At 45.5% G+C, this 58189-nt stretch overlaps 1 protein-coding gene across 3 annotated transcripts; it reads right to left on the bottom strand.

Moving 5' to 3' along the window:
• Window positions 1-15585: 15585 nt before the first annotated feature.
• LOC102449075 (complement factor H-related protein 5-like) lies at window positions 15586-57703 on the bottom strand. 3 transcript variants are annotated; one of them, XM_075936703.1, is made up of 13 exons: window positions 57399-57703; window positions 53311-53487; window positions 50691-50879; window positions 50356-50538; window positions 46462-46665; window positions 43723-43905; window positions 41201-41389; window positions 38063-38263; window positions 34106-34306; window positions 31037-31237; window positions 29229-29429; window positions 24678-24878; window positions 15586-15724 (listed from the first exon to the last, which is right to left on the bottom strand). In XM_075936703.1, the coding sequence occupies exons 1-13, from the start codon at window positions 57649-57651 to the stop codon at window positions 15624-15626; spliced, it is 2484 nt and encodes an 827-aa protein (XP_075792818.1). In that variant the 5' UTR covers window positions 57652-57703; the 3' UTR covers window positions 15586-15623. The 3 variants fall into 3 exon arrangements, with proteins under 3 accessions (XP_075792818.1, XP_075792819.1, XP_006110240.2); XM_075936704.1 differs by lacking the exon at window positions 57399-57703 and adding an exon at window positions 54623-54768; XM_006110178.4 differs by lacking the exon at window positions 15586-15724 and adding an exon at window positions 17875-19129 and having other exon boundaries at window positions 57399-57695.
• Window positions 57704-58189: the final 486 nt, after the last annotated feature.

Raw genomic sequence — 58189 nt, 5'->3', positions numbered from 1 at the left:
ATCCAAAAATGGTTCTATGGTCTCCCATGGTTGTTAGTGCAGTGTGGAGCAGTCACTCAAGAGATTGGGGAAGCTTAATCTTCAACACGATCTGATTGATCTGATTAGGGCCAGCTAGCTACCCAGCTAGGTAGGTACGTGGAATGAAAACTGGCTTACTGGTGCTGAGTCTCCTATCACTGGAAGGGTGAAATGTGACCCGAGAGCATAAGTCTTGAGCGCTGGAGAAGCGGAGATGGGGGAGGGGCGTGAAGGCCAGCTCATGCTCCTGGGAAGAGAGGAGTGTTACTTCAGAGCAGGAGTCTGGAGATCTGGTTGACAGCGCTGTGGTTGGGTAGAGAGAACAGGCAAGGCTGCTCCGATTTTCTGTTGCAGGCATTCCTGAGAAGCCACAACACCGTATGCAGCAGTGGAGGATGCTGGGGGCTGTTGCAGAGACACCAAAGTCTGAGTTTGGCACTGAGTACAGGCCCAGAAAGCAATATGAGTGTATGATTTCCCCTCTCTGAGTATGAGTCTCACCTTACATAAACAAAGCTCCACCCTGCTGCTCTGAAGGCAGACATTCCGGTAGGAGGCTGGGGAAGGGAGGGTGGCAGCCCAGGCTACCTTTCAGCACTGACTAACCTCCAGGAACTGCAGAGGCCAGAAGAAGAGCCCAACCATTGCAGACTTGTCTGGGCTACTCAGACTACACAAACAGGACACTGAAGAGGTGCCCTGCAGGATCTCCTCTCATTCCTCTCCGTGTCCTAATAGTGTGGACCTGCCATTTCGAAATAGCAAAACACTATTTCGAAATGCATTTTTTGTCTAGACGCATTATTTTGAAGTAAGCTATTTTGAAATAACACTGTAGTGTAGATATACCCTTATTTCGAAATAGTTAATTCAAAATAAGTTATTTCAAAATAATGAATCTAGACACAAAATGCATTCTGAAATAGCGTTTTGCTATTTCAAAATAGCACGTCCACACTGAGTGGACGCTGAATTGCATTTAAGGCAGGCCTGAACCAGATCCGGCAGGGCATCAGGTCAGGAGTTACTTTGTGTGGCTGCTGCCTGAAGCTATCTGAGGCCAGTGCTTAAAGGGACCTCCCCCCGCCCCGCCCCCGACACCCGGTTCTCAGGTTTCCCTGCTTCCTTGTCTACCTCGATGAGGGACCGCAAAGCATTTTGTCCCTGCATGCTCTGGTTGCCCTCACTCAGGACACCACAGCACTCTGCAACATGGAGCCGGAGCCGCCCCTGGGCACTCTGGTACTTTTCTTGGATGCATTGCTGTGAGCCTAGCTGCATTTTCTGCAGGCTGCCATCCAGGAGGTCCATCGAGGGGCTGTCAGTATCCAGGAGGCTCTGTGGGAGAGCTTCCGCTCTGAGAAGCACTAAGAGCCTCTCTGGTCTGCCCCACTGGGGGCTTATGCCTCATTCCTCCCTCATGTCCTTTCACTTACCCCTCCTTAACCCCCCTTCCTGATGTCAAATAAAATACATGCATTTTCATGAACACAAACTCTCTTTCTTTAACAAAACTAGAGCTGGGGAGGAATGAAACTCTGGTGAGACTGGGGAAAAGAGGCGGGAGAGAGGAGACGAGAGGGTGGGAGAAGGGAGGGGGAAACCTGGAAGGAGGGAGCTGGAAGGGGGAAGCAAGGGAAAGAAGGGGGAGGGGAAGCTCAGGGCTCAGGGTTGGGGGTCTCACCAGACCAACCTGATTTTCATGCAAACCTGTTCCTGGGTTCACATGTGGCCTTTGGTGGCCAGGCTGGCAACTATCCTGCCATAGATGGTTGCGTTCCTCCATCTAGTGCAGAGATCATGGACATTGGGGGCATCCCCCCCAAACAGAATAAGGTCCATGATCTCCACCCTGGACCAGGAAGGCGCCTGCCTTCTCCGGGCTCTGGCAGGCTCCTGGGAGCTGGCAGACTGCTCCTGGGGAGTGGTAAAGGGCTGGCTGCCAGGCTTGCTGGCTCATGTTTTGGGGCTACTGGGTCAGGGGCAGTGACTGCTGGCTCTGGGCTGGTATGCTTGGAGCTACACAGCACTTATTTCGAAATAGCTATTTCAAATTTGGCGTTATTCCTCATAGAATGAGGTTTACCAAATTCAAAATAAGTGCTCTGCTATTTCGAATTAATTTCAAAATAGCGGTTTGGCTGTGTAGACATTAGTGAAGTTATTTCAGAATAAGGGCTTTTATTTCGAAATATCTTTGCCGTGTAGACATACCCTCAGAGAGGGTATAAAACAACCTCAGTCGTAAAAGGGGATTTCAATTAACCCCAAATTGACTATGTACACATCCCCTCAAGATGGTATGAAGAAATAAATTTTCTTAACACCTTAAATTACTCCTTCTGGAGCAGCTGATTCTGGAACCCACAAGGGGAGAGACAATTCTTGATTTTGTCCTAAATGGAGTGCTTGGAAACAGTGATCTTAATGCAATAAAACTGAACATCCCTGTGGCAACAATGTAGCATTTAATTTCAGAAAGGGGAACTACACAAAAATAAGGAGGTCAGTTAAAAAGAAATTAAAATGTACAGTACCAATAGTAAGACCACTACAAGCTGCATGGAAACTTTTCAAATACAGGAGTTTGAAAAGAGCCAGAATAGAGGCTCAACTTAAATGAATGCCCCAAATTAAAAAACACACTAAGAAAACCAAAAAATGTGCCACCATGGCTTAACAAACAAGTTCAAGAATCATTGAGAGGAAAAGGGCATTGTTTAAATAGTGGAAATTCAATCTTAGGGAGGAAAATAGAAAGGCAAATAAACTCTATGAAATGAAGTGTAAAAAGATTAGTAAGACCAAAAAAGATTAGCCAAAAATTCAAAAACTAATCATAAAAATTCTTTTAAGAACATCAAAAGCAGGACTCTTACTAAACAACCAGTGGGATCACTATATGGTCGAGATGCTAAAGGAGCACTCAAAGGCTACGTCTACACTGCAGGCTTCTTGAGCAAGAACATTTTGCGAAAGAGAATTTCCGCAAAAATTTCTTGCACAAGAGAGTGCAAGAGAGTATCCACACTGCAAATGCTTTTGCGCAATAGAAAGCGTCCACACTATGTGGACAATTTTGTGCAAGAAAGGCCACCCAGAAACACTTCAGGCAGGGAATGAGGTTACCAGTTGCTTCCGAGTGCTGGTGCTGGAGCCCTGCAGAGATGCATGCTTAAAGGGCCCCCCCCGGACTGCCATTTTCCTGCCCCGGCTGCCTGCTTATGGACCTCTTGAGGGACATCAAAGCTGTTAGCAGTGCTTGCTGTGCTAGCCCTGTGCTTCTTTGGACACCACAGCTTTCTATTCCCCTTCAATTGCTGTTATGAAGCCAGAGCTGTCCCTGGGCATGTCCTGGCCCCACACGGCCATGCTTGAGCATGTGCTGCACGTGGTACATGGTGCTATGCGGCTACTCCAGGAGCACAACCATGAAGACACTGTGGAGTCCCTCTCCCAGGGTGTTGCAACTTCATCGCTGGACCTACAGCCCACCATGGAGCAGTGGTTCTGGAAGCTGGACACCAGTTCCGACAGGTGGGACTGGCTGGTGATAGAGCACTGGGATGACCACCAGTGTCTCCACAACTTCAGGATGAGGAAGGACATTTTCTTGGAGCTGTGTGCCTGGCTCACTCCACACTCTGGAGACAAGACACTGACCTGTGGCCAGCCATCCCCCTGCAGAAGAGGGTCATCACTGCCCTTTGGTAGCTCACCACCCCGGACAGTTACCAGGCAGTGGGCAACCAGTTCAACATGGGAAGTCCACTATTGGGGGCATCCTCATGCAGGTAGGGCCTTCTGGGACTGCAGTCACTGCACAGGGGGAAAGAAGGGTTCAGTCCTGGCTGTGGGGGGCAGCGTGGGGGTGGAGGAAGATCCGTCCCCTGGGGGGGTGCCATCCTACCCTCACACAGCCCTGCTGCTAGGGGGATGGTAGACTCGGGGTGTGGGGTTCCTGGAGGGTTCAGAGGGAGAGGGTACAGAGGGGGCAGGCATCTCACAAGGGCTCACTCTCCCCCTCCTTCTCAACCTGTTTTTTTTGTTTCTCCATGTCCTTCTGCAGGTGGTGAGAGCCATCTACTCCCTCCTGCTGAAGAGGGTCATCCGGATGGGAGATTTGGAAGCCACTGTGGCCCGATTCACTGCCTTGGGGTTCTCCAACTGCAAAGGAGCCATCGATGGGACACACATCCCCATCCAAGCACATGACCATTGAGCAGCACGATTCCTCAACAGAAAGGGCTACTTTTCCATGGTGCTGCAGGCCCTGGTCGACCTCCGGGGTCACTTCACGGATGTTTTTGTGGGGTGGTTGGGCAGGGCACATGACACTCACATTTTTAGGAACTCCAGCCTGTACCTCAGGCTGGAGGTGGGCACATTCCTCCCCCGCTGGGAATTTGCCATCAGGAATGTGCAGATGCCACTGTGCTTCATGGGGGATGTGGCCTACACATATGCCCTGGATTATGAAGCCATACACTGGACACCTGGACCCCAGCGGGAACAATTTAATGCCCACCTGAACCAGAACAAGAACCAGGTGGAGTGCACCTTTGGCCATCCGAAGGCAAGGGTTTCATTGTCTTCTGACCTGCCTGGACATGGGGGAGCACAAACATCGCTGAAGTGGTCGCAGCATGTTGTGTCCTCTGCAACATTGTGGAGAGGAACGGGGAGGCCTTCCTCCCGGGCTGGGGGGGGGGAGGGCAGACGCCGGCCAAATGGGCCATGCGTATGAGCAGCCCCAGACAGCTGCCACCCGGCAGGCCCATCAGGCTGGAGTGCTCATCTGGGAGGCCCTGAAGGAGAGGTTCTTGCAGGTATGTGGGTTAACCACAGGCACCCCAGTAACTGTCCCCAGGGGATTGCTACCAAGGGGCCCCTGCCTTGCGGCCACATCCCTTCCCCACCACCACAGCTCCCTTCCCCCTTTTCTCCCTTCCTGCCTCCCTCCCTTCCTTCTTTCCCAATAAAGAAGCTTGTGTTGAAACAAACAAAATATCTTTTATTAAAGCTGAATGAAAGGTGGGCAGAGGAAGGGAGCTCTGAACTGCGAGGGGGAGGGGACTCTGAATTAGGAGGGGAGCTTATGATTGCCCAGGATGGCTGCCAGCGCCAGCTCAGGTGCAGGGGCCTTGTCAGCCTAGTGGCCGGGTGGGTGCAGGGAGCACAGCGAGGTGGTAAGGATGGAGGGCAGGAAGGGGGAGCTTGTGGGCAGCAGGGGAAGGAGGAGGGGAAAGCATTGGGGTGACAGGGGACAGGAGGGGGGAGCTTGGGGCAACAGGAGGAACTGGAATGATGTGGGTGGGAGGAGGGGAGGCACGCAAAGCAGCATGGGTCATTTGTGGCCATGGTGGCCATTAGATTGCCGAAGTGATCACAGTGCTTTATAAACTGTCCCCACATATGCTGGCACCACTCCTGGTCTGAGCAGACCTTCTCCACCAGCATCCGCTGCATCTCCTTGATGGTGGTGATATGGTGCCGCATGAGCTGGTCCCAGAGCTGGGTGCGCCTCTGTATCCCCCGACCTCTGGCAAGTGGCATCAGTGGACTGGCTGGCCCCTCACTTCCGTCTGGTCTGGCTGTAGAGAACACACAAGAGGGAGAGGTGGTCAGTCATCTCTGCAGACACTGTCTCTGAGGCCATGCCCTCCTCTTTGAGCAGCAAGCAATAGTCTGCTGCTCAGAGAAATGGGCTGCCCGCTTCCTCCCCTCCACCCACGGACAAGCAGCCCATGGAAGTGTGTCCTCAAGGTGATTCCCTCTGGGGTGGCAAAGGAGCTGGGAGCAGCCTGGAGCTCCCAGGGGGCTGCACACACAGGAGCAGCTCGCAGTGATGTGTACGGACATGGCTGCTGTCTCACACTGGCAGGTATGGCCCTGTAGCGCATGCGGCACTCCTCCAGGTGTGTGGGGTCTGGCCTGTACCCTTGTGGCTAGCCTGCTCCAAGCCTGCACAACCTCCCTTCCCACCCCCGGGCAGGATGTGTATGTCCAGCAGGATCCTGGGTGTATTCAGGGGCTGCCTGCTGCATCTGCGTGCTACACAGTCATGTGGCACGAGGTTGCACATACAGGGTATGTCTACACTACAAAGTTAGTTCGAACTAACTTAGTTCGAATTAGTTAATTCGAACTAAGCTAGTTCGAACTAACGCGTCTAGAACTAAAAACTAGTTCGAACTAGCGTTTTGCTAGTTCGAACTAGCAAGTCCACATTGAGTGGACTCTGAACAGGGCTTAAGGATGGCCGGAAGCAGTGCCGGCAGGGCATAAAAGGAGGACTTAGAGCATGGAGATGCTGTCTCAGGCTAGCCGAGGGCTGCGCTTAAAGGGTCCCGACCCCCACCCCGGACACACAGTTCTAAGGGGTGCCCCGCTTGCAAAGAAGTTCTGGCTTGGAGTGCCCTGAGTGCCCACACTGGGCACATCACACCACTCGGCCATCAGCCCAGCTGCACTTGCCGCAGGCTGCCATCTGGGGAGAGGGAGTAATTGGGGGGCTGCAGGAGAGCTTCCACCCCCAGAAGCCCGCAGAGCCAGCCCAGTCCTCCCCATCGGGGGCTCATACCCCATTCCTCCCTCACCTCCTTCCACTTACCCTTCCTTAGCCCCCCTTCTTCTTGATGTACAAAATAAAGATAACGTTTCTTCCAACATTGACTCTGTCTTTATTGAAAAAAAACTGGGGGAGACTGGGAAAAGGAGGTGGGAGAGGGGAAGAGAAAGGCTGGGAGAGGGGAGGGCAACTAACATGATCAGGGGTTGGGAACAGGTCCCAGATGAAGAGAGGCTACAGAGACTGGGACTGTTCAGCTTAGAAAAGAGGAGACGGAGGGGGGACAGGATAGAGGTCTCTAAAAGCAGGGGTTGGGTGGAGAGGGTGCATTCAGAAAAGTTCTTCCTGAGTTCCCATAAAGAAGGACTAGAGGACACCAAAGGAAAGGAATGGGTAGCAGGCTTGAAACTAGTAAGAGAAAGTTGTTCTTCTTGACAAAGCAAATAGTCAACCTGTGGAACTCCTTGCTGCAGGAGGCTGTGAAGGCTACAACTAGAACAGAGTTTAAAGGGAAGTGAGATCAAGTCATGGAGGTTGGGTCCATGGAGTCCTATTAGCCAGAGGGTAGGAGTGGTGTCCCTGCCCAAAGTTTGTGGAAGGCTGGAGAGGGATGGCACGAGACAAATGGCTTGGTCATTGTCTTCGGTCCATCCCCTCCAGGGTCCCTAGGGTTGGCCTCTGTCGGCAGACAGGCTACTGGGCTAGATGGACCTTTGGTCTGACCCAGTACGGCCATTGTAAGCTCAGGGCTCAGTGTCGGGGGTCTCAGTGGACCCCCTTGATTTTCATGCACACCTGGTCCTGGGTGGCCAGGCTGGCAACTCTCCTGCCCTAGACGGCCACTTTCCTGTGCCTAGTGCGGAGATCGTGGACGAGGTCCACGATGTCCGCACTAGCCCAGGAAGGTGCCCGCCTCTTGCGGTCCAGGGCAAGCTCCCGGGAGCCGCCAGCCTGGTCCCGGCAAGAGGGGGTGGGCTGGGGGGCATCGGGTGGGTGGCTCTGTGCCGTGCCAGGTGCAGGGTCTGCTAGCTGGGTGCTGGCAGGCTTGCACCTGGCACGGGCACCGTAGCCAGCCCGTGCCCCTTTAAGGGGGCCGGGGCCGGGAGGGGGGCATAGAGTTTCCCTGGTGTTGGCCAGAGTGGCCACCAGGGAAACCTGGGGAGGGCTAGCCTCCCACTAGTTCGAACTAAAGGGCTACACAGCCCTTAGTTCGAACTAGCTAGTTCGAACTAGGCGTTAGTCCTCGTAAAATGAGGTTTTCCTAGTTCGAACTAAGCGCTCCGCTAGTTCGATTCAAATTCGAACTAGCGGAGCGCTAGTGTAGCACCTATTAAAGTTAGTTCGAACTAACGTCCGTTAGTTCGAACTAACTTTGTAGTGTAGACATACCCACACAGAGTCCAGCATGGTACCAGCCAGAGCAGCTCGAGTGACACATTGTACGCAGTTGCCCTCTGCCTCCATCTTCCACCTTCTGAATAAGTGAGAAAGACACCACTCACCTGAGGATCACTCCCTGGCTTCTGAGGAGGCCTGGGAGATGTTCTGGCTGGCAAGCACCAGCTCCAGTGACAAGGTGACAGTGGGACTGCTTTCCTCATCCTCTGCTGGGGTGGCTGGCTGGCCCTTAACCTCCTGCTCCTGCTCCTGCTCCTGCTCCTGCTCCTGCTCCTGCTCCTGCTCCTGCTCCTGCTCTGGGTGAGCAATCACGGGGCTCCCTAGGCCAGTGTCCACAACCGTGAAAGAGGTGTCCTCCTCCTTGTCCCCCAAGATGCAGTACAGCTCACTGTAGTAAGGGCAGCTGTGGGGTCCTGCCCCCGGGCATTCTCTGGCCCACATGCAGGAGAGCCAGAGTTCTTTCACTTTACTCTGGACCTGCTCAAAGGTCCGTAGTGGGTGGCCACGGTCCGCCAAGGCCTCCGCCTTCCGGCCAAAGATCTCAACGTTTCTCCACCTGGCCCAGGGATCCTGCAGGGCCTCTTCTTGTCCCGACAGCTCCAAGAGGACCTCGATCTCAGGCCCAGACCAGGAGAGTGCACACCTCTGGGTGTCCCTGGGTGGGTCCTGTGACCTCCTGGGGCTGCTCCCCATGAGGGACAGAAGGTCATGGGGGCAGATATGCATCAACCTGGTTATGGTAAGGGAGAGCTATGTGGAGAGCTGCTGCTTTCCTGGGGTCAGCTTCCTGCCACAAGGCTTCTGCAGGGGCCCTGCACTTTTAAGAGGGGCCAGAAGACAGGAACTGTAGAGCTGTGATGAGTTTTCAGGAGTGTCCAGAAGAGCATATGTGCTTTTCCCCAAAGGCCAGTTCTTGTGCAAAACCCCCCTGCAGAGTGTCTACACTACCCTTTTTGTACAAGAGCTCTTGTGCAAAAAGACTTATTCCTCATGGGGAGAGGAATAACTCTTGCGCAAAAAGCCCTCTTCTGACAATCTACTGTAAATTTTCTTGTGCAAGAACGGGCTTATAGTGTGGATGCTCAGCATAATGATATGGTCATTGTGAGGAAACTAAATTAATTTTTTGCTTCAGTCTTCATGGCTGAGGATATTGGGGAGATTCCCAAACCTGAGCCAATCTGAGGGATTGTCCCAGATTGAGGTAGCATTAGAGAAGGCTTTGGAACAAATTTATAAACTAAACAGTAATATGTCATCTGGACTAGATGGCATTTACCACAGTGTTCTGAAAGAACTCAGATTCAAAACTGTGGAACTACTAATTATGATTTATAATCTATGCTTTAAAACAGTTTCTATACCAAATGACTGGAAGTCAGATAATATTATGCCGAAGGGAGATCATGCCTTACTAATGTACTAAAATTCTTCAGTGGGGGGTCAATAAGCATGTGGACAAGGGGGAATCCAGTAGATATAGTGAACTTAGATTTACAGAAAGCATTTGACAAGTTCCTTCACCAAAGGTTCTTATGCCAAGTAAATTGTCATGGGAAAAGAAGGAAGGTCCTCTCATGGATTGATAACTGGTTGAAAGACAGGAAACAAAGGATAGTAATAAATAGTAAGTAATCAGAATAGAGAGAGGTAACTAATGATGCTCCACAGGAATCTGTACTGAGACCAATCCTATACAACATATATGATCTGCACAAAGGGGTAAACAGTGAGGTGGCAAAATTTGTAGATGATACTAAACTGCTCAAGATAGTTAAGTCCAAAACAGACTGTGAAGAGCTTCGGAAGGACTGCACAAAACTAGGTGACTGGGCAACAAAATGGCAGACACATGTTAATGTTAATAAATGCAAAGAAATGCATATTGGAAAACATAATCCCAACTATATGAACAAATGATGGGAAGCAAAATTAGCTATTAGCACTGGAGAGATGGAGACATCTTGAAGACATTGTGGATAGTTCTCTGAAAACATCCATTCAGTGTTCAACGGCAGTCAAAAAAGCAAACAGAATTTTAGGAATCTTTAAAAAAGGGAAAGATACTAAGACAGAGAATTTCAGTGGGTCTGTCTACACTACAAAGTTAATTCAAACTAACAGCCATTAGTTCAAATTAACTTTAATAGGGGCTACACATACAAACTGCTAGTTCGAATTTAAATCGAACTAGCGGAGCGCTTAATTCGAACTAGGTAAACCTCATTCTATGAGGAGTAACTTCTAGTTCGAATTAAGTAGTAAGAATTAAGGGGTTACAGTGCTTGTGCCAGTTTCAAGCCTGATTGCACCCAGCCAGCAGACCCTGCACCTGGCATGTCATGAGCCAGCCACCTGCTGCCACCCAGCCCTCCGCCTCTTCCCAGGACCAGGGTGGTGGCTCCCAGGAGCATAGCCGGGGCCGCAAGAGGCAGGTGCCCACCTGGTCTAGTGAGGAGATCGTGGACCTCATCAAGGTTTGGGGGGAGGCCTCCAACGTCCACAATCCCCACACTAGGTACAGGAATGCATCAGTCTGGGGCAGTATAGCTGCCAGCCTGGCCACAAAAGGCCACATGCGAACCCAGGAGAAGGCGTGCATGAAAATCAAGTTGATCCAGTGAGACCCCAGACCCAGAACCCTGAGCTTAGAACATAAGAACGGCCGTATTGGGTCAGACCAAAGGTCCATCTAGCCCAGTAGCCTGTCTGCTGAGAGTGGCCAACACCAGGTACCCCGGAGGGGAGTGGACCGAAGACAATGACCAAGCCATTTGTCTCGTGCCATCCCTCTCTAGCCTTCAACAAACTTTGGGCAGGGACACCATTTCTACCCCCTGGCTAATACCAACCATGGACCCAACCTCCATGACTTGATCTCTCTTCCCTTTAAACTCTGTTCTAGTTCTAGCCTTCACAGCCTCCTGCAGCAAGGAGTTCCACAGGTTGACTCTTTGCTTTGTGAAGAACAACTTTCTGTTACTAGTTTGAAGCCTGCTACCCATTCCTTTCCTCTGGTGTCCTCTAGTCCTTCTTTATGGGAACTAAACAAGAACTTTTCTGTATGCACCCTCTCCACCCCACTCATACTTTTAGAGACCTCTATCCTGTCCCCCCTCTGTCTCCTCTTTTCTAAGCTGAAAAGTCCCAGTCTCTTTATCTTCTCTTCATATGGGACCTGTTCCCAACCCCTGATCATTTTAGTTGCTCTCCCCTCTCCCAGCCTCTCTCTTCCCCTCTCCCACCCCCTTTTCCCAGTCTCCCCCAGTTTTGTTCAATAAAGACAGATTCCATTTTGGAAGACACGTTATCTTTATTTTGTACATCAAGAAGAGGGGCTAGGGAAGGGTAAGTGGAAGGAGGTGAGGGAGGAATGGGGCACGAGCCCCCGATGGGGAGGACTGGGCTGGCTCTGCGGGCTTCTGGGGGTGGAAGCTCTCCTGCAGGCCCCCAATTGCCCCCTCTCCCCAGATGGCAGCTTGCGGCAAGTGCAGCCGGTCTGATGGCCGAGTGCTGTGATGTGCCCAGTGTGGGTAGTCCAGGCACTCCAAGCCAGGACTGGTTTTCAAGTGGGGCACCCCTGAGACCTGTCTGTCCGGGGTGGGGGTCGGGACCCTTTAAGCGCAGCCCTCGGTTAGCCTGAGACAGCATCTCCACGCTCTATGTCCTCCTCTGATGCCCTGCCAGCACTGCTTCCGGCCGTCCTTAAGCCCGGTTCAGGGTCCACTTAATGTGGATATGCTAGTTCGAATTAACAAAATGCTAATTCGAACTAGTTTTTTAGTCTGGAGCCGTTAGTTCGAATTAGCTTAGTTTGAATTAACTAATTCGAACTAAGTTAGTTTGAATTAGTGCTGTAGTGTAGACATATCCTTACTGCCTGTATAAAAATCCATGGTATGCCCACATGGTATGAATACTGTGTACACACGTGGTCACATGTTTTTAAAAAAGATTCCTTGGCTTTGGAGAAAGCTCAGAAAAGAGCAACAAATGATTAGTGGTTTAAAACATCTGCCATATGAGGAAAGACTAATAAACTTGGGACATTCCAACTTAGAAAAGAGGAGACTAAGGGGGAATATGATAGAGGTCTATATAATCACAACCAATATGGAAAAATAGATAAGGACAAATATTTACTTGCTCCATAAACACAAGAACTAGGGGTCACCAAAAGAAATTAACAGGTAGCAGACTTAAAACAATCAAAAGAAAGTTTTTCTTCACACAATGCACAGTCAGCCTGTTCAATTCCTTGCCAGAGGATGTTGTGAAGAGCAGGACTTTAACATGCTTCAAAAAGAATTAGATAGATTCGCGGAGGACTGGTCCATCAGTGGCTATTATTCAGGTTGGGTGGGAAGGGTGCCCATAGCCTTTGCTTGTCAGAGTCTGGGAAAGAGTGAAAGGGGAGAGATCACTTGACTATTACCTGTTTCTTTTCATTCCCTCTGGGGCACCTGGTATTGGCCACTGTTGGCAGACAGGATACTGTGCTGGATGGACCTTTGGTCTGACCCAGTCTGGTCGTTCTTATGTTCTTAGAAAAAGTGGAGCAGCTGAACAGGCACGTTTGAGGAAGGCATATCACAGAAGAGAAGGGGACAATAAGTAGCCAACAGGTTAGACACGGTTCACCAGGGTTAGCCACTGGCAGGCCACCAAATGCTTTATTTATCTGCACATCTGTAAGTGTGGTCGCTGTGGCTCCCTTCGGCCACAGTTCATCTTCAATGGGGGTACGTCTAAACTACATGCCTCTGTCGGCAGAGGCATGTAGATTTGTTTGTTCAGCAAAGGCAAATGAAGCAGCGATTTAAATGATCGCGGCTTCATTTACATTTACATGGCTGCCACGCTGAGCCGACAAACAGCTGATCAACTGTTTGTCGGCTCGCGCGCTAGTCTGGACGTTCCCCCTGTCGACATCAAAGCCCTTTGTCGGCAGCCCTGGTAAACCTCATTCCACGAGGAATAACGGGGCTGCCGACAAAGGGCTTTGATGTCGACAGGGGGAACGTCCAGACTAGCGACGAGCCGACAAACAGCTGATCAGCTGTTTGTTGGCTCAGCGCGGCAGCCATGTAAATGTAAATGAAGCCGCGATCATTTAAATCGCAGCTTCATTTGCCTTTGCTGATCTGTCTAATCTACATGCCTCTGCTGACAGAGGCATGTAGTCTAGACAGAGCCTGGGAGTAATGGAAGCTGCAGGAAGCAGTGGCCCAGCCCACAACACTTCCCCAGCTCCCATTGGCTAGGAATGGTGAAATGAGGCCTATTTATTGCCCAACCTGTATTAGAATAGCCCATTGCCCAGTCGCTAGGGCAGTCAGGCTATGTCTAGACTGCATGCCTTTTTTGACAGATGCTTTGCCGACAGATACTGTCGACAAAGCCTCTGTTGAAAAAGAATGTCTAGATTACATCATGCAAATCAAAAAATTTATATTCTTCTGTCAAAAAAAGAAGGCACCTGGAAGTGCTTCTGGCAAGGCATAGAGACAGCCTTTATTTCCAGGTGCTGCTGCATGCCCTTTGCAGAGATGCCTGCTTAAAGGGATCCCCCTGGACAGCTGTTGCTCTGCTCCTGCTTCTGGCTTCCTACCTCCTAGTGGGAAAGCAAACTGCTGTAGTGCTTGCTCTGGTTGCCCTGCTTCCTTGGACACCACAGCAGTTTATTTTCTGGGGGTTTTTTCTGCTTTTCGCTCTTTTTGGCCATGGAGCCTGAGCTGCCCCTGGGCAGGCAATGGCCCCATGCTGCTGTACTGCAGCTTCTGCTGCATCTGCATGACTCTGTCATAAATTTCCTGTCCCATATGGACCCGGAAAGCACCGAGGAAACCCTCCTCTGGGATGCAGGAGCTCTGTTCTTGCCCCCAAATTTTTTGGGGGATAGGTAGATTTGGCGGCACAAGACGAGTTCGGACTGGTGGGACCGGCTCGTCATGCAGCTCTGGGATGATGAACACTGGCTCCGCAACTTCCGGATGTAGGAGGCTACATTCCAGAAGCTGTGTGTCTGGCTTGCCTCTGCTCTGGAACACCAGGACACTCTCCTGCGGCCCACCATTCCCCTGCAGAAGCAAGTTGCAATCGCCCTGTGGAAGATGGCCACCCCAACAGCTACCACTCCATGGGACACCAGTTTGGTGTGGGGAGGTCTCCTGTCAAGACCGTCTTCATGGAGGTTAGTCACTGTCAGGGGACAGGCCCTGCTGAGGGGGGGTTGAGAAAGGGGGACTGCCAGGCAAGGGCAAGAGGGAGTGGGGGATGGAGTGGCACTTGAAGGCCACTCCTCAGCCACCCCTGCACTGATGCAGGGGAAGGAGGCATGCTGACAAGGGGAGGGGTGGGTGTGTTCTCCTCCCAAGCGCTTAAGTAACCTGTCCAACTCCCTGGTTTCTGTCTATTTGTCTCTTGCTGCAGGTGGTGAGGGACATCAATGAGGAGCTGCTGAAGAGGCTCATCTGTCTTGGGAACCTGGACAACATCATTGCCACATTTTCCGCCCTTGGCTTCTTTAACTGCGAAGGAGCCCTCGATGGAACACACATCGCAATCCGCGCACCTCCCCTTTGAACAGCCCAGTTTATAAACAGGAAGGGCTACTATTCCATGGTGCTACAGGCCCTCGTCGACCACCAGAGACACTTTATAGACATTTGTGTCAGGTGGGCGAGGTAGGCACATGATGTCCGCATATTCAGGAACTCCTACCTTTATCACAGTTGCGCCCTCCATAACCTGGTGGAGAGGAAAGGGGAGGCCTTCCTGCCAGGTTGGGGGACAGGTCCTTATGCTGAGGAGAGGCAATTTCAGCAGCCCCGGATAGCTGCCATCCGCCAGGCTCACCAGGCTGGTGTCCAAATCTGAGAGGACCTGAGGGAGAGATTATCAGAGGGAGCCCACTGACCCTCCTCACCATGGCTTGGCCTGGCCCACCCCTACCTTTCCCTTCACAACCCTCACTCTTTTCCCATTAAGAAGACATATGAGAGCCAGTTTTCTTTGTAAACAGAAATTCATTTTATTAGAAACACTAGCAGTAAAGAAAAAGTGTGCACTGTTTAACAAAACTTTCTATTTTTACTCTTCAACTGTTTATAAACAAAGTAAATCTGTCAATCAAAATTTAAGATTTTGTAACATAACTGAAATGTCCTTTAACTGGGATGGTAGGGTGCTGAGAACCTGGAGGGGGAAGGAGCTCAAGTAGGCTGCTGCTTCGCTGATCGCAGGATCCTGCCACCTTCTGGCAGCCTGGCATCACCACAGTCTTGGGATCAGGTGGAGCAAGAGCCAGTCCTGGCCTGGGCAGGAGGAAGGACAGCTGTTGTGCCTGTGAGGGCTCGGGTGCAGGAGGGGCTGGGGCAGATGAGGGGGCTGGAGGAGCAGTGGGGCTGGGGGGAAGAGGAGGCTGGAGGAGCAGGGGCAGCAGGGGCCTGGAGTGCTGGAGGAACGGTGCCCATGACAGGAGCAGGCAAGGTGAAGACCTCCCGCATTGTGGCACAGATGTCAGTGCACTGCTGAACCAGCTCATCTAGCAGCCTGGTGAACTACTCGGCCTCTGCCTCTATCCTCTGCTGGAGGGTCCTGTTGAGGTCCTGCAGGGCCACTATGTGCTCCATCAGCAGGTCCGTGTAGACACACCAGTGTCTGCGGGTGCCATGGGTCCAGGATGGTGGTCGGGCGGGTGTGGTGCTCTCCTGTTGGACAGCGGGTGTCTAGCTGTGGAGGAAAAGAGGAGGAGACAATCAATATCTGTGTGCACCCCTGCTGTCACCGAGGGCATGCCGTGGCTGTCAGGGTCTCTTTTGGACAGAAGACTCAGAGGTGTTAGATGTGACACCGTATGAGAGTTGGGCAGTGGCCTGAAACCCTCACAGGGCCCCACAGAGGCAATGGGACTAGATGGCCCCCCACACTGCCAACCCACTCGTGTGTGGTGATCCCTCAATGCACTAACCTGATGTTCCCTCCCCGCTGTCCATGGATGCCTGGGAGGCCTCTGGGGTCTGGAGGACCAGCTCCTGGGAGAGGGTCCCTGCTGCCTCCTCTTCCTTCTCCTCCTCCTCCTCCTTCTGGTGCAGCTCCCTCGCCTGGTCTTCCTCCCTCAGGGGTCATTCCACGATGTGGTGGGGTAACCCAGACTCCATCACACGCAGTGGAGTCTGGGCTTCCCCACCACCCAGGATCTGCTCCAACTCCTCATAGTAAGGGCAGTTCTGTGGGGCTGCCCCGGAGTGGGAGCTCTGGTCCTGGGCCTTGGCATATCCCTGCCGCAGCTCTTTAAACTTGGCCCTCATTTGTGCCATGGTCCAGGGGTGATGCCCTTTGGTGGCCAGTGCCTGGGCCAGGTGCTCATAAATGTCCACATTCCTGCGGCATTTGTAGGGCCCGCAGGGCTTCTTCCTGGCTCCAACAGGTTTTTGATTTCTGGCCCTGACCAGGCTGGTGTCCACCTTTTGTGTCCCTGAGTGGGTCCTCGTCTCTGTCCTGAGAATGGCCGGGGGGGCCTTGAGGCTGGGACATGGTTGGCATGGGTACTCTGGCTAGCTGCAGTACAGCAATGGCTGTCTGGGTGCCTGTGCCTTTAAGAGGCTGTGTCCAGGAACCACAGAGGTGCTCTACATGTAAAGGCTAGACTGTCCACTGGGGCCTCTTCTGTTTGTCGACAGAACTGGCTCCCTGTGTCCACACACACCCTTTTGTCGACAGATCTCTGTTGACAAAGGCGTTCTTCCTTAGGGTACGTCTAAACTACATGCCTCTGTCGGCAGAGGCATGTAGATTTGTTTGTTCAGCAAAGGCAAATGAAGCCATGATTTAAATGATCGCGGCTTCATTTACATTTACATGGCTGCCACGCTGAGCCGACAAACAGCTGATCAGCTGTTTGTCGGCTTGCGCGCTAGTCTGGACGTTCCCCCTGTCGACATCAAAGCCCTTTGTCGGCAGCCCCAGTAAACCTCATTCCATGAGGAATAACGGGGCTGCCAACAAAGGGCTTTGATGTCGACAGGGGGAATGTCCAGACTAGCGCGCGAGCCAACAAACAGCTGATCAGCTGTTTGTTGGCTCAGCGCGGCAGCCATGTAAATGTAAATGAAGCCGCGATCATTTAAATCGCGGCTTCATTTGCCTTTGCTGATCTGTCTAATCTATATGCCTCTGCCAACAGAGGCATGTAGTCTAGACACAGCCTTACTGTTGACAGAACACCATGGTAGTGTAGATGCAGGTGTAGTTTTTTCGACAAAAGGTCACTTTTGTCAAAAAATCCCTGCAGTCTAGACACACCCTCAGTGGAGAACCTGAGTTTTAGTCCCTACTCCACATACCTAACTCCAGAAGAGAGTTCACCACTATGGCTCGTGCATACAGAAAGGTGCCCAAATCCCACTCTGGGCAAGACTTAGGCCACACTTTGTCTTTTGCATTCCCCGCTGTCTGGCTTAGGAGTCTCCTTTCTCAACCTTCTGGCTTTTGTGAATCTGCTGGCTTTTGTGAACCCCAGTCTAAGGGGGTCTCTACATTTGCAGTAGGAGATTTGAAGCCCAGCTCCCATGGATGTACTCACGCTAGCTCTGCCCAGTCTAGGACTTAAAAGTAGCATTTGCATCAGCAGCACCAGCCATAGTTGGGGCTCGCCACCCAAGAGGTAGCTGGGGTCTGGCAGAGCTGTACACAGGGAAGCGAGTCTGAGTGAGTGGCCGTGCAGTGCTAACCAATGTTATGTGAACATTTGAAGGCATCACACTATTTTGAGCAAAGTGTGTGTGTGTGTGTGTGTGTTTCTCTCAGTTTTTAGAGTGTAGGAGTTTGTTTGTTTGTGTTTGTCCCAGGTCTTGAATGTGAGTTATACACATAGAATCCCATCAGTGTTCACTCTCTCTTTATTAATTTGTCATGCTGGCTTCTGCAGAGTATGATACCTTCATCTCTGCCACAGGGATGGTACAATTTCCTGTTTGTTGCATACTGTGAAAGGTATGCAGAGTCAAATTATTCACATATTACCAAATGAATCATAGAACTCTAGAACTGGAAGGGACCTCGAGAGGTAATTGAGTCCAGTCCCCTCCCCTCATGGCAGGACCCAGTACTGTCTAGACAATCCCTATAGATGTCTATCCAACCTGCTTTTAAATATCTCCAATGATGGAGATTCCACAACCTCCCTAGGCAATTTATTCCAGTGTTTAACCACCATGACAGTTAGGAAGTTTTTCCTAATGTCCAACCTATCATCAAAAGACAAGGGAAAAAAATTTCTCCCTCCTCCTTGTGACACCCTTTTAGATACCTGAAAACTGCTATAATGTTCCTTCTCAGTCTCCTTTCCAAACTAAACAAGCCCAATTCTTTCAGAATGCATCATAGTGCTAGTCAAGTTAGATGCAAGCTTTTCTTTTTGTTCCAATTTTACAAAAAATCCAAAAATTCCTTCTGACTTTTCTTCACATTGGGGTAAAAATCCCCACCAAAATAGATTTTAAAAAATGATAAAAGAAATTTACAAATCTTTTATTTAAAAAAAAATAATAAGACACTATAATTTTAAATGTTAACTGGGAATTTCAATATTTTCTCTACCTTCGTGTTAGCTGTCTGGATAATATTTTGGTTGCATGAAATAAAACATGCAGCAGAACCATGACCAGAAGTTGTTAGTGATAGACAGAACTCAAAAACATCTCAGTCCATAAATAAACCTCTTTATGTGGCAAGTGGACTATAAACCTCCCAAGATTAAGGTTCCCAGTGAAACATCCAGAAGTTACTGATTTGGGCCAGAGGAAAATACTGCTGCCTTCTGTTTCAGTAACAGGAAGTGCATAATTCAGGAAGTGAGGCTATGTTTACAATTTCTCTTCAACCTTCCTCTGCAAATATTCATATAAAAGCTACAGTTTGAATCTTTTTGCCCATCCGTTGTTACCATTTTATGATTAATTTAATATAAACTGTGACAAAAAATCAAAAGAAGTAATTAAATGTATCAATTCAGATTATCCACATTCAAATACTGACAAAGAATGTAATGTATGGACATTATATGTAACTGGTTAATGGATTCTGATCCTCTGATCTGGGTTAAAATTATTTGCTTGATGCTTCTTTTCATTCATTCTGTCAGAGAAAGAACAAACACAAGAAAAATAATTTCATACCCCTAAATTTTTTGAAACAATACACACAAATCCCTCATGGGTTTCTTACAGGATCAGTGCACCAATCAAAGCACAACTCCCTAAAATTCAGAACAGATGATTTTATCCATCTTGGGAAACTCAATGGAAACAAACTCCAACAAACACAATTGCAGTTAACCCTGGACTGTTGTGACTCAGCTACTGTTCATGTTTAAAACTAATATTTTATAAGCAGTGGAACTTAAATGCAGCATGGAAAACCAGGCATCTATTTCAGACATAATACAGTGTTTTATCAGGAACCATGGTGGAGCTACAAGCAATGGAAAATGAAATTTTTGAAGCGGGATCTTCAAACCTGTTTCATCCTTTGACAACTTATCAGCTTCTTTCAGACAGCTCCCTTTAGATACATGCATGATTTATTTGCTTCAGTCCCTAATGATTTAAAGGAAGTGCCATTTTCTGACTTTAGAAGACATGGTATGTGAATTGTCACATTACTATAGGCATAATCCTATTATAGAAGGAAGATCAGCAGAACATAGGAGAACTAGAATGATAGAAGATAAAACAGATCTTTCCATCAATAGGGTTTTGACAGTATTTTGTACTGGAGGTTAGTTAGGTCATGGTAAAGATGTCATTAATCTATTGCAAGTATCAGAGGGGTAGTAGTGTTAGGATTTCTTTGCCCATGAAAGCTTATGCACAAATAATCTTTAAAGTGCATTGGAATCTTTACTGTTAATCTCTGTATGTCTGTACAGCAATGTAAGCTGAGGGTTAATGAGACTCAGATCAGTTGACTTGTGTCAGGGAACCCTCATCTTGAACATCTACATTGCATTTTAACCCAAGGTTAAGAATTTTTTGATCTGTGCTTTAACTTAGGGTTCTAGCATCCACACACTGCATAGTTCCAAGTCAAAATAACCCTACTGCGGAACATCTAGTACCTCATTCCCTCTGCCCAGTGTCGACACTCTAGCCTTAGGAATATGGTGCACTGTTGGACAACTCTACCACCTATCCAGTCGCCAGTGAAGGTGCTAATGACTCTACTCAGGTGCCCATGCAGAGCACATATGCTGCCTAATTGGTCTCAAGAAAGTGATGGCAATTTGAGAACACTTTATACCAAACTACCATCTAATCTGAGATTTGGGCTCTTTGCCTCTAGACTGAGTCACGTTGGCATGTGCTCATATTTTGAGGATAATTACGACACCAGTCTCCAGGGCCAACATACTAGTAAAAGGAAATTTTTATTTGTAAAAGGGGATGTTCAATGAAGATGGGCGTCTTGACTATTTTCTTCTTAATTTTGTCTGTTTTGAAGTTAGAAGGGTTCAGAAGAAAGACTCAGAGATACCCCGCCCCCCTCCTACCCCCCGGCTCCTGATGGCTGCAGTGTTGAAGCACATCTCCAGGGCTTGTGGTGCAGGATGCTCCATGGGAATCTCTTATCCATGTCTCCACTGCAGGGGACAGGACAAGGGATCCCTGAGAGACTGGTGCAGGCTCCGACTCTCTGACCTGACAGCAGGGAGTGGCCAGAATGAAGGGAGCCACCCCTTCCCCAGCTGAGCTAAGCTGGGAGCTCTGCTTTCAAACAATGGCTGGCTGAGACCTTGCTTTACTCTTGGGCCTCCCTGGGTCTGTATGTGCCAGGACAGCTAGGAAGCGTGTGCAAAATCTGGCTGTGCTCTTGTGAACAGGAAGCAGCTCTCTGTGCAAAAAGCTGTTTCTGATCCCTCTCCCCTGCACACCCTGCAGGTTGGCTGACAGCGCTGGTGTTCAGCAGGCAATGGAGTTAATGCTGGTCGCAGCTGCTGCCATTTTCAAAGGCAGGCCTGGGCTCCATTTGCAATAGGGTGCAGTAGCCAGCACCACGTGACAGGTATTGACAGGACTTTTGAGACTCATTCGGAGGATTTCCAGGACATGGATCAAAATGGGAACCTGTGGGCTACATCTACATTGGCCCCTTTTCCGGAAGGGGCATGGTAATTTCAGAGATCGCAATAGGGAAATGCGCGGGGGATTTAAATATCCCCCGCGGCATTTAAATAAAAATGTCCGCCGCTTTTTTCCGGCTTTTAGAAAAGCCGGAAAAGAGCGTCTACACTGGCCCCGATCCTCCGGAAAAAGCGCCCTTTTCCGGAGGATCTTATTCCTACTTCAAAGTAGGCGCTTTTTCCGGAGGATCGGGGCCAGTGTAGACGCTCTTTTCCGGCTTTTCTAAAAGCCGGAAAAAAGCGGCGGACATTTTTATTTAAATGCCGCGGGGGATATTTAAATCCCCTGCGCATTTCCCTATTGCGATCTCTGAAATTAACATGCCCCTTCCGGAAAAGGGGCCAATGTAGACGAGCCCGTGCACACAGGAAATCAACACTTGATGAGAGGAAAGTGATTAGGAATAGTCAGCATGGATTCACAAAAGGCAAGTCGTGCCTGACCAATCTGATTAGCTTCTATGATGAGGTAACTGGCTCAGTGGACATGGGAAAGTCAGTGGATGTTATATACCTTTATTTTAGCAAGGCTTTTGATATGGTCTCCCACAATATTCTTGCCAGCAAGTTAAGGGAATGTGGATTGGATAAATGGACGGTAAGATAGATAGAAAGATGGCTAGAAGGCCGGGCCCAGTGGGTAGTGATCAACGGCTCAATGTCAGGATGGCGGTCGGTTTCTAGCGGAGTGCCCCAAGGTCCGGTTCTAGGACCGGTTTTGTTCAATATCTTTATTAATGACCTGGATGAGGGGATGAATTGCACCCTCAGCAAGTTTGCGGATGACACTAAGCTAGGGAGAGGGGTAGATATGCTTGAGGGCTGGGATAGGGTCCAGAGTGACTTAGACAAATTGGAGGATTGGGCCACAAGAAATCTGATGGGGTTCAACAAGGACAAGTGTAGAGTCCTGCACTTGGGATGGAAGAATCCCAAGCATTCTTAAAGGCTGGGGACCAACCAGATAAGTAGTAGTTCTGCAGAAAAGGACCTGGGGGTTACAGTCGATGAGAAGCTGGGTATGAGTCCTTGTAGCCAAGAAGGCTAATGGCATATTAGGTTGCAGTAAGAGGAGCATTGCTAGCAGATCCAGAGAGGTCATTATTCCCCTTTATTCGGCTTTGGTGAGGCCACATCTGTAGTATTGTGTCTAGTTCTGGGCCCCCCACTACAAAAAGGATGTGGACGCATTGGAGAGTGTCCAGCGGAGGGCAACCAAATTGATTAGGGGCCTGGAGCATATGACTTATGAGGAGAGGCTGAGGGAGTTGGGTCTGTTTAGTCTGCAGAAGCAGAGTGAGGGGGGATTTGATAGCAGCCTTCAACTTCCTGAAGGGAAGTTCCAAAGAGGATGGAGAGAGGCTGTTCTCAGTAGTGACAGATGGCAGAACAAGGAGCAATGGTCTCAAGTTGTGGTGGGAGAGGTCCAGGTTGAATATTAGGAAAAACTATTTCACTAGGAGGGTAGTGAAACACTGGAATGGGTTACCTAGGGAAGTAGTGGAGTCTCCATCCCTAGAAGTGTTTAAGTCTCAGCTTGACAAAGCCCTGGCCGGGTTGATTTAGATGGGATTGGTCCTGCCTAGAGCAGGAGGCTGGACTTGATGACCTTCTGAGGTCTCTTCCAGTTCTATGATTCTATGATAAGGGGATGGTTTGATGAGATAACATGATCTTGGTAACTAATTGACCATTCATTATCAGTGGGAAATAGGTCAATGGAGGGATGATAGGAGTTACTATAGAGAACTTTCTGGGTGTCTGGCTGATGAGTCTTGCCCACATGCTCAGGGTTTAGCTGATCACCATATTTGGGGCCGGGAAGGAATTTTCCTCCAAGGTAAATTGGCAGAGACCCTGGAGGTTTTTCTCCTTCCTCTGTAGCATGGGGCACAGATCACAGCTGGAGGATTCTCTGCATCTTGGGGTCTTCAAACTATTTGAAGGCTTCAGTATCTGAGATACAGGTGAGAGGATTATTCTAAGAGGGGTGGGTGAGATTCTGTGGGCTGCACTGTGCAGGGGGTCAGACTAGATGATCATAATGGTCCCTTCTGACCTTAAAGTCTATGAGTCTATGAATAGGCGCAGATCCCTAAGGCCCAGCATCATAAGGGCCCAGACCTGCTAGCACTTCAGGGTCCTGGTGCTCGAGGTGGTAGCTCGAGGTTAACACGATTGATTCAAGGTGGGGATAGGCTTGAGCCAGGGTTCAAGACCAGACATACTCAGTGACATTGATATGAAAGAGAACTGCCATGCCCTCAGGCTAAATGACGAAGTAGTTACATGCCCCTTTTTTTAGTGACAACTGAAACGCTGGGAATGGCCAATGAGTAAATCACACGCCAGGCCTGGGCAAAGGCTGGAGCATTTCCAGTTGAGTGGCTTCTCTGGGGATTGATAATATGAGAGATGTAGGTTAAATGATGGAGCCGTATGTGGTGTCTGCAAGAAGCATCCAGAAAACTGTAGAGAGCCAGCAGACAGCACTAGATGTATTGGGAACAAGGCCCTCACAGAGATCCAAAAGAGACCTTCTTGATCAAAATGATGAATGAAAAACGAGGCTTGGATTGTGAGCAAGGAAACAGCCTGCTGTTCCCTGATCTAACAGGTCAGAGGAGCAGGACTTTGGGTATGTTATTTGTAAACAACAAGGATTGTGTCATGAAAACACTGGTTTCTTCTTCTATTTTTCCTCTGTAAAGAAAAATAATACAAAAGACCCTAACTATCAGCTAAACACTTTGAACAAAAGGGGTAAGTAAAAGACGGGAAAAATAAATTGAAACAAGAGATGCAAAAAAACTATTGAAGCATTGGAGGAGTCATATATAGAGAGATATATGAGAGATGACCTTCAGTTGGAGTTAAAATATTGATCGGAGCAGCAGATATGAAGTCCCTGGCAGCAGGTGAAGACTGGCTGTGACATCCCCAGTTTGAAATAGAAAGGTAGATAAATAAGGTGACCAGTAAATTGACCCTCGTGGATCAGAAGTTTTCAAAGGAACTATGGGAGATCACGAAAGTTTTCCTTGATGTGGAACGTGTTAGCGGTGATGCGCTCCAGCAAAGACTTAAGCAGAAAAAAAAAACTGTGGGGAAACTGAAAGAGTGTAGATCAGAATGGAAATCCATTGGCTGAATTAAGTTATGCTCTACAAATTGGGAAGTCAGAGAATTTGAGTAAAAAAAACATGAAACTTATAAAACTCTTCCACTCTGTTGATAACTAGAAAAAACTAGATGTCAGAAGGAGATTGTCCAGTTCCAGAAATAGAACTCACAATCCAAGTATCTCCTTAACCTTCCATTTCTTTTCTCTGTTCAGATTGCCAGCTGCCTGAGTCAGGAAAACAACTTCCTACTTGTGTCTATGTTGCCCATCCCAATGTTGCCATGGTATTTTTTCTAACCTGTGAATTCCTCTGTAAAAATAAAAAAAATCTTTTACTCGGGTGATTTACTGATATTGTAGTTTCACTGGAGATTACATACCTCTTCTCTTGCACCTTGGATATGTCAATTTCCCCTCCACACACTGTACTCTAAATGCAGAAGAGGTTGGATCCGTCACAAATCCACTTTTACATTGAAATTCAACATAGTCTCCACTTTCTAAATTGATTCTTGTTTCCGAGCTCCATTTCAGAACAATATTGTTCTTCTCCATATCTGTTGAGGACGTCATGCATAACTCTGGAAATAGAAACATATAGTTCCAGTATGTACATATTGATTTATTATTGATTCATTAACTGTATTGAGACTGACCCTATCCCCAAGTGATTTACTTAGCTAGCTAAAACAGGGTAATACTCTCAGACAAGATTTGAAAAGAAAAGGAAAGGCGGTATATTTGAGAAAACAAGGAGCTCTATAGAAGGAGGCTTTCACACTAACAAGGGTCACACTGTGGGAAAGAACAGAGAGGCAATGGGGGCTAAATAAATAAAGAGAGAGACTGAGTCAGATCTTATTTTACAGTCTGGCCTCTTTGGGTACATCTACACAGCAAAGTTATTTTGGAATAACAGTCAATATTTATGCAGAATCCCAGCGGTCCACTGATTGTATGTGTTGTACCTATCAATGTTTCCAGTTTGTCAACCTCGCGGAGTCCCTGAAGATGTCTCGCGGAGCACTGGGGCTCTGTGGAGCACAGTTTGAGAAACACTGGCTTATTCCAAAATAACTTTGCAGTGTAGACGTGCCCTTTGTGTCACTTAGTTGATGCGAAAGGGACAGACCTTAGCCATAATTGACCAACAGTCAGTGATGCCATTTCAGATTCTGGTTGGGAGGGGGCAACCTTAACCATGGTTCTGCTTAGACATTTGAAGACTCACGATTTCTGGCAGATAGTTTAAAAGTTAGCTGACAGATGCCCTTTATCTAATTCCTTTGCAAAAGAAAGAGAAATAAATATTAAACCCACTCAGCTCCAATAATAACATGTTTGGACATCTTGTGGCAAGTTGCTTGAGGGACATGGTTATGTTTCGAATGTTTTAATATTCTTTCTTACTAACTCTGTGGGGAAAGAGATACCCCATCAGAACTCCTAAGTTCTAGCTCAGCTCTAGGAGGGGAGTGAGTTTTACTGTGTTTCTGCAGTGGGCACATATATCTGGGTTCTGTGTGAGAACATCAGAATGGCTGTACTGGTTGCATCTAGCCCAGTATCCTACCTTCTGACAGTAGCCAATGCCAGGTGCCTCAGAGGCAATCATTGTGTGCTTCATCACCCTTCCCCAGCTTCTGGCAAACAAAGGCAGGGGACATGCAGAAGAGGGTACTGGATACCTGCCCTCACTGGCTAATAACCATTTATAGCCATTGAGGGACCCATTCTCCATGAATTTAGCTCATTCTTTTTTGAACCCTGTTATAATCTTGGCCATCACAACATGCTCTTGCAAAGAGTTCAACAGGTTGACTGTGAAAAGTACTTCCTTTTGTCTAAATCTGCTGCCTATTAATTTCATAGGGTGACTCCTAGTTCTTGTGTTGTTTGAAGGAGTAGATAACACTTCTGTGTGTAATTTCTCCACCATTCCTGAGTTTATAGACCTCTGCCATATCTCCCCTTAGTCAGGGATGCTGACAGGGACAAGGAGGGCAGATAATTTACAAGGGGCCCAGGGCTCTGGGCTGCCATTGCCACTACCCCAGACACTTTAAATTGCCATCCATGGTGCAGTAAAGTATAGTGCTGAGGGTTGGCTAGGGGAGCTACTCTCTAGCCCCAACCTTTCTGCCCAGGACACCACCCTTTTCGGAAAACTCATAATGGAGCCACACACTCAGGATATGTCTACACTACAAAGTTAATTCGAAAGAACAGCAGTTATTTTGAATTGACTTTAATAGCGTCTACACAGGCAAACAACTATTTCAAAATAAATTCAAAACAGTGGAGCCTTTATTTTGAATTTGGTAAACCTCATTCTACAAGGAGTAACACCAAATTCCAAATAGCTATTTTGAATTAAGTGCTGTGTAGACACTTAATTCGAAATAGGGGGCTTCCAGCCCTTCCCAAGGAGCCCTGGTGGCCACTCTGGCCACAACCAGGAAAACTTACTCTCCCTCCCCCAGCCCCGGTGCCATTAAAGGGGTAGACTCTGGCCACAGTGCCTGTGCCAGCTCCAAGCCTGCCAGCCCGAAGCCAGCAGTGGCCACTGGGGCCCCTGACCCAGTGGCCCCAAAATGTGAGCCAGCAAGCCACTGGCAGCGAGCTCTCCACCACTCCCCAGGGTAAGAAGTCTGACATCTTGAAAATATTTTGAAATGCTGGCTTGCTGTGTAGACGTGCACTTTTTCTATTTTGAAATAATGTTAGTAATCTGAAATAATGCTGCTGTGCATATGTACCCTAAGGTGTTGCAAGGCCATTTGTTCTTTTTAAAGTTTTTTTAATGAACATAAAACTAAGCCAATCTGAACAATTTGTATGATTTGGCTGCCAAAATTTGTTTGTTATGGATCTCTGCTACTAACATCCAAGATTTAATTCTATACTACAGAGTCATTCTTTTAAAATGCATCGACAGTAATGTGAATAAAGTGTTTAAATAAATAGATTGGCTATTTGGGACTAATTTTGAAGTTACTGTGGACAACTGACATATTAGAAAATAGTCTCAGAAACCACAGCCCCTTATACACACACCAAAATCTTAAATGGTGCCACTGCACCCATTGGGCACTACTAGAAGAAGAACAAGAAGGAATTTGAGAGAAGGGAAATTTCAAAAGAGTGGTCACATTCTGTAAAAGAACCATCTCTTGGAAGCTGGGGCCCCATGAGCACAGGAGACCACTACAGCCTGATTCTGTTTTACAGTCTGGCCCCTGCATGTCACTGAACTGATTCAAGGAGTTGCCTAGGCCTGAGATATGAATTCACAGGTAGAGGGACCTGAACTGTGGCCTAATTGCAGTTTGACAGGGCCAGAGCTTATTAGCACTGCTCAGTTACCCTATGGTCCAGACACAACACTACTGCCTCAAATTTGGATGGGATGACGCTAGGGGCTTATGGTCAATGGCAGTTAAACTGCTAGTTGTGGTGATACTAGTGGGGATCCTAGGAAGAGCAGATTCAGGAGGAAAGCACAATTATGTCTCACACAAACACACTTTAAATGCCTTTTCATAGCCTCTGCTCTTAGGTGTCGATGAACACAGGAACTAGGGATTAGTTGGTGGAGCTGTGTGTGTCTGAGTCACAAGCTTCCAGAAAGCCAATGGACAGCCAGAGAAGCCCTGGAAGAGTGGCCCTGAGGAAAAGCTGGAGAGCAGCTTTTCCATGGATGCTGAATGTGAAGGCAGACTTGGAACTCTGAGCAGAGAAATTGCCTCCTGATGTTTGTTTGTTTTGCTTTCAGAGAATCAGGACTATTTACATCCTTTGCTTATCGAAAACCTGTCTCTGTCCCTAATTTCTGTTCCTAACACAGACAACACAATGGAAACCTGCTATAACGACTAATCACTCAGGCCAAAATAGATTAAAGATGGTCAAAAGAAATAAAAACAAGACCTGAAACAGGATTTAGAGGTTTCACAAAGGAAATTAACATCGTATGGTTTCCTACAATGGTATGAGGCATGATTTGTCATCTGAGATAAAATATTTGTTGGGGGCAGCAACTACAATGTCTCTAGGTGATTGAGAAAATTGAGAAACCCACACTCCCAGTATGGAATGGACAGATAAAGTAGGTGACTAGAAATCTGCTCCTCTAAGATTTCCCAGGAACTCAAGAAGATCATGAAAACTTTCCCCAACTTGGATCCCCAAAATGGATCTTCTTAATAGTTCCAACAAGAACTGAAGAAGCTACAAAATCAGCTTCAGAGGGAAAGGAAATGAAGATACACAGCATGGACATCAGCAGCCTGAATGAAGAATTGGGCCAGCCAAAGAACTTAGGTAAGACAAAAACCCATATGGCTGCATCTAGACTGGCAAGTTTTTCTGCAAAAGCAACTGCTTTTGCAGAAAGACTTGCCAGCTGTCTACACTGGCCGCTTGATTTTGCGCAAAAGCACTGACATTCTACTGTCTGAAATCAGTGCTTCTTGCGCAAATGTTTTGATGTTCCCGTTCAGGCAAAAGCCCTTTTCTGGAAATGTTTTTGCACAAGAGGGCCAGTGTAGACAGCTAAAAACTGTTTTGCGCAAAAAAGCCCTGATGGCGAAAATGGCGATCAGGGCTTTTTTGCGGAAAAGCGTCCATGCCAATCTAGACGCTCTTTTTCGCAAATGCTTTTAATGGAAAAACTTTTCCGTTAAAAGCATTTGCTGAAAATCATGCCAGTCTAGACGTAGCCTACATGTTTAATTCACCATTTATCTTCATAATTCAGATTGCAAGTAGACTGGGTCAGCATCCATGACTGTCCACATGCTTCTATAGCACCCATCATAGTGGTGCCCTTGTACTTTTTCTAAATGGAAATTCCCCAATAAAATCTAAGAAACCTTATGACTAACTTACTTGGTTAGTCTAGTGATTAACCAATATTAGAGATTTCTTACCTTTTCTCTTACACTTAGGATATGCCAGTTTTCCTTCCACACACTGTACTCTAAATTCAGAAGATGTTGGATCCTTCTTATATCCATTTTTACACTCAAATTCAACAAAGTCTCCAATTTCTAAGTTCAGTCTTTTTTCCGAGGTCCATTTCAGACCAATATTGTTTTTCTCCATTTCTTCTGGGGATGTTCTGCAAAATTCTGCAATAGAAATATGTAATTTTAGTATGTACCTATGGACGTGTCATTAGATATTTGATGCACTACATGTATTGATGGATCCCAATGATTTACATAGCTAACAAAAACAGGGAAATACATTCAGATACAATTTGAAAAGAAAAGGAAAGATGGTAAGGATGAGAAAATAAGAAGGAGCTCTAGAGACAGAAGCGCTCTCAATAACTGGGTCTCACTGTAGGTAGGAACAGAGAGGAGACTGGAACTAGATACAAAATTTTACTGAGTTAGAATCTATTTTACAATTTGCCCCTTTGTGTCACTCAGTTGATGCAGATGGGCCAGAACTTAGCCATCACTGGCCAACAGAATATTCCCCATGCGGAAAGATACTTTCTGTTACTTGAGAAGGTATCAAGGACAATTTGCTTGTGCAGTGCTAGATAACTAGAGTAGGGTACAGGAAGTAGTGCAAAAAGATGCATGCACATGCTGAACAGACACTTCTATGTGACACCTCCGATCAGAAGAGCAAGGGGCACAAGTGTGCTGTGAAGGGGCACCTGCTCAGTACTGGCTCTTTAAGAGTTAAAGCCCAGCCCTGGGAGAGGTCTGGAGTGGCAGAGCTGTAGAGCCAGCAGCTGTGGTAGGTCTGAGCCACTCAGGGCCCAGCAGTGGGCAGTATAAATAAAGGCTCCTGGAGGGGAGAAGACATAGACTCACTCTTGCTCTAGCAGGAGTGCAGTGGGATGCACCTGGCTGCTAGAGAATCTAGATGCTTTTGATGTAGAGCAGTGCTGGGGAAAGGCAGGCAGAGCTGGGGAAGCTCTGGCCAGGCAAGCTCCCAGGCTGGAGGGCCTAAAGCAAGGTCTGAGGGAATGAGGACTGCAGAGAGGCAGTCGAGGTAGCCAGGGCAGAAGGTCCACACCCCCTTGCCAGTGATGAGTGGCCATTTCAGATGGCAGTTTGCCCTTGTGGCAGGGACTAGATGAAGACTGGCAGTGGGGCACTGAGACAAGGTAGGCATAGGAGGCTGGGGGTGCCCAGAAGACAAAGACCCAGGAGTGTGGGGGCAGTGCAGGAGGGCAGTGCCACATTCTAGGAGAGATGTGGGTCCTAATACACAGAGATGGAGAAAAAATAGGTAACAGTGGGCAAGACACCAGCTGAAAGGGGGCGGTCCGGCATTGAAAAGCTAATTCCCTGAGTGTCCAGCAGGAGGTGACTGTGATGGTTAGGCTTGCCACATGCACCTAGAGGGAAGCAGTTATTGGGACATTGCAAGGAAAAGAACAAGGATTTGAGAAAAGGAAGCTTTACAAAAAACTTTTATTTTTTAAACTGAGAAATCTTTTAGTAAGGTGATGCCCCAATATTGTAGTTTCACTGCAGATTCCTTACCTTTTCTCTTACACTTTTATGTGACAGCTCTATGTGTTTAACTCACATGTTATCTTCATAATTCAGACTGTAAGTAGACTGGGTCAGCAACCATGACTATCCACATGTTTCTATAGCACCCATCATAGTGGTGCCCTTCTAATTTTTTAAAGTGGAAATTCCTCAATAAAACGTAAGAAATCTTTTAGTCTAGTGATTACCGGTAACTAATATTGGAGATTCCTTACCTTTTCTCTTACATTTAGGATATGCCAATTTTCCCTCCACACACTGTACTCTAAATTCAGAAGATGTTGGATCCCTCCTAAATCCATTTTTACACTCAAATTCAACAAAGTCTCCAATTTCTAAGTTTAGTATTTTTTCTGGGGTCCATTTCAGACCAATATTGTTTTTCTCCATTTCTTCTGTGGATGTTATGCAAAATTCTGTGAATAGAAATATGTAATTTTAGTATGTACCTATGGACATGTCATTAGATATCTGATGCACTACATGTATTGATGGATCTCCATAATTTACACAGGTAACAAACAGGACCGGCCCACAACATTTTGGCACCTGAGGCAGGGAGCTCAAATGACACCCCCATTCCCTCTCGCTTGGGCCAAAACTTTGAAAGGTCTCAATTCCTTCAGCACAGCACTCCGCCACCTCTGTGCATCTAAAGCAGAGAGAATACATATGCACCAGCAGCAGATACAATTTTCTACCCTCTGGGTGCTAGTGCCGCCCTCCCACAGTCTGGCACCCGAGGCAGTCGCCTCAGTTTGCCTCATGGTAACAAAAACAGGGAAATACTTTCAGATACAATTTGAAAAGAAAAGGAAAGTTGGTAAGGATGAGAAAACAAAGAGGAACTCTAGGGATGGAGGGATGGCAGAGGGTCACTGAGGCTGGGTGAGCATAGGGGGTTGCAGGTGCCCAGAGGGCGAGGACCCCATAGTGTGGGGGCAGTGAGGAAGGGCAGTACCCAGAGGGAAGGGTGCCACATTGTAGGAGGGACATGGGTCCTAATACCCAGAGGTGGAGAAAAAAAATAGTTAACAACAGGCTCGCCCTGTTACATGCACCTAGAGTGAAGCACCTATTGGGTCACTTCTAGGAAAAGCACAAGAAGTCGAGGGAAGGAAGCTTTACAAAAAGCAATAGTCGTACTGTATAACAGAAAGTCTCTTGGGTGCTAGGACTAAATGAGCACTGGAAGAACCCCACAGGTGTTTCTGTTTTACACTCTGCCCCCTCTGTGTCATTCAGATGATGCAAGGAGTTGCCTAGATACCGGCTTTGAATTCAAAGGAAGGGGAACCTGCAGTGTGGCCTGATTGCATGTTGACTGGGCCAGATCTGATCAGCACTGCTATCCTGTGCACCGAATCACAATCCCACTCCTTCCCATTTCCAGGGGATGCAACTAGGGCCTCAGTGCCCCAGGAAGCTGTGCATTTGTGCAGCCATTTCTGAGAGATTTAAATGTGGACCAGATGACTAACAATGTGCCCTCAGCTCTTTTTTAAAAATTATTTGTACTTGTGGTCCACCATATCTAATGTATTATACACGTGACTGGAAAAATATCTGCACATGGATGGAAAGATTAGTGAAAACATTGGTTGTGGTGTTATCGGTGGGGAGGAAATTCAGGAGCAAAGCACGACTATGACTCACACAAACCCAGCTTAAATACACACTCCTGCCCTTAGGTATGGATCAACACCAGAGCTAGGGATTAATTGGCAGAGCTGAGTCACAAGCTGCAAGGAATCCAGGGACTCCACAAAAGAAATTAAAGCAACATTTTGTGGTTACCAATAAAGGTGAGAGTCATAACTTGCCATTGACATAAATCATTTGTCGGGGCAGTAACTGCAACAGGCAGACAGAGAAGTCCAGCTGCAACTCTCACAGTGCAGAATGGCAAGGCAGATAAAATAGATGATCAGCAACTGCTCTTCATGGAGAGATGGTTTCCCAGGAATTCATAAAGATCAGGAAACTTTCCCCAATACGGAGCTTCTTCACAGTGATGAGCTCCAACAGGTACTGAAGGAGCTAAGCAGCGCAGGACAAAATTCCAGCCTGCCAAGCCACTGGAACTGGCCCATGAACTCAGTGGGCAGTCTCAGGGAGTTTCCATGCTTGCCCTGTACCCCCACCCCTACACTGCTCAGCAAAATGGCTGCCACAGCTATTTGTCTTTCTCAGCTGTGAGCCTGGGGGGAGTGGGTGCTTCTTGGGATGCTCCCGTCCCAAGCACAATCCCATTAGCCAATTTCTGGTCAATGAGAGCTGCCTGTTTTAAGAACCTGCAGCACAACAAGCACCCTCTTCCTCCTCGGGGTCTTAGTCACCAGCTCACATGGCCCCTGCAGCCTGTGTGGGGTGGGGCAGGCAGAGAAGCTGCTTGAGATCCCTGCTGGGCTGTTAGCCAGGAGTTGCCCAGATAAGTCTCCTTATCAAAGCTTACCTCTCTTCCCCCAACCCTCTGCCCCCCATTCCTGTCCCCCTACTCCACATACCCAAACCCTCTGCCCCCTCCTGAACCCATGCCTCCTCCCAGATCCTGCACCTCAATACCCTGCACAAGGTCACAACCCAAACACCTGCACCCCCTTCTGCATCTCAGTCTCCTACCTCAGTTCACAATACCCTCCTGCCGTAGGTCACAACTCAGAACCTGCACCCCAGTCCAGTGCCCCAGGTCACAATCACCTTCACCCAAACTCCATCAAGGACCCCACACTCTCTCCTGCATCCTAATCCCATAGCCCAAGATCCCTTCTGTACCCAATCTCCATCCCAGTCCCTACACCTCCTCCACTAATATCACAGAAGAGTGCGGACCTTGACCACTTTCCAAAATCTTGGAGTGGCCCCCCATCAAAAATTATTGTCAACCCCTGAGCTAAAGAATCAGCCTTAGAGGGAGAGCAAATGCATCCACAGTGCTATAGAAATCAGTCGCTTGAATGAGGAATAGGGCCAGGCAGAGAACTTAGGTAAGACAAGAACACTTACAAAATTATTCTGCCTTGATGATAATGTAAAGAGGATCAGATGTAAGAGGAAAATTGTACCAACTCAAGTAATATAGTGGGTATTTTGTGTGTTAGCTATATCTCTTTAACATACTATTTGTCTTCTCTATTCAGATTGCAAGTAGTCTGGTTCAGAAGCTATGATTTCCCATATGTTTATGTTACATCTGACACAGTGATGCTATTTTATTTTTTAAACTGAGAAATCTTTCCGTCAAGTGACTCGCCAATATTGTAGTTTCACTGCAGATTTCTTACCTTTTCTTTTACACTTAGGATATGCCAATTTCCCCTCCATACACTGTACTCTAAATTCAGAAGATGTTGGATCCCTTCTATATCCATTTTTACACTCAAATTCAACAAAGTCTCCAATTTCTAAATTTAGTCTTGTTTCTGAAATCCATTTCAGACCAATATTGTTTTTCTCCATTTCTTCTGGGGATGTTATGCATCGTTCTGGAAACAGAAATATGAAATTTCAACTCAATGGATATACAATTGACCACATGTATTGAGACTAACCCGGGTCCAAATTATTTACTTAAGTAGCAAAAAGCAGAAAATGTTCTCAGATAAGATTTGAAAAGAAAAGGAAAGAATCATAGAATCATAGGTCGGGAAGAGACCTCAGAAGGTCATCAAGTCTAGCTCCCTACCCAAAGCAGGACCAACCCCAACTAAATCATTCCAGTTAGGGGTTTGTCAAGCTGAGACTTAAAAAGATTCCACCACCTTCCTAGGTAACCCATTCTAGTGCTTGCCACCCTTCTAGTGAAATAGTTTTTCCTAATATCCAACCTAGACCTCCCCCACTTGAGACCATTGCTCCTTGTTCTGCCATCATCACTACTGAGAACAGCCTTTCTCCATCCACTTTGGAACCTCCCGTCAGGAAGTTGAAGGCTGCTATCAAATCACCCACCCCACCCCACGACTTTTCTCTTCTGCAGGCTAAACAAATCCAAAGACTTCAGCCCCTCCTCATAGGTCATATGCTCCAGCCCCCTAATCATTTTGATTGCCCTCTGCTGGACCCTCTCCAATGCGTCCACATCCTTTCTATGCTGGGGGAGGAGGGCAAAATTGGATACAATACTCCAGATGTGGTCTCATCAGAGTTGAATAAAGGGAAATAATCGCTTCCATAGATTGGCTGGCAATGTTCCTCCTAATATGTCATTAGCCTTCTTGGCTACCAGGGCACACTGTTGACTCATATCCAGCTTCTCATCTACTGTAATCCCCAAATCCTTTTCTGCCAAACTGCTACTTAGCCATTTGGTCTCCAGCCTGTAGCAATGCTTCGGATTCTTCCATCCCAAGTGCAGGACCCTGCATTTGTCTTTGTTGAACCTCATCAAATTTCTTTTGGCCCAGTCCTCTAATCTGTCCAGGTCACTCTGGACCCTATCCCTGCCCTCCAGTGTAGCTACCTCTCCCCCTAGCTTAGTGTCATCCACAAACTTGCTGAGGGTGCAATCCATCCTCTCATCCAGGTCATTAATAAAGGTGTTAAACAAAACCAGTCCCAGAACTGATTCTTGGGGCATTCCTCTAGAAACTGATGGCCCACCTGTTAATCACTACCTGTTGGGCCTAACAGTCTAGCCAGCTTTCTATCCATCTTACAGTCCATTTATCCAATCCATATTTCTTTAGCTTTCTGTCAAGAATATTGTGGGAGACTGGATCAAAAGCTTTGCTAATGTCAATTTATATCATATCCACCGACTTTCCCATATCCACAGAGCCAGTTACCTCATTCCGGGGTCGCTGGTAATGGGAAAGCAGAGCTGTCTGCCACCTGGCATGTCTCCAGGTGGCAGATAGGAGGCGGCCTCTCTGCTGAAAAATACGAACATCTCATTGTGCTAATATGCAGCTGCAGACCAACAGTGGCAATGTGACCACGGTGTGATGGGACATCGGTTGGCATCCATTGTACTGATAAAAAAATCACATGTTCCCAATGATGGTGTTGTGACATGGAGAGTGTAGCCTGCCATTAAATAAGGTTGCCACCCCTACTGCTTTGTGGGTTAGCCCAGGAGGGTGTAAGGCTAAGGAAAGAAACCCCTGATAGAAAATCTCTCACTGCCTTGTGAATAGTTCTGGGAGACTCAAAGGCTACAGGAGTAAACTCAAACAGAAAATAAGGAATGGAGACCCTAAGGCAGTTAGCAGGAAGGACATGTCCACTCTGTTTTCCGGCATCTCCTACAATCAGTCCAGTTCCAAATGTATAGGCTTTTGTCTTTCCTTTGGGCTTAACTGGAAGGATCAAAAGGGGGATAGTGTCCTTGGGCAATGCACAATCTCCATATTATTTGCCCAGGCAATGCAGCAGAAAACAATATTGAGAGGACACTTCATCCTTGCTGTCAAGCATGGTCATAACACAGAAAGTGGCAGATACGGGTTATAAGCCTTCCTAAATTGGTGAAGAGGAAGATGCCAGGGGTCACTTTCGATGGTGGGAGGAGTCATTGCACTCCACTGGTCAGCTACCACTGCCTTAAGCTGGGTAGCTCCAGGACAGTTAGGTGTTGACCTGCCACATCTGCCCATCTCATTGGGAGCATGAGACTAGACCAAAGGTCAAAAAGCAGATGAAATCACATGCCTAGCAGTAATAGAAAAACCTCAGATTTCAGACTGGAATGTAGAACATAAGAGTCATGTGTCCTGGACTTAATAACAATTCCGATGATATGACCATAATCATCAGAAAATCTGTGCTAATAGAGCAACAATACATCAGGCTGAACATTGATATTGCTGCCCTTCAAGAGAATAGACTTGCAGATTCTGGATCCATAAGAGAGTTCCACTTGTTTTGTCAAGGAAAACATAGTGTTGAGAAATGCTTGCATGGAGTTGGTTTCCCCCTTTGCAACTTGCTGCTCAAGTCAATAGACATGCCTAGTGCATTATGACTCTTCGACTATTCACTGAATCAGGCTACATCAACATTGTCAGTGCCTACTAACCAACTCTGACAACAAATAACACAGATAACGATCACTTTTATGAGAGCTTGCAGAAAGTAGTTGATTCATCAGGTGAATAGCATTTCTACAGACTGGGGACCAAACGGCTAAGTAGTAGTTCTGCAGAAAAGGACCTGGGGATTACAGTGGATGAGAAGCTGGATATGATTAATCACTGTGCCCTTGTAGCCAAGAAGGCTAATGGCATATTAATGGCATATTAGGGTGTATTAGGAGGAGCATTGCCAGCAGATCTATGGAAGTGATTATTCCCCTTTATTCAGCATTGGTGAGGTCATATCTGGAGTATTGCATCCAATTCTGCCCCCCCCCCCCCCCATTACAGAAAGGATGTGGATGCATTGGAGAGGGTTCAGCAGAGGGAAACCAAAATGATTAGGGGGCTGGAGCACATGGAGGAGAAGCTGAGGGATTTGGGCTTATTTAGTCTACAGAAGAGAAAAGTGAGGGGGGAATTTGATAGCAGCCTTCAACTTCCTGAAAGGAGGTCCCAAAAAGGATGGAGAGAGGCTGTTCTCAGTAGTGACAGATGGCAGAACAAGGAACAATGGTCTCAAGTTACAGTGCGGGAGGTCTAGGTTAGATATTAGGAAAAACTATTTCACTAGGAGGGCGGTGAAGCACATGAGTGGGTTACCTGGGGTGGGTGGAATCTCCATCCCTAGAAGTTTTTAAGTCTTGGCTTGAGAAAGTTCTGGCTGGGATGATTTAATTGGGATTGGTCTTGCTTTGGACAGAAGGCTGGACCTCTGAGGTCTCTTCCAGTCCTGTAATTCTAAGATTCTATAATTCCATGACTAACGGAGTTAAAGAATCAAGTTCAGAGAGAAAGCAAATGAGTGCACATCACAGTGAAAACCATCTTCCAGAATGAGAAATTGGGCCAGCCAAAGAATTTAGGTAAGACAGAAGCATATGCAAAACTTTTCTCCTCTGCTAGTAACCTGAAGATTACCAGATGTCAGAGAAATTGTCCCAGGTCAATATAACTCACAAGAAAAGTAAACAGTGAATCCCTTTAACCCACAATCTGTCTTTTCCAATGAGATTGCAAATTATCTGGGTCAAGAATCTTGATTTCCCACATGTCCTATGGTACCCATCATAATAATGTCTTTGTATTTATTAAAACTGAAATCCCCCCCCCCAAAATTAATGAATCTTTTAGTCCATTGATTGGTGAATATTGGAGATTTCTTACCTATTCTCTTGCACTTAGGATATGCCAATTTTCCTTCCATACACTGTACTCTAAATGCAGAAGATGTTGGTTCCCTCACATATTCATTTTTACACTCAAATTCAGCAAAGTCTCCACTTTCTAAATACAATTTTGTTTTCCAGGTCCATTTCAGATGAATATTGTTTTTCTCCATATCTTCTGGAATAATTGTACATGGCTCTGGAAACAGTAAAAATATATATTTTCAAGAGGTACACGTGGCTCTATAACTGAATTTTTGATTCATTAAGTGTATTGAAATTGATCCTGACCCCTCACGCTTTACATAGCTAAAGAAAGCAAGGAAATACTTTCAGATGAAAGTTTGATCAAAAAGAAGAAGAAGGAGCTCTAGAGTAGGAGGCTGTCACATCAACGGGAGGCATACTGTGAAAAGGAACAGAGAGGAGACTGAACAGAGAGAGAAACAGCATTAGAATCTATTTTACCATCTTTTGTCTTTATGCCACTCAGCTAATGCAAATGGGCTAGAACCTAGCTACACCTGGCCAACAGAATACCATGCACGTGCAAGTAGACTTACTTTTTCAACGTTTAAAGCTGGAAGATTGGTCTCCCATTGTCCTCCCTCCCCAAGCTTTGGGTAGGTGATATGGCATAAGAGAAAAGGAACATGACAGGCTAGTCCTAAGCTGTGAAGTCAGATCCAGGATGACAAAGACTTAAGCAATCTATATATTTTAGAAACGTGCATCTATCTCTCAGTCTGTGGGTCTGTCCGTCTGTAAGTCCATTTGTTCTTGAACTCCTTCTAAACAGTAAGAGCTAGGACCACCAATTTTGTGGCAGGATAATGGGAAGTGCGTGGAATGTGATAGTTTTATATCATACAGAAAGATAGAGGTGTGATGGCTGGAACAATTATACTCATGCATAACCCTGACCCTAACCCTGGCAGCACCCGCCACCATGGCCTGCCTCAGGGAGCATCTACTGGCTGCTGCATGGCTCCCGCCTCCCTGGGTTGGCTCTGGCAAGTACCAACAGGCAGCCAGCGTGATCTACCTCTTGCCCATGGGCTGGGCCCGGGGACTGCTGGTGGCTGGGCCAGGGGCTGAGGTGCATTCCCCTTCCCCTCCGCCTCAGGCCAGTGGGGTGTGTGGACCCCCTGTCCCAGGGATAAGCCAGGAGGCATGGTGCATAGCCCCACCACCCCAGGCTACCCCCAGCAAAAAGTTGGCAGCCACCCTTCCTCCTTCTTCTGAGTCTCTCACCCCCTACCCTAAGCCTCCCACACTCTCCCCTGAGCTTCCCTTCCTCCCAACCCTCTGCCCTTAGCCCATCCTCATTCCCTGCTCTGACTCCTGCACTCCCCACCCCCTGCCCTTCACCCTCATCACCCTTACTCCCACCCCACCCTCATATCCCCATCCACCTACCCTGAGCCCTTCCTCAACCTGCAACCCTGACTCCCTCACCTCCCCAACTTGCGGCCTCCTGTCCTGAGCCCCCCACACCTTCAAGTGTCTGTCCTGACTCCTACACCCAAGCAAGTAAGGTTCATCATTCATTTAAGAACCACACACACAGAAAGCTGCTCATCTGGGGGTCACTGCACCTCAGTGTACTCTGGCCATCCCCTCACCTCTCACTCTAAGCTGATGGAGGTTGTAGAGATGGAGGTTTAGAGCAGACCACATTTGTTTTATGCCAGTTAACATTGCCCCTATGCGAAAGTGGAATGCCTAGCTAGTCATGCCAGCCTCATGTCTACGCCTAGCATTGAAAAGCAGCAACCAATATTCCTCATCCTTTTCTGTATGCTATTGAATTGTATTTTACAGAATCTTCCATATTTGAAATCTTTTCAACTAACAGTGTATTTGAATATATCTTTTCACTTCCAATAAATGGTAGTTTCTTTATAATGTTTGTCACAGTTTTTAACTAAGATATATTCTGAGGGTGCATTATAAGTACTTATTATGGTGTGGATGCTTGCCATTTACCCATGTTTTCTTTTTAAAAAATCTGTATTAAATGTCCCTATGAAGAATCAGAGGAGTAGCTGTGTTAGTCTGTAACTGAAATAACTTAAAAAAACAACAAACAGCACACCTTAAAGACAAACAAAATATGTAAATGGTATCAAAGGTATGAACAAAGACTCCCTGTTGTGTCATGCCAATTCCACAAGCCAAATACATAGGGAAGTCTTAGAACTTAACTTCATTTACAGGTTTGGGACCCATCACAAAGGTATGAACAAAGATATTACCTGACTAGCACACTGCCATCCCCATCCTAATGACTTAAAAAACTAAGCAATGGGTACTTAAGAACAATTTGCCCCTTCTTTATCAGTTTCATATGGCATTAACACTCTAAGGGTATGTCTACACTACTCCCCTAGTTCGAACTAGGGGGGGTAATGTAGTCATACGGAGTTGCAAATGAAGCCCGGGATTTGAATTTCTCGGGCTTCATTTGCATAAAGCCGGCCGGCGCCATTTTTAAATGCCGGCTAGTTCGGACCCCGTGCCGCGCGGCTACACGCGGCACGGACAAGCTAGTTCGGATTAGGCTTCCTAATCCGAACTAGCTTGTCCGTGCCGTGTGTAGCCGCGCGGCACGGGGTCCGAACTAGCCGGCATTTAAAAATGGCGCCGGCCGGCTTTATGCAAATGAAGCCCGGGAAATTCAAATCCCGGGCTTCATTTGCAACTCCGTATGACTACATTACCCCCCCCTAGTTCGAACTAGGGGGGTAATGTAGACATACCCTCATTGACTATTTCTTTTCTCTCTTTTCCTTCTTCCCCGCCCCATCCCCTATTTATTTTGGAACTGGACCCTTATTAACTCCATTCCTCTGAAGAAGTGGGTTGTGCCCACAAAAGCTCATGACACTATCTACATGTTTTGTTGGTCTTTAAGGTGCTGCTAGACTATTCGTTGTTTTTAAAGTTTTTCCTATAAAGAATGTGAGCTTTCCCCACACATATCTTGTGTAAATCAGAAGTTATTCCATTCCAATTTGTGAAATTAATTTGGAATTACTCCAGTATACATGACTCCAGAACTGGGCCCATAATATGAAAAATATCAATTGAATAACTCACAGTTCTTTTCCATATCATAGATTCTTGAACCCACCTAAGCAAACTGGTGGATCTGTCCATTGACCAGACTCACAGCTAACAAATGCAGATCCCCTCATTCTATGAAAACTTTGGCATCTGTATTCCACTCTTGAACCGGATTCATATTCCTTCTGTGGAAGGATCTTGATATCTCCATTAATAATAGCAGGTGGTCTCCCACACTTTCTAGCAGCCTCTGAAACTGTGTAGATATAAAAAATATGCACATCAGTGATTATTTAAAGTAAATACTATCATATAACAAATATTACAGTGCTATCAATGTACTCTGATAGACTAGGAAAGATCTCAAGGTAAAAGGGAAAAAGTATCCTCTAGATATTGGAATTTAACACAAAATTCTATAAGATAAATCTTTAAAGTCGACACAACATGGCACTTGTTCATGAACAACTGACAGTCAGGAGCATTTCCATGTGCAAGTTCTAGTCTCTCCATGGCCTTGTTACCATGTTTGATATACATAGCATTTGTCTCAGAGTATTGTGGATTATGACTTTACCATGGTATTTGCATATTGAAATACTGACGGTAATATAATGGTTACAGGATTCATGCTAAAGAGAAGTTTGGGTAATTCAAACCAAAAGAGTGAAATATGAAAAAGAGAATAACACTAAAGAGGTAAATGTGTGTGAATTGTACAAGAAAGAAATATTAAATGAATGAAGGGGAAAAAGGAAAGAAAGAACTGAAGGACATAGAAACCTCATGATGTACCTATAACTGATAAAATCATAAATGCAGCCCAGCTATGACCTTTACCAATACAGCAGTACACAGACAACCCAGGAAGTTTTTGAAGTATGTTGGGGACAACTTCCTGGTACCAGGACTGAAGGAACCGAGAAGGGGCCATGAACAGCTTTACCTGCTGGTCACAAATAGGGAGGAATTAGTAGGAGAAGTATACCGTAAATTAGCGTATATAACCTGCGGGTTTTACACTTTATTACAAACCCCACTCCCTGCCCCCTCCATGGGGTATACATGTCCATGGGATATACAAGTTTATTTTTACTCATAAGCAGCTCTGCCCCTTTAGAATTGGGTCAGCTCTGCTCCGCTGGAGGGAGAGCCTGATGAGCTTCCAGCACGCCTGTGCTGTGCTCTCCATTCCCCCGCCCGGAGGAGGTGGGTTGCACCTGCCTGTGGCTGTGTAGGGCCTGGGCATGAGTACAGCTCCCCTCCTGCAGGCTGGCCAGCTTGCCTGCACTGTGCTCTCCATTCCCCCCGCTGGCAGCAGGATGGCTACCTAACAAAAGATGGGTGGAATGCAGGACATTGGCAGTTTATCCTGGTATGTGCAATTAACCATGAATTAGCCTATAGAACACGTGGGTTATACATGTCCGCAGGTAATCTAAGTTTTTTTTTCACTCAGCAAAGAAAAACCACAGAGTATACATGAGTGAGGGTTATACATGAGTGCGGGCTATATATGCTAAAACATGGTAGGTGGGTGACAGCCTGGGAAGCACTGATCATTGAGTATTCCTTGTAAACATTGTACTCTAAATGCAGATGATGTTTGATCCTGGCACATGGCCCATTAGCAATAAACTTCCATAAAGTTCTCAGCAGTAGAAGCAATTCTATCTGTACCTCTCCATCTTATTTCCAGAGCATTTGCCTCATCATTTCTGGGCTGCTGCAAATACCTTCTCAAAAATGAATTAAAGCTTATATAATATGGTGGAAATGTGTCTAATGTAATTTTCTTTATTAAACCACGCTATTATGGTTATTGAACTTATCTATATCCTTTAATGATTGATTTCAAGAGAATATTGCTGATGGTTTTCTGAAACACTACACAGTAAAAATTGATTGTAACAATCGCAGAGTGGAGAAGAGCTGCACTGTTGCCTTCAGGCACCGATCTAGCCTGCACTTCAGCATGTGTGTAGTTTTAATCATGTTCCAATTATTCTGAGATAGGTGCTAGAAGCAGTTCTTAGCTCAGGATGTGCTAAGTGGAAAACTGCATTCATGTGACATCTCTTTGAATTTCCACTGATCTTTCTCGATTTCCCTACACATGGCTTGTGTTAATAAAAGAAAGCCTGCCTGGCTTTATAGCTTGAGTTTTCAATGAATACCTGGCTCATGTGTGCTTGATTCGGTTCACTATTACACAGTTATATTTTGTGAATATAATTTCTATGAGGTATGAATGGATACAAAGTGACACTCAATTAGCAGGAAATGCTCTTTGTTCACACTGAATAGCTCTAAATGTTGTCCCATTAACATTCCTCTCCACATACTGTGCTCTGAAGTTTTATTTTTAAAGCCATTTCCATCAGACTTCTGTGTTCAGAATTTTGTCATTTGTATTTCCCCTAGTTGCTAGGAAAAACTGCAACACCAGATTAAATAGCCGTATAGCAAACTATTTAGTGTAGGCACAAATTCAGGTTTTTAAATGCCACTTTGGAAATCTAATAACTAGCACAGTCATGTAATTTACCATGCTCCTTTTTCATGTCACAAAGATAATTCTATATGTACCTGAACATACTGGTGGGGCTGTCCATTTGCCCAAGCGGCATGTGATTGTTGTGGATCCTGTCATTCCATGAAAACGTTGACATTTGTACTCCACTGAAGAACCTGCTGAATATACTGGCAATCGTTCAGAAATGATGTCTCCATTTTGAATAGAAGGTGGGGGACCACATCTTCCTAACTCATCTAAAACAAACACAGAGCATTGAAACAGAGAGTAATTGTACTGTCATATATATTAGGTACTTATATTATATTACTTACATTAGATATTTAAAGTGAAAATGCTGGTAGCACCATTCCCTTCCCTAATTTCATCTATGAAGTCTGAACCTTCAAGAAAGTAGATGCTCAATCCTGCTGTATTTTTAAAATTTAATATTTAACTTGCCTAATATCTTCCTTTTCTTCTAGAGCTCTCTTTATTCCTGATTCCAGGTAGTTACCTCTCACTGTATAGATAACATGGAAAGAAGGATAGTAATGTACAGTATTGGAATTACTCTTTATGGGGTGTGTTACTCTACCATGAGAGCCATTCTCTAGACAGGTTCAGTCATGTTTATGCGTCTTGGCTCGACTATATCTGTATACAGTACTCTATATTGAGGTGAGTAAGAAGATAGAGGGTGCGGTGTCCTATACTAGATGTGGTAGCGGTTACTGTGATATAGACACTTCTCCACTTAATTTAATTTAATATCATAGTCTAGACAAGCTGGAGGGGAGGGGAAATTTCCACCATCACTAAATGTTTGTGTCCCTCATCTGGTGTCCTTGTTACATGTTGTGCCCTACATTTGGACCTGGCATGTTGAGAGACTTTTCCTGATTGACTTAACTTCTTTCCATTCATCACTAATTAAACAAATCACTCATCACTAATTAAACTCTAGTGACCATACCCAGGCCTCTTTAAGGTCCTTTTGCACCATTGGAGTGATGCGGAAGAACTTTTAACCAATCTCTAACTGGGACAGGTGAAGATTTCCCCTGTGTAATGCAGTGGTTTGTCATGGGCAGCCTCTGAACCAATGGGATAGGGCTGTAATTTATAGCACCCCCACAAGACCTTCACTGGTAGAAGATTTCCTATGTGACTTCTCTTGTCAGCTTAGAACAGCCGTTGTACTGCTTCCAGGGTATGTCTACACTTGATTCCTCTCTCGAGAAAGAGGAATGCAAATGTAGACATCCAAAATTGCAAATGAAGCGGGGATTTAAATATCCCGTGCTTCATTTGCATAATTGCAGACTGCCGCTTTTCCACAATAGCACTATTTTGATACGTCAAACTCAGTCCTTGCAGGGTTATTTTGAGAGAAAACCCTTCCCTTGAAGTAACCCTTACTTATTTTTTGAGCACTCCATTTTTTTCTCCTGAAATAACCCCACGGGGACCGAGTTTGATGTCTCAAAATAACGCTATTGCAGAAAAGCAGCACTCGGCGATTATGCAAATGAAGTGTGGGATATTTAAATCCCCATTTCATTTCCAATTTCGGATGTGTACATTTGCATTCCTCTCTTGAGAGAGGACTCAAGTGTAGACATACCCCCAGTTATCCCAGGAAATGTTTTTCCCCTTCTCCATTATGTACTTGTGGCCCCAGATCTGGAAAGGTAGAAAGGTATTTGAATCCCCTTCTATTTGCTCAGCCTCATTAAGCATTGGCCCAAATTTCCCATTGCCCAGCAAGTTTTCAACTTACATAGTATTTTATTCCTTATTCTGAGTACTTGTTTTTTTTTTAAACAGATTCTTGTGAAGAACTTCACCGAGAACTAAAAACAAAGAAATTCTGTCTTCTGATCCCACTTATCCCATGTCTTACCAACTCTATACCAATGATAAAGGAATAGAGAAGCATCTCTGTTAGATTCATAAGCCCACCCCAGGGAACTCTGTATTTGCAAGAGAGCTAATTTACCTGTAACTACATCTAGTTTGACTTCTTCATTAAAGTCTATTTTTTCCCAATGCGTGCTGCTTTTTTTTACAGTATATCAGATAATACTTTAGGACAATAAATGCTTCTCTAAGAACATAAGAACTTAAGAACAGCCATACTGGGTCAGACCAAAGGTCCATCCTGCCCAGTATCCTGTCTTTCAACAGTGCCCAGTGCCAGGTTCCCCAGAAGGAATTAACAGAATAGGGAACCATCAATTCATCCCTCTCCTGTCACCCATTTCCAGCCCCTGACAAACAGAGACTAAGGACACTATTCCTAGCCATCCTGGCTAATAGCTCTTTTTTAACCCTGTTAAAGTCCTGGTCTTCTTAACACCACAACATCCTCTGGCAAGGATGGGGATAGATCTACTCTCTCCATTGCTTGCTCTCCCCTAGTCCCACTCACTTTTACTGGGCTTGCACAGAGGTTAGGATTCAGAAGGGGGTGAGGGTGCAAGCTCTGGGAGGGAATTTGGGTACAAGAGGGGATTTTGGGCTGGGCAGAGTATTAGGGAGCAGAAGGGGGTAGAGGGTGCTGGTTCTGAGAGGGGGATCAGGGCTGGGATGGGGATATCTATTAAACTGTTGTTTTCTAAGAGCTAACAGTGAAGCCCTCTTAAATAAATACAAGGTAATTAATTTCACAAGTGTTATCTGTATATCACACTCTTTTTATAGTGACTTTTTTCTGCATTTATCAAATAAAAGCCTATGAAGTACTGATCTTCAGTTCCAAATTTGTTCAAAATATCTCAAGGAATAGTCATGTAATGAAGAATGCATACCTTTATTGCAGTGGGGATACACAATATTGCCTGAATTACACTGCACAGTAAAATTGGAAAGAGCTAAAAATTCCTGGGGTACGTATCCTGATTTGCAATTAAACACAACAAAATCGCGGTGCTGTATGTATGGTTTTCCATTGTATGTCTCAGTCAGTTCTATACCATGGTTTTGCATTTCTTCCTGAGAGATAATACATGGCTCTAGGAAAAAAACAAACAGTAATCTAATCATATACATATTGTTATTGTGGTATGATGAGCCAAATTAAACTTTGAAGGTAAGATCACATTTTAAATTATTATGTTTTCCTTCTGGCCAATGCAAGAGCCGTAGTCACGTAATTAAGCACATTGCTTAAATGGAAGCAAAGTCAGAGGTTAGGATTGGCTCAAAGTAAAATTTTTAAAATGGGGAAGACAATGCCATGGTCAAACAGCCCAATCTAATACAGTGGTCTCCAACTTTTTTGTGCCCAAGAGCACTTTTTTAATTTAAGTGCAACCCAGGATCTATCCCGCCCTTTCCCCGAGGCACCACCTTTTCCTCAAAAGCCTGTCCTGTTCAGATCACTCCATCCACCACCCTTTCACCATTGCTTGCTCTCCCCCACCCTCACCAGGGCCCTCCCACAACATTTTGGCACCTTTTCTCCTGCCTGCCTGTTACCTCTCTTGTGCCCTCGTTCCTCCAGCACAACACTCCACCATTTCTGTGCATCTAGAGCAGAAAGAATACATATGCACCAGGAGCAGACACTATTTTCTACACTCTGGGTCCTAGTGGCACCCCCCACAGTCTGGCACCTGAGGTGGCCACCTCAGTTTGCCTCATGGTAAGGCCAGCCCCTGACCCTCACTCACTTTCACTGAGCTGGGGCAGGGGTTTGGGAGTTGTTTGGGGTGCAAGCTCTAGAAGGAAGTTTGGTTACAAGAGGGGACTCTGAACTGGGCAGAGTGTTGGGGAGCAAAAGGAGGTGGAGGGTGCTGGTTCTGAGAGGGGGATAAGGGCTGGGACGGAGTAGGGATGGAGGGTGATGGCTCTGAGAGGAAGGTCTGGGGTAGAGGATATGAGATGCAGGAGGGGGCTGGACATTGGGATGTTTCCTGCCTGCCCTAGCCCCATGCTGCTCCTGGAACATGCACATTTGACCCCGGGGGTGGGAGTGGGGAGCGTTCCCTCTCTGTTCTGGCACTACCCCCTCAGTTCCCCATTCCCAGACAATGGGCATCACCAGTAGAAACAAAAAACTCTCCATAGACTATAGCTAGAGATAAACAACTCCTGTCAGGACATGTCGGGCATTTTGGAACTCACGACTCAAATATTTAAAATGTAAGGTAAATAAAAATGATTAAATGCATAGGTCAGTCAAAACATGGCACTACAGTTACAGAGAATGTTCAGAAATGTGCAGGAATGCAGGAAGCACCAAGCAGTAACAACAACACAAGTATGTATTGGGAGGTGTATGTGAAAGAGGCAGTATGTGTAACCCAGATAGAGAGTGTGTGTGAGTGAGTGAGTGTGTTGGGGAATCTTAGGAAGAGTGCAATGTCACTAACACTCAGAGGAGACACACATACGTGGCTCCGAGTCCTGACCTGACCCAGGCTGTGTTTTGTCCCCTGCTGTGCAGCGCTGGAGTCAGGGGCAGGGAGAAGGAAGGGAGAGAGAGAGAGAGTCAGGCCGTGTCCACACTCAGGGGTTCTTTCGAAAAAAGTACCCTTTTTTCGAAAGAACTTCCCCTGCATCCAGACTCAAGCCGCGTTCTTTCGAAATTATTTCGAAAGAACGCGGCTTTTCTTTCGATGGCGGTAAACCTCGTTTCACGAGGAAGAACGCCTTCCTTCGAAAGTTCCTCTTTCGAAGGAAGGCGTTCTTCAATGTAAAGAGGCCGTCTTCGAAAGAGAGCATCCAGACTTGCTGGGTGCTCTCTTTCGAAAAAGCGGATTTCCTCTATCGAAAGATCCGCCTGCAGTCTAGACGCGATCTTTCGAAAGAGGCTCTTTCGAAAGATGCTTTCGAAAGAGCCTCTTTCGAAAGAAGGCTGCAGTCTAGACACAGCCTCAGAGAGCCAGAGTTTATGCCCATAAGAAAGAAAGAAAGGGAGACACTGTGTGAGCCGGCTAATGAGGAAATCTCAGAAAGAGTACATTGTCTCTTTTAAAAAATGCAGCACGTCTTCCATACTCAGGAAGTGCTCACAGTCCAAGGCAGTCAGGCTGGCCTCACTCTTTCCCATTCTGTGGAGGTGGGGTACAGAGGCAGAGGGACACCCTGACATCAGTGCCCGCGCTCCCTCCCTGTGCAGGAGGGTCTCTCCTAGGAACAACTGCAAAAGGAAATAAAATTGCAGGGTGTGGGGAGAGGAAAGGGAAGGAGAACTTGAACACATGCTGCTGGCCATGTGTGCTCTGCTTAGCAGCAAGCCTGCCTTACTGACAGAGATTGCAATTGGCTGGGAGAGGTTCCAGGCTTGACCAGTCAGTCACTATCAATGAGCTGGCAACCACTGATCTAAGATTAGCCACACTTCAGACTTCGCCAAAGAGGCCTGTATAAAGCCTTCCTGTTCCTGAGAGTGTCACACTGTATCCTTGCCAGTAGGGTTCCAGAGTGATGGTACAGGATAAGAACTTAAGTAGAATCCTGTCTCTGTGCATGTACCTTTCCTTACCTAGCGTACGGCTACACTGGGGGGGGGGGAGGGGTTTTGAAGAAGGTATCCAAATTGTGTTCGCATTTGCATAACTTCTTCCATTTTTCTGGAAAAGGATTTTCCGGTATTTGTCCTGTCTACATGGGGCCAAATGCCGGGAAAAAACCCTCTTTCAAAAGTCCCTGTAAACCTTGTTTTACAAGGAATAAGGGGGCTTTCGAAAGAGGGTTTTTCCCCCGACATTTGGCCCTGTGTAGATGGGCCAAATATCAGAAAATCCTCTTTTTAAAAAAAATGGAAGAAGGTATGCAAATGCAAGTGCAATTTGCATACCTTTTTTTACCCATCCCCTCCCCCACCACCACCACAGTGTAGACGTACCCCTAGAGGGTAATTTGCCCCTGGGTAGAATCCAATACACCACTTCCATCTTACTTAAGACCCATCTAGTATAATGTAAGTGGTTCCCATCTTTGTGCACAGGAATTAATTTCACCCCAATGAGGTTTAAGTGGTGTTATTGGTGTCGGATGGGAGAAAACTATCCAGATTGTCACGAACAAATGCTGAAGACGACATTACTTAGCTTTCCCAATAATCACAAATTTGTTTTGATATTAGTAATAGAAAGTTGATCTGACCAGGAACTTGGATTTGCCAGTCTAGATCAAATCAACAGGAAAGTGCAAGAGCCCTGAGGCAGGCAGAAATGGTATAAACTGCCATCCACCATTTTATACTGGATTTCAACTTGATGTCTAGTCATTACAAACTATTAACTCTGAAACATGAGGCTAATCATTGTTTCCAAATATATTTATCTGCATTAATCATGATATTAATATAGTCCATATAAACACTGAATCCCTCTTGATAACTTCTTGGCCTCAACCATTTCCAATGTCAATCAGTTGTCCCATCTAACTATGTGTATTTCCTTTTATTAGTTTGAATTTTATACTTTGAAATTACATTGAATGTTCATGAAATGCTGAATTTCAAGGAAATGCAAAATCAAAAACAAATTCAATGGGTTTTGAACTCCCGTGAGAAATATTTAGATTTCTAACAATAAAATCTCTGCATTCCCGAGTTCAAAATACTGTTACAAAACAATACGACAACAAAAATTGTATTTGAATAGTGAAGCATCTTTACCTACTATCAGGTATACTTACAGTTAGAAACATTGAAAAAAACATAGGCTTTGTTTTAGAAAACATCATCTTACCCTCACAAACTGGTATTTCTGTCCAGTTTCCATTGTCGCAGAAAGATTTATTTTGCCCTCTCAATGAATAAAGCTTTTGACATGTGTACTCCACAAAAGAGCCTGAGGTGTACTCTTTTTGGGCAAAAGTAGTTATATCTCCATTAGCAACAACAGGAGAGCGTCCACATTTCTTTCCTGCCTCTAATCAAAAACAAAACAAAACAAAACAAAAATAACACGATGCACAAACATTGCTTGCTTCCCCTTAAGGTTACTTTGGATGAGATTTTCTTCATTATCTTCCCTTCATTTCATGTGATCTATAGACAGTGTCTGCAAATTACCATACTTACCAGAGATACACAATGGAAAATCCATGTGCCCATCAGAACACTTCCTGTTTGAGGGCACCATGAGGACATATCCTTCACTGCAAGAAAATTCCACAACTTGATCATTTAGAATCATTACTGTACGTCTACGGCCACTAGGCAGAAGCAGTTTTTTCTCCTCAAGCTGCTGTTTTGTGATAGTGCATGGTGCTAAATGAAAACAGGAAAAATTAAAGCAACATATTACTCATCACAAACCTTTAAGTTAATCAGTCCCAAAAATCAAAATCAGATTACATAAAATTAAAACTTTTTTATTTTTAATCTTTCACCATAATAAGAATCTCCTGTATGCTGTGGCCTCAGAAAGCAATTATGTCACATACCAAAATAATCCATTACCTAAATCTCATTATTAATTTCATGAGTCTGCATTAGATATGGGACCTAATCCTGCTTTCATTGGATACACCTAACATTTTTCAAACAACGGTAAAAGGGAGATGATGACGTGTTGTCTGCAAAGTAGCTGTTGCTGATTGAACATTTGGAACTGAAGTTACTGGAGAAGTCACAGAAGAAAATGCAAAGGTAAATTCAAATGACCGCTCTAAAATGACCACCTTTATTAAGCAGTTACTTTTATCGGGAGTTTATCCATAAGCACCTCAATATATACTGAATCCAATTCTGTTTCATTTTTATCAGGAGATCATTTCTGTTGACTCATTTTTATTAGTTCCTTGATGGATCACTTTTCTTGGGTTTCATTTTACTAGTGAAAATGTGCCACATGAGTTAAATTTATAACCAAGAATTTTAGTTGTAAAGGCTCAGTCAAATATACACAACTCAAGTATAAAGATTTACATGTCTTGGAAGGTGTATGTGGGAGAGGAAAGCAGTGGTTTAAAGGTTTGCCTTGTTACATTAAGTTATTAGGCTTTCTAATTTTTTTAATTGCCAAAGATTTCAAATTACTATTTATAAATTGTCCTAAGAACTGGAGGAGGGAACGTCTGAACATAGATTACTGGGAGCGAGGGAAATCAAGCCCCAAGAGGCGAATTGTGTGAAGGAATTTGAAGGAGGAAATCTGCTCCAGGAATAAGGAATGAAGATGACTCCACAGTTGTCAGCCGACGGTCAGGGCAGTGTGTGGGGGTATGTCTCCTAAGTCTTTGACTGCTAAGACATGAAGTCTCGTCGCAGCGGGCAGCCCAGAAGGCTGAAAGGAGCCCCGAGAGTTTAACGTCCATGACTTTACTGCTAGGACCGAGGTCCCGGCGCAGAGGGTAGCCAAACAGGCTAACAGACGCCCCAGTGTGTAGGAAGAGCTTATCACACCTTAGATTTTAGCTGCTAGAACACAAAGTTCCTTCCGCAGCGGGCAGCCTGGGAAAAGCTGGAAAGGTGCCCCAACGGATCTTGTCACCTGGGAGTTGACACAGATCCAAATGCCCAAGCTCTCCCTATGTCTGTCCCTTTATGACCGGCTGAAGTTCTTTTAAATTGTGCTTGGTTCTATTACAGCAACTGAAGGAGTCAGGTTAAAACTTAAACAGTTACAGGTTTATTAAAGGAATTTATAAATCATATGGTTACAATGGCTATTGCTCTATTTCTTAATTGCTAGCAAAATATATATATAGATCTTAAAAAGTGGTTACAGGAAAAGGTAAAGATAGAAAATAGAAATAATGGTACCAAATGACAGCTTAATCTTTAAAGAGCTCTAACACTATGTATATATACTTAAACAAAGGACCACACCAGGTACAATTTTTACCCCCTTCTGTGCCTCTCGACTCCAGCGTGTCAGGCCAGGACCGGTCTCTCAATTCCTCGGAAAGACGAATACGAGGTGGGCATCCCCTCTGGAACCTCGGGAGGTCAAACACCAAACCCGACCAGCAGATAGGTGGTAGATTGACACACAAAGTCAGTGTGCTGCTGGACTCATCTTTATACCCCTGGGGGCCCGTATTCTCTTTCTTATCTTAAGAGGCCAAATTTTACTGGTCCGTTTTGTGGCGCCAGTTCTAACAAGCAAGTTTCAAGTTAATTTACACTTGTAAGAGAGGAAGATAGCTAAATTAGGAGTGCCGGATGTTCTTGTTGGGCGGGAGATTCCTCCCCCTGTGGACGGTTGTGTGTTCGTATCAATATGGGTTAAGTCAAGGGCACGATGTACAGCCTCTTGGTCAACAATTAGTTTGACCACCCTCCTATCTCTGCTTACAGTTGGTCATGGTCACTGAGCCAGCATATCTAAATCTCCTGCTCCAAGAATATGCTGTTTTCCTGCATGGTTTCAAGCAGACAAAGATGGATGTTAAAATGGGGGTTCACGTCTGGCTACAACAGTCATTAGAATGTTAATGTATATGCTAAGTGATAACACAGTGAACCCACTGGCAAGACAATGCTATAAAATCCAGTGACAGAAATTAAATACATAACTTGGTTTCTTCCTTGACAGATACCTGTGTCAGAATGCACTGTGATACCAATGGTAATGGCACACCAACCACATTCCTGCAATACTGGAAAAACAAAGAATTCCTCTGGCCTCTGAGTGACACTACATAAATTCACCTCAGCTTTGGGAAATACAATAAAAATTCAAATTTCTTTTTACCCAGACATGTTGGAGGTGGTGTCCAGTTTCTCCCATTGCACTTTATCCATTGTGATCCTCCCAGTGTGTATCCAGGGTTGCAGCCATACTGCACTGTGTCACTCTCCACATACTGCAGTTTCTCACCACTAATAACATTGCCAAAATCAACATCAGGTGGCTGTTCACATACTGGCACTAAACAAACCAAACACGCAACATTATTCATTAGAGGTGCAGTTTGGGAATATAAGCAGCTGAAAAAGTGTCTCCGCCTATTTTGTTGGCTTGCACAGCAGTGCTCAGGTAAATTTTAGATTGAATAAATGTTTCCAGAAGATTAATTTTAGCTAAAATATGATACCTTTATCTTTCCCCCTTTATTTATCTAAATAAACCTCCACTGAAAGAGGTAAAAAAGAATTAATTTAGGACATCTTTTCCTACTTAAAAACCTATTCCATGTTGGTGAAATGATAAACTGTAAAAACCTGTAAATCTTGTCACAGCCACACTGGTCAATGCATGCAAATCTAAAATATATCCTAGGGCTCTGGGAAAGGGGAGGGAGTACTACAGAGAAAAGTAGACAAAGGCTACTGTTGAAATCAGATATTCCAGTTTGCAGGGTAGGAGTCTGAAAATTGTCCAAATATCAGAACCCTTCCCACTGAAATCTAAAAAAACCCTGCAAAGTCTGCATTGAAAACAATTCTGTCTAATCTAGACTAGTCAACTTAAGTATTTATTATGAGCCCTGTTTTTAATTATTTCTATATTTGATTTTAGATGCATTAGGTCCAAACCTGCACATGTACTTGGAATCTAGAGGTCAATTCACCAGTGTTCTCAACTACCATTTTGCTAAGTCTTTTAGAAAAGAAATCCCTCAGCAATCCCTCAGCAATCCCTCACCAACACACTCAAATTCTGGGAAATCTAGCTCCATTGACTGAAAAATGCTGAGGTCTGGTCAAATGTTAACCAAACAGATTATGACAGAAATATTCAAAGACACCTAAAAGATGAATGAGAACTGTTATGTTACCCCCAAAAAAATCCCACTAGAGACCACCCAGGTTTACACTAGTATGGGTTTATTGTTTGAGGAATTAGCACTCCACTATACGCACTACAAAAATAGAGCTGCCCCCAAAGGTTTAAATGAAAGGGGATAGAGCTGCTACCAAAGGTTTAAACTAAAGAAGATACAGAGCTCTCTCTCTCTCACACACACACACATACACACACAAACAAACAAGTGCACACAAACCTGCATTCATGCACTCATTCACACACATTCATTCCTCCCCTCAGGTACTCACACACTTACACAGGCATATGGGTTGCAGAAGGAACCAAGGCATGTTGGTTCTGGAGGGTCTGTCTGCTGATCATAGCTCAGGAAGCTTGTCAGGAGGAGAGACAGTGGCTGTAGAGCAGAGTTTCTCAGGAGCAGGGGAAGAAAGAGAGAGGAGTCTCACATGTGGCCCCCTCCTTATATTGTGTCTGAATGGCTCCTGTGACTCATTCACTTTGTCATCACTTCCCTTTATCCAGCAAAGCATTAGTCTGTGATGACTCATCACCATGTGTTCCAATCTTGCTTTGTAACTTCAAAAACACACTCACACTCTCTCTCCATTCACTCAGGGGATAATGCAGTTTAGAGCAAGTTACAAGCAAGGTGGCTGAGAGTTACAAAGTTTACAAAATTGCAGCTTTCAGTATGTTTCTGAAAGTTACAAAGATTACAAAGTTTTACAAAGATTACAGCAAGTTGCAAGGTTTGACAAAGATTATGATGAGTTGCAGTTTAAAACTTTAGACCTTACAGTTAGTGTATTTTTAGAAAATGCATGTGTAAAATCAAGTAAGCTCAGGCGAAGGCTTTTTAATGCAACAATTATTAATTTCAGTGAGTATTGCACATCTAAAATCTTAGGGGATTTTGGCAATCTCAGCCCAGATAGATACATTATTTGATCATCTAACCCTAACATGCACGAATCACTCACCTAAACCTGTAAATGGTGATGCTGTAGGCATTTTTGTCTTGCCCTACTTATATTTGTCACCCCATCGGTTGCTCCTCTTAATTTAAGGCTTTTGTATGGGCTCTACTTACAAGAGCAGAGCCTTCACCTTAGCCCTTTGGTTTGACCATTTGAATGTAAAGGAAACTGCTACAAATAAAATTCAATGGTCGTAAGGCTGAGATTGCCATGTTTTGATTCAAGCATTTAGATGATTGTAGCTGTTCATATTTTTACTGAATTAACATACCAATTAATATCACGATTTGTTATTTCTCAATGTTAATATTTCCTTCATAACACAAACACAATCTGTTCATGTAAGTAAAACTCAGTGTGAATTTCTTTGGGGAACTTCGACCAAAGTCTGATCAACTGTTTTCATTACTCAATACAAAATAAGTGACCTCATTAACAAATTTAAGATTTTAATAAAGCAAACCCAGTACAGATCTAAAAACTCAAGCTCTACATACTCTTGATTCTTACTGAGGAATTAATGTCTCCTAACATACAAACAATTAGCTGAGACAGTGAAATTATAAACAACTGATCACAGCATAGGGTGCAGGCACCTCATGCCATATTCTATGCAGATTTTAGTGTACATGGAATCCAGTTATCTAGATGTGCATGTGTGAAGAAATGTATATCTTCCAGAAGGAAAGGCACTGAACTACAGAGCGATTTAGTTACCATGGATTCTTTGAGCAAAAACGGCCTGTGCTGAATTAAAAGTTATGGTTCAAATGGCTCCCTCATTGTATCAAAAATATTAACCCAGTCTCCCAGAAAGTCATCCCCTCCTGGCTAGTTCATTGCATGATGTCATGGAAAAGAACTCATAGGCTATGTTTAAATTGCAGGCTTCTTTCAGAAGTTTTTCCAGAAGAGATCTTCCTGAAAAACTTCTTCCAAAAGAGAGCATCCACACTGCCAAAGTGCATCGAAAAAGCTATCTGCATTGAATGGACCCTATCTTGCATTTAAGTTGTGATTAGTATCAATGGAGTGGCCACCAGGGCACCTGTGCTTTTTCTCGTTCCTCTTCTTTTGAAAGTACTCCCTCTTCCCCATCCACACCTGCCTTTTTCCAAAAGAAATCTTTCAGAAAAACACTTCTTCCTCATAGAATGAGGATTACCAATGTCAGAAAACCCCCTCTGTTCTTTTGATTTTGTTTCAGAAGAACACAATTGCAGTGCGGATGTAATTAAAGCTTTTTCAGAAAAATACCCGTTTTTAAAAAAAAGCACTGTAGTATAGACATACCCAGAACATCTAGTGTCAAAAATGAAATGTACCCTTCTCTACAGAGCTCAATGCACCATTTATTGGTATTTCTAAAGTATCTATTCCTTATATCAGGCCTACATACCATAATTTCTACAATCAGCATAACATTACACTATGGCTACGTCTAGACTGGCCCCTTCTCCGGACTAGCCCCTTCTCTTGCAAGTAGGAATAAGAGATCCTCCAGAAAAGGGCTTTATTCCGGAGGATCGCGCCAGTCTAGACGCTCTTTTCCGGCTTTTCCCCAAGCCGGAAAAAAAGCGGCGGCCATGTTTATTTAAATCCCGCGGGGGATATTTAAATCCCCCGCGGATTTCCCTATTCTGACTTGCCTGCTTTGCATGCCTCTTCCGGAGAAGGGGCCAGTCTAGACGTAGCCTAGGAGTAGGATGAAAAGAAAACAATTGCTAAACAAACATGAATTCTGTTGAATTCAGAAACACAGAAAACATATTTGAGTGCCTTAGTAAACTGTACTAGTGGCCAAGATTACTGTGATAACATACAAAGAAGAACTAGGGACATACTTTTACATTGGGACTCTCTCTGAATTATTTTGAGGTATTCACTTAGCCTTGTTTTATTAGGCAGTAGATACAGTGAATAGTCTCTAGAACAACACAAAAGTAAGGCTTCATAACTAACCTTCCATCTCTCATCTCAATGTTCTCATTCACTCTCCTCCATTTATCACTAATATCCCTATTTATTATGTTCCATGAATCTGTACTCTAGTAAAATGGGACTGAGGGTCCTTTAATTTATTTTGCATCTTACCTTCTCCCATAGCATAGAATGCCCACAGTATCTGAGCAACGATACATCTCAGCAAAGTCATGTTTCTTCTGGATAAAATACACCCAGCACTGGTAATGCCTGACAGAGAGTTCTGCTGTTTTCTCGATCCTGTCCGCCACAAATGAAGACTGCTTTTCCTTTCTACTCCCTCCGGTTGCACTCCCCACCTCTTCTCTTGCAACATCAGATTCCAGAGATAACAGATGTAAAGTCCATCGTGAATACAGTACATGTTGCATGTTTGTTTCTCAGTGCTCTCCTTAAACAGAGGTTTCCCTGCACATCATTTCCCAACTCTATGACCCACCCCTTGTTTTGCGCATGCCACAAGTTTTGATCAGCCATTTGCTGGGTCACCCCCTCTCTGAAGGTGAGACGACCAGTGAGTACCAGTGCTCTTCCCTCCTCAAAGGCAGCACCAAAAGGAGGTGGGCTGGCAGGAACCATGAATAGAACACCAAGGTTATCGCTGTGCTAGAAATGGAATGCAGGTTGATCTATTGAGCAAACCAGAAGCCTGGAGCAACATTTGGGCAGTGTTTACATTACACTTTATTTTTTAATCACTTACCTCATACTAACTGGCAGAGAAACTCTTGTGAAGCCCAAAGCTGAGATCACATTTGCCAGTGGTATTGTGCAAGGTTTACTATTTATCAGTCATTGATCTCACAGGACACACAGAACTTTGGTTTATAGAGTGAGGAGGAGCTTATTCCGGTAAATCTCGTTTTGGAGGAACTGCCTAGCAACAGTTAAAGTCTATTAAT

This window comes from Pelodiscus sinensis, chromosome 9, assembly GCF_049634645.1.
Source record: "Pelodiscus sinensis isolate JC-2024 chromosome 9, ASM4963464v1, whole genome shotgun sequence".
NCBI lineage: Eukaryota > Metazoa > Chordata > Testudines > Trionychidae > Pelodiscus > Pelodiscus sinensis.
Note: the sequence above shows the minus strand (reverse complement) of the source record. Positions and strands in the feature narration are given on the sequence as shown.

Coding starts and splice junctions, on each gene's coding strand:
- LOC102449075 (XM_075936703.1), bottom strand. CDS start 57,651: ATGTACTGTATTCACGATGGACTTTACATCTGTTATCTCTGGAATCTG. Junction 50,880..53,310: donor ACCACCTCCAACATGTCTGG/GTAAAAAGAAAT, acceptor GTTTTCATTTAG/CACCATGCACTATCACAAAA. Junction 31,238..34,105: donor TCCTAAGTGTAAAAGAAAAG/GTAAGAAATCTG, acceptor TTCTATTCACAG/AATTTTGCATAACATCCACA.